The 72,089-nt window shown below is 40.8% G+C and overlaps 2 protein-coding genes across 2 annotated transcripts; both read left to right on the top strand.

The window, feature by feature from the left end:
* Positions 1-23,393: 23,393 nt before the first annotated feature.
* LOC139579765 (tripartite motif-containing protein 16-like) lies at positions 23,394-25,362 on the top strand. The gene is made up of 5 exons (XM_071408585.1): positions 23,394-23,537; positions 23,861-23,938; positions 24,279-24,392; positions 24,655-24,780; positions 24,963-25,362. Exons 1-5 carry the CDS (start codon positions 23,449-23,451, stop codon positions 25,360-25,362), a joined length of 807 nt encoding a protein of 268 aa, XP_071264686.1. The 5' UTR covers positions 23,394-23,448.
* Positions 25,359-54,866, top strand: LOC139579407 (up-regulator of cell proliferation-like). Its single transcript, XM_071407999.1, has 10 exons — positions 25,359-25,750; positions 25,911-25,953; positions 30,698-30,750; positions 31,255-31,344; positions 33,901-33,982; positions 36,571-36,651; positions 37,514-37,566; positions 38,073-38,162; positions 38,696-38,777; positions 47,020-54,866. Exons 5-10 carry the CDS (start codon positions 33,922-33,924, stop codon positions 51,690-51,692), a joined length of 5,040 nt encoding a protein of 1,679 aa, XP_071264100.1. The 5' UTR covers positions 25,359-25,750; positions 25,911-25,953; positions 30,698-30,750; positions 31,255-31,344; positions 33,901-33,921; the 3' UTR covers positions 51,693-54,866.
* The last annotated feature ends 17,223 nt before the right edge of the window (positions 54,867-72,089 follow it).

The following is a 72,089-nucleotide window of genomic DNA, read 5'->3' as shown; positions in this document are numbered from 1 at the left end:
ATATATCAGTCAATGTTCTGACTTTACTTAGTGTCTCTGCCTTGCCTGTTCCAAGCCACTACACCGAAGAGATGTTTCAAGCGACAGAGTGGGAAGTAGTAAAACAAGAGGGATGCTGACTTCATCATTTGATATCTAGTCTACATTAATATATCAGTCAATGCTTAGTGTCTCTGCCTTGCCTGTTCCAGTGCTGTAGAAGAAGCCACTACACCAATGAGATGTTTCAAGAGGCTGAGAGGGGGAAGTAGTAAAACAAGGGGATGCTGTGAGTCGGTAACATTACCGTCAGTCATTGTTCAGACTGGATGGTTGGTTGATTTCATAAAAAGATCTCAGCATTCTTTTACAAAAATGCATGTAACATATATCTTAATTCATCTGCTAAACATCAAACAAAGATGTACACGATTTATCATTTATAGTATTTTTTTAATAATAGTTTATAAGAAAAGCAATTATTTAATATATTTAGTTAAAATGCTGGTGATTGTTGCTATATCAATTAAAATAAGTTTGAACAAATAGAGTGAAGTAAAGGGACAGATGAAGGGAGAGATGAAAGAGAGATGAGGAGAGGGGGAGAAAGGTGTAGAAAGAGCAGGTTGAGAGAAAATATGTTCTGTATTTTAATCTCTGTGACCACTCTCTTCATATCATAGACACATAATATAATGAATATTGGGTTTCTGTACCTCTTTGAAAGAAATCATCCCTGAGCTCCTTCACTTCTATCATGTCTGACATCTCTGACATTACAGGACCTATCAGCTCCACAAAGTCCTCTGCCATCCAAACTTTTGACTGGTATTGTAAAAATATTCTGCAGGACCTAACATATCATACAAAATGGATGCTATAATACTCAATTGTGCACAACTTTCAGGGACCTGTTTTGGCTCTTGAGCACTACTTTCTAAACTACTGTCTGAAACTATACAAAAGCATTACTTTAACTGATAACATAATGTAGCACTTTGAACATAGTGCATGAAAAGCACTTTACAAAAACAATTATTATTATTAGAATGTTACAGTTCTACAACAAAGACATACAGTATTAGGAGGAATTGTTGCTATAGCCATACATATAAGTACCAACAAATACCCTAAAAACAACATGAAATATTTCTACATCAATAATATTTTTTATTTATTTTATTTAACCTTTATTTAACCAGGTAGGCAAATTGAGAACACGTTCTCATTTACAATTGCGACCTGGCCAAGATAAAGCAAAGCAGTTCGACACATACAACAACACATAGTTACACATGGAGTAAAACAAACATATAGTCAATAATACAGTGAAAAAAAATAAAATAAGTCTATATACAATGTGAGCAAGTGAGGTGAGATAAGGGAGGTGAAGGCAAACAAATATATGTATAAATAAATAAAAATATAAAAGGCCATGGAGGTGAAGTGAATACAACACAGCAAGTAAAATAAAACTAAAAAAAACACTGGAATGGTTGGTTTGCAGCGGAAGAAAGTGCAAAGTAGAGACAGAAAATAATGGGGTGCAAAGGAGCAAAATAAATTAATAAATAAATACAGTAGGTAAAGAGGTAGTTGTTTGGGCTAAATTGTAGATGGGTTATGTACAGGTGCAGTAATCTATGAGCTGCTCTGACAGCTGGTGCTTAAAGCTAGTGAGGGAGATAGGTGTTTCCAATTTCAGAGATTTTTGTAGTTCGTTCCAGTCATTGGCAGCAGAGAACTGGAAGGAGAGGCGTCCAAAGGAAGAATTGGTTTTGGGGGTGACTAGAGAGATATACCTGCTGGAGCGCGTGCTACAGATAGGTGCTGCTATGGTGACCAGCGAGCAGAGATAAGGGGGGACTTTACCTAGCAGGGTCTTGTATATGACCTGGAACCAGTGGGTTTGGCGACGAGTATGAAGCGAGGGCCAGCCAACGAGAGTGTACAGGTCGCAGTGGTGGGTAGTATATGGGGCTTTGGTGACAAAACGGATGGCACTGTGATAGACTGCATCCAATTTATTGAGTAGGGTTTTGGAGGCTATTTTGTAAATGACATCACCGAAGTCGAGGATTGGTAGGATGGTCAGTTTTACAAGGGTATGTTTGGCAGCATGAGTAAAGGATGCTTTGTTGCGGAATAGGAAGCCAATTCTAGATTTGACTTTGGATTGGAGATGTTTGATGTGAGTCTGGAAGGAGAGTTTACAGTCTAACCAGACACCTAGGTATTTGTAGTTGTCCACATATTCTAAGTCAGAACCGTCCAAAGTAGTGATGTTGGACAGGCGGGCAGGGGCAGGCAGCGATCGGTTGAAGAGCATGCATTTGGTTTTACTTGTATTTAAGAGCAGTTGGAGGCCACGGAAGGAGAGTTGTATGGCATTGAAGCTCGCCTGGAGAGTTGTTAACACAGTGTCAAAAGAAGGGCCAGAAGTATACAGAATAGTGTCGTCTGCGTAGAGGTGGATCAGAGAATCACCAGCAGCAAGAGCGACATCATTGATGTATACAGAGAAGAGAGTCGGTCCAAGAATTGAACCCTGTGGCACCCCCATAGAGACTGCCAGAGGCCCGGACAACAGACCCTCCGATTTGACACGCTGAACTCGATCAGAGAAGTAGTTGGTGAACCAGGCGAGGCAATCATTAGAGAAACCAAGGCTGTCGAGTCTGCCAATGAGGATGTGGTGATTGACAGAGTCAAAAGCCTTGGCCAGGTCAATGAATACGGCTGCACAGTATTGTTTCCTATCGATGGCGGTTACGATGTCGTTTATGACCTTGAGCGTGGCTGAGGTGCACCCATGACCAGCTCTGAAACCAGATTGCATAGCGGAGAAGGTGTGGTGGGATTCGAAATGGTCGGTAATCTGTTTGTTGACTTGGCTTTCGAAGACCTTAGAAAGGCAGGGTAGGATAGATATAGGTCTGTAGCAGTTAGGGTCAAGGGTGTCCCCCCCCTTTGAAGAGGGGGATAACCGCAGCTGCTTTCCAATCTTTGGGGATCTCGGACGACACGAAAGAGAGGTTGAAGAGGCTAGTAATAGGGGTGGCAACAATTTCAGCAGATAGTTTTAGAAAGAAAGGGTCCAGATTATCTAGCCCGGCTGATTTGTAAGGGTCCAGATTTTGCAGCTCATTTAGGACATCAGCTGACTGTATTTGGGAGAAAGAGAAATGGGGAAGGCTTGGGCGAGTAGCAGAGGGGAGGGCAGTGCTGTTGTCCGGGGTAGGGGCAGCCAGATGGAAAGCATGGCCAGCCGTGGAAAAATGCTTATTGAAATTCTCAATTATAGTGGATTTGTCGGTGGTGACAGTGTTTCCTATCTTCAGAGCGGTTGGAAGCTGGGAGGAGGTGTTCTTATTCTCCATGGACCGTGTCCCAGAACTTTTTTGAATTTGTGTTGCAGGAAGCAAATTTCTGCTTGAAAAAGCTAGCCTTGGCTGTTCTAACTGCCTGTGTATATTGGTTTCTGGCTTCCCTGAAAAGTTGCATATCACGGGGGCTGTTCGATGCTAATGCAGAACGCCATAGGATGTTTTTCTGTTGGTTAAGGGCAGTCAGGTCAGGAGAGAACCAAGGGCTATATCTGTTCCTGGTTCTAAATTTCTTGAATGGGGCATGCTTATTCAAGATGGTGAGGAAGGCATTTTTAAAAAATGACCAGGCATCCTCTACTGACGGGATGAGATCGATATCCTTCCAGGATACCCCGGCCAGGTCGATTAGAAAGGCCTGCTCGCTGAAGTGTTTCAGGGAGCGTTTGACAGTGATGAGTGGAGGTCGTTTGACCGCTGACCCATTACGGATACAGGCAATGAGGCAGTGATCGCTGAGATCTTGGTTGAAAACAGCAGAGGTGTATTTGGAGGGCAAGTTTGTTAGGATGATATCTATGAGGGTACCCGAGTTTACGGAATTGGGGTGGTACCTGGTAGGTTCATTGATAATTTGTGTGAGATTGAGGGCATCAAGCTTAGATTGTAGGGTGGCTGGGGTTTTGAGCATGTTCAAATTTAGGTCGCCTAGCAGCACGAACTCTGAAGATAGATGGGGGGCAATCAGTTCACATATAGTGTCCAGAGCACAGCTGGGGGCAGAGGGTGGTCTATAGCAGGCGGCAACGGTGAGAGACTTGTTTTTAGAGAGGTGAATTTTTAAAAGTAGAAGTTCAAATTGTTTGGGAACAGACCTGGATAGTAAGACAGAACTCTGCAGGCAGTCTTTGCAGTAGATTGCAACACCGCCCCCTTTGGCCGTTCTATCTTGTCTGAAAATCTTGTAATTGGGGATGAAAATATCTGAGTTTTTGGTGGTCTTTCTAAGCCAGGATTCAGACACGGCTAAAACATCCGGGTTGGCAGAGTGTGCTAAAGCAGTGAACAGAACAAACTTAGGGAGGAGGCTTCTAATGTTAACATGCATGAAGCCAAGGCTATTACGGTTACAGAAGTCATCAAAAGAGAGCGCCTGGGGAATAGGAGTGGAGCCAGGTACTGCAGGGCCTGGATTCACCTCTACATCACCAGAGGAACAGAGGAGGAGTAGGATAAGGGTACGGCTACCCCCTTCTGGGGGCGATAAAATAGTTTAAAGGAATAATGTACAGACAAAGGTATGGTAGGATGTGAATACAGTGGAGGTAGACCTAGGTATTGAGTGATGATGAGAGAGATATTGTCTCTAGAAACATCATTGAAACCAGGTGATGTCATCGCATATGTGGGTGGTGGAACTGAGAGGTTGGATATGGTATAGTGAACAGGGCTAGAATCTCTACAGTGAAATAAGCCAATAAACATTAACCAGAACAGCAATGGACAAGGCATATTTACATTAAGGAGAGGCATGCTTAATCGGGTGATCAATAAGGGTCCAGTGAGTAGAGGTTGGTTGGGGTCGTGGCGATCCAGACAGCTGGCCGGGTATGTGGCTGTCGGTAGCAGCATAGGATGGAGGTCTGTTTGTAGATACCTCGTGCGTTTCCGTCGGTAAGTTAGTGGGGTTCCGTGTAGTGGGGTTCCGTGTGGAAGAGGGGATCAATCCAAATTGGCAGAATAGATATAGTGACCCAAGGAGAAAAAAAATAAATAAAAATAAAAATAAATAATAGTTGTCCGGTATGCTTATTCAGGTAGCAGCCGATAAGACAGCTAACGATTAGCGGGCCTCAGGTGAGCGTTCAGGTAACGTCGGGATGGAGGTGCCAGTTGGATAAATCCCTCGGGCAGATAACGTCGGCAGTCAGACGTGAAGGCCCGGTGGGGTTCCGTATCTGCAGCAGCAACAAAAGAAACGGGTCCGGATGGTGATGGAACTCCTCAGCTGGCTAGCTCCAGGATGATTTGAGTTTGCTCCGGGGTCGACGTAAGCCAATCGTCACACGGTTTGCAGCTAGCTAGCTGCGAAGTCGAGGTGCAAGTGACCAGAGCCTGCGGCTGGAATCCGGGGAATATGAGAGAGAAGAAAAGTCCCGGAATGCTCCGGTCCGAGTCGCGTTGCACAAAAGTGCCGGTAGATTATCGAGCTAGAGGAATAGCTGATGACCACAACACGAGGGCAGCTGAAAACCAACGCTAGCCAGCAAACCGGCTAATTTCGGGGCAGCTACAGATTAGCTTCTGGCTAGCTATCGGAGTAGCTACTGGTTAGCTTTCAGGCTAGCTTCTGAATTAGCCCCTGGCTGGCTTCCACGATGGATTTTCAGTTTGAGGTAAATATTACTTTTTAGTAATTGGTGAAGCGGGTTGCAGGAAAGCTTTTGCAGGAAAGCTTATGTAGTTGAGTTCTTGGATAATAAAATAAATAAAAGATAAGTGAAGAGAGGTGTAAATATATATACAGGACACAAACAATACGGAACAGAAAAAGACGTCTGAACTGCTAAGCAACCTTGGAAGTGAATTACATGTACAACAATATACTGAGGACTGGTCCATAACATCTAACAGAGGAGGTTTTGTTGTTTACTAGTCTCTTATAGTCACGTCGTCATGGTCTTCTGGCCAGGAGAGTCAGTGAGACATCATCCTGACAAACTGTGTAGAAAGAACACAAACCATGAGTATGAGTATGGTGAAACGGGATGAAAATAGTATTGGTAGTAGTAGTGAGCAACCTTCACCATATCTCACTGTCCTTCTCATATTCTCCTCTCTGGTCTGATTCAGAGGAGTTTGGTTAAATGCGGAAGACACATTTCAATATCCCCCTTTCCCTTTCCTTTAGTTCTCCCCTCATCCCCTCTCTCCCTCTCCCTCTCTCTCCCTCACCCTCTCCCCCTTCATCTCACACTCCCTCTGCCTCTTCCCCATCCTCCCCCTCTCTCACCTTCAAAGTTCACCAAACCGTCCCCTTTTCTCGTTGAAAGCATCTCTGAGCTCCTTCACTCCTATCATGTCTGCTGTCTGTGCCAACATCTTAGGACCCATCAGCTCCACAAAGTCCACTCTGCTGCCACCTAGAGGAATATTCACTTGACTGGGGGCTGAATGGGATTAGTAGAGATGGGTGAATGAGGAGAATTAGTTAACCATTAACAGATAACATTTATGGTGGTACGAAGTGTCACAAACCAAACCTGTTTTGAAGGAACACATTTCATAATCTACAGTTTCTAGATATCTGCTTACAGTCAATGTTAAGAGAGAACTGGCAAGGAAAGCTCAACTAGTCGCTTAAGAGGAAGGGGCACCGGGTGGGCGTCTCACAGGTATGTATGTGATCAATCATTTGACATTAACATGAACTATATGTAGTTGATTAAAGTGGTTGTTACATGTACCACTAAAACTTCATGATAGGTATTTCATCTTATTTATTGTTTCTAATATGTTTCTACTACGTGTTTTGTGATTAGGAAATGTTTTACTGTTGTTGATCAAATAGTTAACGTGTCATTGAAAGTGACCCTCAGTCTACCGTCAAAACGGTGCCAGAAAAAATGGCAAAGATTGTTGAAAGATAAAAACTTTTAAAAACTACTGTACAAATCAACTTGAAAATATTCAAGGAACATTAATATGTTCTAGTAATTATTTTATATATTTTTATATATTTCACATTTATTTAACTAGGCAAGTCAGTTAAGAACCAATTCTTACTTACAATGATGGCCTACCCCGGGCCAACCCTAATGACGCTGGGCCAATTGTGCGCCGACCTATGGGACTCCCAATCACAGCTGGTTGTGATACAGCCTGGAATCGTACCAGGGTCTGTAGTGATGCCTCTAGCACTGAGATGCAGTGCATTAGACCACTGCACCACACGGGACCCCTATATTTTTATATTGTTGATCATCATTTAATTTTTACCAAATGTATTTCATCCAATCAAAACTATGACAACGTATGACTTGATTCTGTTGTGACAATCATGTCAAACTGTTGTTGACAGGGCCTTATATTTAGAAATATATTATTTGTTAATATATTCTTAAATACTATGACATATCATTGCTTTAACTAATCAGAATCATAGACGACAAGGTAAACTTGAAAGTGTACTTGCTTTCAGGTGGCTTTATGATTATATTGTCAGGTACTATCAGGTATTATCAGGTACTATCAGGTACTCTCTTCATACTGTCAGTAATAGGAGTCTGTTATATATTTACAGACTAATGCTGTGCTGACTCATTCTTAGACCTTGTGATCTCTAGGGTGATCTAGATTACATGGTATAAACTGTGTAATAACCTACATTTGCTCCAGGCGCCTCTAAATGTAGCAGGACATTGTCATGGTAATTGTCAACATTCAAGTTCATGAAAATGGTTTTACAATTAACATCAGGCCGCAGATTATATTTGTACTATGTAGCACATGGGAATTTGAGAAACTCACTCCTCACTCTAAATTGTCCCCACTCACACAGATGGAACGCCATCTTGCTGTTGAGTAAATGGGTCAGGTGTTAATGATTTACCAGGCGAGGTTAATGAATCACTGTTCTCCATAAGATAAATATGTCCTAAAATGGTGGAGCGGTGTATACTTAAGCAATAAGGCCTGAGGGGGTGTGATACTGTATATGGCCAATATACCACAGCTAAGGGCTGTTATGCACAACGCAAACAGTTATATAGTTTAATGGATGTGATATGAGAGGACTGAGGATGGATCAACAACATTGTAGTTACTCCACAATACTAACTAAGGCACTTAAGTAATACTGCAAAAAATTTGGCAAAGAAATACGCTTTTTCTTCTGAATACAAAGCGTTAAGTTTGGGGCAATCAAACAAAACACATCACTGAGTACCACTCTTCATATTTTCAAGCACGGTTGTGGCTGCATCATGTTATGGGTATACTTATCATCGACAAGTACAAGGGAGTTTTTGGGGGGGATAAAAAGAGATGGAATACAGCTAAACACAGGCAAAATCCTAGAAGAAAACTTGCTTCAGTCTGCTTTCCAACAGACACTGGGAGACGAATTCACCTGTCAGCAGGACAGGACAAATTTACATTGGAGTTGCTTACCAAGATGACATTACCAAGATGACATTGAATGTTCCTGAGTGGGCTAGTCACATTTTTGACTTAAATCGTCTCGAAAATCTATGGCAAGACTTGAAAATGGCACAGAAGGTTGATGGCACCTTAATTAGGGGGAATGGGCTCGTGGTTATGACTGGAGCGGAATCAGTGGAATGGAATCAAAGACATCAAACACATGGTTTCCATGTTTCCATTCTATTCCCAATATTATTATGAGCAGTTCTCCACATAGTAGCCTCCATTTTGAGAAGAATAATGGGCAAATATTGTACAATTCAGTTGTGAAAAGCTCTTAGAGACTAATAACCCCAAAAGTCTCACAGCTGTAATCGCTGCCAAAGGTGTTTCTAACATACACTGCTCAAAAAAATAAAGGGAACACTAAAATAACACATCCTTGATCTGAATGAATGAAATATTCTTATTAAATACTTTTTTCTTTACATAGTTGAATGTGCTGACAACAAAATCACAGAAAAATGATCAATGGAAATCAAATTTATCAACCCATGGAGGTCTGGATTTGGAGTCACACTCAAAATTTAAGTGGAAAACCACACTACAGGCTGATCCAACTTTGATGTAATGTCCTTAAAACAAGTAAAAATGAGGCTCAGTAATGTGTGTGGCCTCCACGTGCCTGTATGACCTCCCTACAACGCCTGGGCATGCTCCTGATGAGGTGGCGGATGGTCTCCTGAGGGATCTCCTCCCAGACCTGGACTAAAGCATCCGCCAACTCCTGGACAGTCTGTGGTGCAACGTGGCGTTGGTGGATGGAGCGAGACATGATGTCCCAGATGTGCTCAATTGGATTCAGGTCTGGGGAACGGGCGGGCCAGTCCATAGCATCAATGCCTTCCTCTTGCAGGAACTGCTGACACACTCCAGCCACATGAGGTCTAGCATTGTATTGCATTAGGAGGAACCCAGGGCCAACCGCACCAGCATATGGTCTCACAAGGGGTCTGAGGATCTCATCTCGGTACCTAATGGCAGTCAGGCTACCTCTGGCGAGCCCATGGAGGGCTGTGCGGCCCCCCAAAGAAATGCCACCCCACACCATGACTGACCCACCGCCAAACCGGTCATGCTGGAGGATGTTGCAGGCAGCAGAACGTTCTCCACGGCGTCTCCAGACTGTCACGTCTGTCACATGTGCTCAGTGTGAACCTGATTTCATCTGTGAAGAGCACAGGGCGCCAGTGGCGAATTTGCCAATCTTGGTGTTCTCTGGCAAATGCCAAACGTCCTGCACGGTGTTGGGCTGTAAGCACAACCCCCACCTGTGGACGTCAGGCCCTCATACCACCCTCATGGAGTCTGTTTCTGACCGTTTGAGCAGACACATGCACATTTGTGGCCTGCTGGAGGTCATTTTGCAGGGCTCTGGCAGTGCTCCTTCTGCTCCTTCTTGCACAAAGGCGGAGGTAGTGGTCCTGCTGCTGGGTTGTTGCCCTCCTACGGCCTCCTCCACGTCTCCTGATGTACTGGCCTGTCTCCTGGTAGCGCCTCCATGCTCTGGACACTACGCTGACAGACACAGCAAACCTTCTTGCCACAGCTCGCATTGATGTGCCATCCTGGATGAGCTGCACTACCTGAGCCACTTGTGTGGGTTGTAGACTCCGTCTCATGCTACCACTAGAGTGAGAGCACCGCCAGCATTCAAAAGTGACCAAAACATCAGCCAGGAAGCATAGGAACCGAGAAGTGGTCTGTGGTCACCACCTGCAGAACCACTCCTTTATTGGGGGTGTCTTGCTAATTGCCTATAATTTCCACCTGTTGTCTATTCCATTTGCACAACAGCATGTGGAATTTATTGTCAATCAGTGTTGACAAGTAAATCATTTTTATCCCACTTTGTAACACAACAACATGCAGAGAAAGTCAAGGGGAGTGTATACTTTATGAAGGTACTGTAGGCTGTCTAAAACAAATTAAACTACAATTGGTGACTATATTTTCATAGAAAATTACTACCAAGAAAAGGATCAACTAAATCACATGATGATGATGCACCTTTGTAAGTAGCCTATCCTAAATTAACTGATTTATCACACTAGGATAATACAGCAGCCATCATGACAGTATTGAGGCAGTGCCTGGATTGATATCTTGATTTGTTAAGACACTCTTTATGTGTGTACTGTAGTGTAGCCTTCTAGTGAACACTAGTGTCAGAATCCAGTCCATGTTGTCATTATACTGATAACTACTGTAGTGTAGCCAACTAGTGAACATTACTGATAGTCCAGTCCATGGTTTCATTATACTGATAACTACTGTAGTGTATCCTACGAGTGAACATTACTGTTAGTCCATGTTTTCATTATACTGATAACTACTGTAGTGTATCCTACTAGTGAACATTACTGTTAGTCCATGGTTTCATTATACTGATAACTACTGTAGTGTATCCTACGAGTGAACATTACTGTTAGTCCATGTTTTCATTATACTGATAACTACTGTAGTGTAGCCTACTAGTGAACATTACTGTTAGTCCATGTTTTCATTATACTGATAACTACTGTAGTGTAGCCTACTTGTGAACATTACTGATAGTCCATGTTTTCATTATACTGATAACTACTGTAGTGTATCCTACTAGTGAACATTACTGATAGTCCAGTCCATGGTTCCATTATACTGATATCTGAGGCACTCAGTATTCCATTCCTTGTTTTATTTATGCACTAGCTAGCTACAGGTTTAGTGAACAACAATGTATCTATGTATCCCCATAATCCTTTCAGTAAAGTTCAACAAAATATATCAGATGCCCGACTCCCATTCTTATGGAGTGAACGTTATTTATAAGAAGGGTTACATGGAGAAAATCTGACCTCTCAAATGAAAATGGATGGCCCTCCCTTAAGCAAAATATATTTTACCTAAACCCTCACGGAACGCTTAAAAAAGTGACCCCCCTTCATACCCAAAACAATAATTAAAACGAAGTGGATAGCAGAGAACATGTCTACCGTTTATTCTCACTTCTTGGACAGACCAGAGCTTTAGAGATGCAATTTTAGATCTGTTCTTTGTCCTGTAAGGATTCATTTTGGTAGAGCACAGGGCTGCGGACCAGAAGGTTGTGAGTTCCCAAACCACCGTGGACAAGAGTAGGGGTGGAAAGATCTCCTTTACAGTAAAATGCTCCCGAGTGGCGCAGCTGTTTAAGGCACTGCATCTCAATACTAGAGGAGTCACTACAGACCCTGGTTTGATTCCAGACTTTATCACAACCGGCTGTGATTAGGAGTCCCATTGGCCGGTGCACAATTGGCTTGGGTTTGGCCGGGGTAGGCCGTCATTGTAAATAAGAATTTGTTCTTTTTTTCTTTCTTTTTTTTTTCTTTTTTTTGGGGGGGAGTGGATCAGCTTAATATTGCGGAAAGAATGTTGTTTCCAATGTAATTGTCTGCATCATTTCCAATCCCCCATATTTTTTTGGGCAAATATATATATCCATTCACGTATGCATACATATGCACATATATACATACACATACCTACATAGACATACATACTTTTTTTTAAAGAGTATACCTTTATTATTATTCCCTGCAAACCCTACCACTGATCCCCCAATTGGAGTAAACTGATAAATATTTCTGTTTTTACCTTCAATTTATACATCTTATACACATTTACAGACACAGTCTACTTTATAATAGTTCTCTCTTGTTTGTTCTTAGTCCTTCCTCTATTTCTGTTGTCCATCCAGTTTGATTTCCACTTGTAACTGTGCTATTTCACAATAGCTCCGCACCCATACACATTTCACAGATCCCGTATGCCCTACATTGTTTATCTTGTTATTAGTCACACCCTTCAGCTCCACTCAACCTTTCCCATCTATCTTCCAACATCATCCATTTCGGATTTTTATTTGCCATATATTTTTCAGCTGTGCTGTGATGCTTCACAAAAGATTTGAATCTTCCTATTCTCATAGCTTCCACGGATTGTAAATTAAAAATAAACATTTTTGCTAAAATAATTATTATATTATTGATTGATTGACTATGGCTTTTCAAATCCCCCAGTATTGCTATCTGTAGCGTTAGTTCTAGGCAAATGTTGCAATTCTTCAACCATTCCTGGACCTGTGACCAAAAACGAGCTACATGCGGACAATACCAAAATTGTTTTGCGTATCAATTCATAAACCATGTGCCATGGAATGGGTACATCGAAAATCTCTTCCCAACTATTTTGCAATTTATATGGCACAGCTGTAAGTTTTTTGGTCCTTAAATGAAATTGGTATATGTTTTTATTTATCACACTTTTCTTTAACCATTTATGTTCTTTAATATAAGGCCGACATACAAGTTCCTTACTTTTATCCCCTTCCACCTGCCTCTTCCATTTTTGTGGTAATGCTGCAATTAATTGGTTGTAATTTTGGGTAGAGCAGACATTTCCATATGTCTGTGTTAGCTGCATGTGTGACATTACTCCACCAGTCCTATTTATGATATCATTCACAAAAATTATACCTTTTTTAAACATTTCTTCGATAAATACAGTTTTTTTATCAATTACTATATTTGAATTTAACCACAAGATTTGTTGTACTATTTGTTCCGTCCTTTCAGGTGGATTAAACTGAAATTGCAACCAACTTTCTAAGGCTTGTTTAAAAAATAAAGATATTTTGGAGATTATTTCCTTTTCAAGCAACCGAAAGTGAGCAGGTGTAATCTGAATAAAGGGAAAAAGGCCCTTCTTGAACATAGGATGAGACATTCGTACCAATCTACTAGAGAACCAGTTTGGATTTAAGTATAACTTTTGTATGACTGATGCCTTTAGTGAGAGGTCTAATGCTTTAATATTTAATAATTTCTGCCCTCCGAATTTTTTTTTTATCTTTATTTAACTAGGCAAGTCAGTTAAGAACAAATTCTTATTTTCAATGACGGCCTAGGAACAGTGGGTTAACTGCCTGTTCAGGGGCAGAACGACAGATTTGTACCTTGTCAGCTCGGGGATTCGATCTTGCAACCTTTCGGTTACTAGTCCAACGCCCTAACCACTAGGCTACGCTGCCGCCCCGAATTCATATTCGTTATATAAATAGGCCCTTTTAATTTTATCTGGCTTGCCGTTCCAAATAAAATTGAATATTTTTTGTTCATATAATTTAAAAAGCAGGTCACTAGGTGTAGGCAAAACCATAAGCAAATAGGTAAACTGTGATATGATTAAAGAGTTAATCAGGGTGATTTTCCCACAAATAGACAGGTATTTTCCTTTCCATGGTAGCAAGATCTTATCTATTTTTGCTAACTTTCTATAAAAATTTATTGGAGTGAGATCATCTCTTTCTTTTGGGATTTGTATACCGAGTATGTCCACATCACCGTCAGACCATTTAATTGGTAAACTACATGGCAATGTAAAATGTGTATTTTTTAGTGATCCAATACGTAATATGGTACATTTATCATAATTTGGTTTTAATCCAGAGAGGATAGCAAATGTATCTAGATCCTCTAAGAGGCCGTGGAGAGATTCTAGTTGTGGTTTTAAAAGAAAACATGAATCATCAGCGTACAATGACACCTTAGTTTTTAGGCCCTGGATTTCTAATCCCTTAATATTAATGTTTGATCTAATTTTAACAGCTAACATTTCGATGGCAATAATAAATAGATATGCCGATAGTGGACAACCTTGTTTTACTCCTCTAGATAGTTTAAAACTTTCTGAGATGTAGCCATTATTTACTATTTTACACTTAGGGTTACTATACATAATTTTTACCCATTTTATAAGAGATTCCCCAAAATTGAAATATTCTAGGCATTTATATATAAACTCCAGTCGTACTTTATCAAAAGCCTTTTCAAAATCAGCTATGAAGACCAGGCCTGGTGTCCCCGATATTTCATAGTGTTCTATTGTTTCCAGTACTTGCCTTATATTATCTCCAATGTATCGTCCATGTAAAAAACCTGTCTGATTAGGATGAATAATATCTGACAACTTTTTTTATTCTATGCGCCAAGCATTTTGCTAGGATTTTTGCATCACAACACTGAAGTGTAAGAGGTCTCCAATTTGTTAAATGGACTGGATCTTTATATATACCACTTGGGTCCTGTTTCAGTAATAATGATATCACACCTTCTTGTTGCGTGTCTGATAATCTATCATTTATATAGGAGTGGTTAAAACAAGCTAATAGTGGTCCTTTGAGTATATAAAAAAAAAGTTTGTATACTTCCACTGGTATGCCATCCAGTCCTGGAGTTTTCCCATCCTTAAAGGCCCCAATTGCATCAAGTAGTTCCTCCTCTGTAATTAGGCCTTCACATGAGTCTTTCTGTACAGATGTTAATTTTACATTATTATTAGGGAAAAAATCCATACAATTAGTTTCAGTTAGTGGAGATGGAGGAGCCTGAAACGAAAATATATTCTTAAAGTACTTTACTTCCTCTTTCAAAATATCATTTGGTGAATCATGCGTGACTCCATCATTTGTAACAAGTTTTAATACGTTTTTTTTGGTAGCATTTCTATATTGAAGATTGAAAAAGAATTTGGTGCATTTTTCCCCATATTCCATCCAGTTAGCTTTATTTTTGTAATATATTACACTGGATCTTTCTTGAATAAGTTCCTCCATTTCTTTTTGTTTTTCCTCTAACTTATTCTGTGCCTCTATGGTACCGTTTTTATTGTTATCTAACTGTACTGTTAGTCCTTCAATTTCCTTTGTTAATATGGACTCTTTTGATTGAAATTGCTTTTGTTTTATAGATGAGTACTGAATTGCATGGCCTCTAAAGGCACACTTAAAAGTGTCCCATACAATATGGGGATCTGCTGTACCTATGTTATGTCTAAAAAAGTCAGTTATAAATTCTTCTGTCCTAGTTCTAAACAATTTATCATCTAGTAGGCTTTGATTAAATTTCCAATATCCTCGCCCACGTGGAAATTCTGTAAGAGTAATATATATGCCAATTATGTGATGGTCCGACCGCATTCTGTCCCCTATCAAACACTTTTTAACTTTTGGTGCCAGAGAGAATGATATAAGAAAGTAGTCAAGGCGACTAGCTTGATTAAGCCTCCGCCATGTATATCTCACTAGGTCAGGGTATTTAAGTCTCCATATATCCACTAATTCCAATATATCCATGACATTCCTGATTTCCTTAAGTGCCTGAGGGTGATAGTTTGTAGTGTGATTTCCTTTCCGGTCCATAGAGGTATTTAAGACCGTATTAAAATCTCCCACTATAATAATAGAGTCTAGTGTTGCTTGTAGAGTTGATACATTCTTATATATATTGTCAAAGAAGCTTGGATCATCATTATTCGGACCGTATAGGTTAATAAGCCATATATGTTTATTGTCCAATAACATATTTAAAATAATCCATCTACCTTGAGGATCTGTTTGGACAAGTTGCACATTTGGATCAAAGTTATTATCAATTAAAACCATCACCCCTTTTGAATTTCTTTGCCCATGGGAGAAATATATTTCGCCCCCCCAGTTCTTTTTCCACAAAACTTCATCTAAAACTGTTGAATGGGTTTCCTGTAAACAGTAGATATTATAATCCTTCTCTTTTAGCCAGGTAAATACTGATCGTCTTTTCTTATTATCTGCTAAGCCATTACAGTTGTAACTGGCTATACTTATTTCACCACTTACCATAATGAGACACACCTTTCAATTATTTTTATCAAAATATATGTTTGTAAACGTCCTATTAAAAAGTAAAATAATGATTGAGTGTCTATATAGTTGTACCATGACATTTGCATCTCCACTAAGCAAACCTCCAATTGGTCCCCACTATTCCACCCGCCAAAAGCCCCCATCTCGAGTTGGGTTGTCATCCCAATGCCCGGCAGACCACCCCCGACACCCCGCATCGCACAGCCCCGGACCGACTGGGATCCATCCTTCGAAAAGTGCACACAGCACCATCCACCGAACCGAAGCAGATCCATTGCCAAATGCATTTCCATCGCCCTCACCTCGATTTTTATTACATATTGCTGTGAATCATCCTCTATAGTCCCTAACATCTTTTACTTCTTCCTTCGCAACAGTTGTGGGATACACACATACACCCACACACATTCAGCCCTTACCCCCACACAACCATAAGCTCACCCTCTCAACAATTGCACCATCCCAGAGCCCAACTCAAGATGGGTCATGATTTACAAATGTACTTGCAGTTGCAGCTGCATGAGAAGGCCTGCAAGACTGCGCAAAAAATGAGCATAAATGTAGAGATTTATTTACCATTGTCACATCCTAGATGATGGAGGTCAAATGTACACCTTCTTCCTGAAACACCCACAATACGGTCATCCATTTTGACCATGTTCCCAAGCCTCTCCATGCAGTCCGATTGGTTTCGTGCCACCAGGGCCACAATAATATACCCCCTCTCTGAATGTCCGAGTGTGACCCCCTCCCCATGGGTTACTGCAGCTAGTGTTGCCAGCACTGCCACTGCCTGGGTGGGGGCACCCCACCGGAATCCCCACCGGCTAGGTACAAGGTCATCAAGGTTCTCATTAGCAGCTTTGAGAATTTCCTTGTTTATTATGCTCTCCCTTTAGGGGGCTTTGGCTTTGCAGGACCAACCCTGCCAAGCAGGCTCAGAATCTTGAGGGGGCAGTGCTGCTCTTGGTCCCTGACCTCATTTTGGCTGCATACAGACCGCATACAGCATGCACATAAAACAGTTAGGGACTTCTCCTTAGTATCTGGGCTATTCATGTGGGTGTCTAGGGTATAGGGCCAAGGACCGTACCATTAAAATAGGATAATAAATAATTGGATATAATTTATTTTAAAAATGTAGTTCCCCATGATAGGACAATAAATAAATAAGACGTGTAATTCATTATAAAAGTATATCCATCATCTGAACAACATTGAAAGCCCTCTCATACCCGGCCCACAGCAATACACTGGCTCTGGGATATGCAACTATTTCATTACTCACTCACTCAACTTTTCAAACATAACAAATAAAAATAAACACACACCACACCATCCACACATACTGTGCCTTCTGTTTACTTAGTTTTTATCTTCACTATATAGAAATAGTGCTTGTGTTCAATTAGTTATATGTGAAGATTTATAGAAAAGCTATATTTTGTATTGTATTGTTACAATCAGTAACCGGGCTTGAATTGTGTTTATTTTCCTCATCTATGAGAACTTTGTAATTTTTAAAATAACCATGGAGTAATCTTTGTGTCTCTGAACAACTGGTTATCAATATATAGTTTATCAATGACGAGAGCTACTCGTTTCGCTTTTAATCTATTTTCTTTGAAAATTGGAAACAGAACTTTGCGCCGTTCTGCAATTTCTTTCGGAAACTGATCATTCATGCCAATTTTGGTCCCAGCAAGTCTTTTACCCAGGCTTTTAACCATTATTTTATCTTTAAATGAAGCAAATTTGGCAACGATTGGGCGTTCGTACCTCTGCCCTCTCTGTCCGAGGCGGTGTACACGTTCAAGTTGGATCTTATGATAACTTCGCGCGGTATCTGAAGCGCTGCAAAAAGGAACTCTCTAACTACAGATTCAGGAACCTCTCCTTCTTTCTCTTGGATACCTGTAAGTACCAAATTCTCTCTCATGGATCTAGTTTGTATGTCCAGTAAGCATTCCTTCAGAACGTTGTTCTCCTTTTTAAATTCATTCATTTCGGTTTCAATCTTATTGACCGTCCCTTTTAGCGCGTGTGTTTCCTTCTCCAAAGCCGCAGCTTTTTCATCACTCATCTCTAGGCTTGCCTTCAACTCTTTTATATCTTTACTAACTAATTCAAGTATACCCAGTTTGTCATTTATTGATTTTAACAGATCGGTTTCGACCTTTACCATTGCCGGTGTTGAGAATATTAGATCATCCGTATCGGTTGAGGAGTCACGTTTTCGTTTTTGATTCGGTTCCCCTGTCTTATTCTCCGTCATTTTTGGGTGTTGCTTGTTTTCGTAATATTTGTCGATAAATGTCTCTAGTTTTAGGATTTGTTTTGTGTTATTATCCAGATTGAAGGTTATCACCCACCAGATTATTTAGTGCTAATATTTTAGTCTAATTTAGCAGATATTTCGAATATTATGTTTTATCTTGAGGTGCTCTACATAACTTCGCTCAGTCCGCCATTACCTTTACGTCCTACGTCCTACGTCCTAGAATTTGTTCTTAATTAACTGACTTGCCTAGTTAAATAAAATAAAAATAAAAGTTTTGCATAAATCTATCATCTTATTTGCAGGTTCGAGAAAAAATTACATTTAAAAAAAAAATGTTATTCAATTTTACATCATTTTACATATTAGCATAATATTTTTTAATACCACACAAATTACAGAATCACAGGCTAAGAACGGACAGAGAAATATGCCTATGTGTTCATCTTATCAAATTTCTCCAATGCCAAACTTTTCTAACAGTGGCTTAACCCAACGAGAGGTCATAAGTGATTCCCTAAAAGATGTCTGGGTTTAAACATCTTCCATTATACAGAAAGTGAATAGCTTAATCAATTGATAGTGACAGAATTAGATTACTTCTCTCAAAGAAACGAAACAATGACATCCTCATATGCATCGGAGTCACGTCTTTCCTGGGTATTTTACATCTTGTTTATAGCATAAAGCATGCGGAAAAAGGCCTGTTATAGATCACTTTATATAATCAGATCTGTTTTATTTTCTTCAAAATCTTAAGCTATCAAGGGGTAGGCCTGTGCAGTTTTCCATCCAAAAATAAATATAAGTCCTATGATATTCCCTGTCATACACCTTTAATTCCAGTCTTGGTTTTAACTTAAAGCTGCAATGTGTAATAATGTGAGTTATAAATCTGTCATATGTCATTCTCATTGAAATCAAGTCTAAGAAGCGGTATCTGTTCAATCTGTGCTATTTCTATGATTCCCGATCATACGTTTTGTTTTTGCTTCTTTTACCTCTGGTTTTTATATACCATTTCAAACAGCTGAAAATACAATATTTTTGGTTATCGGAAACATATTTCACAGCAGTTTAGATGGTACAATGATTCTTTACACAAAGACTGGTTGTTAAGTCACATAAACTGAAATTAGGCGAACTATTCAAATTTTAGCAACCAGGAAATGCCAGAGCTATTTCTGTATATTGCACCTTTAACAGCCCTTCACTGACACTGACACTGAGGTAGGCTTTTTAAAGAGTGCATGGTGGGTGAAGGAATTGACCAAATCTATGTATATCAGCCTATAACCTAATTTTGTCTGTCAAACAGGTAGGCCTACCTCTTATTTCTTAAATAGAACGATTTCTCATTCTGAAACACTGAGAAATATTTAACTTTCATCAATTACAAATTACATGGACTAGATTTTTCAACAGGCTCCTCCGTCGCGACGTCCCCTGAATGCCCATCTGTTAGCCTGCTAGCCGCGGCCCGCTAGCTGTCTAGAGCATATTGGACTGTTAGCTGAAGAGATCCATCGGCCAATTTCTTGGGCCACTATACCTATTTTTCCAATTGGACTGGACCCCTTTACTAGACAGAGCTCTACTAATCCATCACGACTGGTCTGCCCACGTAACCGCAATAGGAGCCTACAACAGACTTCTTCCATCGCGACGTCCCTCAAATGCCCTTCTGCTAGCTTGCTAGCCCCGGCCCGTTATCTGTCTGAATCGCCGTGTCTCCAGCCAGCTTAACTACTCACTGGACCCCTATGATCCTTCGGCTATGCATGCCTCTCCCTAATGTCAATATGCCTTGTCCATTGCTGTTTTGGTTAGTGATTATTGTCTTATTTCACTGCAGAGCCTCTAGCCCTGCTCAATATGCCTTAGCTAACCCTTTAGTTCCACCTCCCACACATGCGGTGACTTCACCTGGTTTAAATGATGTTTCTAGAGACAGTATTTCTCTCAACATTACTCAGTGCCTAGGTTTACCTCCACTGTATTCACATACTACCATACCTTTGTCTGTACATTATGTCTTGACTCTATTCTATCGTACCCAGAAACCTGCTCCTTTTACTCACTGTTCCAAATGTACTAGAGTTCGTTCCAAATGTACCAGTTCGTATAGCCTTTAGCCAATACCCTTATCATACTCCTCCTCTGTTCCCCTGGTGATGTAGAGGTTAATCCAGGCCCTGCCGTGCCTAGCTCCACTCCCATTCCCCAGGTGCTCTCATTTGTTGATTTCTGTAACCGTAAAAGCCTTGGTTTCATGCATGTTAACAAGAGAGAAGCCTCCACCCTAAGTTTGTTTTATTCACTGCTTTAGCACATTCTGCCAATCGGGATGTCCTAGCCGTGTCTGAATCCTAGCTTAGGAAGACCACCAAAAACCCTGAAATTTCCATCCCCAAACTATTACATTTTCCGACAAGATATAACTGCCAATGGGGGCGGAGTTGCAAGCTACTGTAGAGATAGCCTGCAGAGTTCTGTCTTACTATCCAGGTCTGTGCCCAAACAATTTGAGCTTCTACTTTTAAAAATCCACCTTTCCAGAAACAAGTATCTCACCTTTGCCGCTTGCTATAGACCACCTTCTGCCCCCAGCTATGCCATGGACACCATATGTGAATTGGTTGCCCCTACCCCGGTCAACATCCCTGCACCCCCCACAGGAACTCGCCCAAGCTTCCCCCATTTCTCCTTCACCCAAATCCAGATAGCTGATGTTCTGAAAGAGCTGCAAAATCTGGACCCCTACAAATCAGCTGGGCTAGACAATCTGGACCCTCTGTTTCTAAAATTATCTGCAGAAATTGTTGCAACCCCTATTACTAGCCTGTTCAACCTCTCTCTCTCTCGTATTGTCTCAGATCCCCAAAGATTGGAAAGCTGCCGCGATCATCCCCCTCTTCAAAGGGGGAGACACTCTAGACCCTAACTCCTACAGACCTATTTCTATCCTACCCTGCCTCTCTAAGGTCTTTGAAAGCCTCGATAACAAACAGATCACCGACCATTTCAAATCCCACCGTACCTTCTCTACTATGCAATCTGGTTTCCAAGCTGGTCATGGGTGCAGCTCAGTCACGCTCAAGGTCCTAAACCGTATCATAACTGCCATCGATAAAAGACAATACTGTGCAGCCGTATTCATCGACCTGGCCAATGCTTTCGACTCTGTCAATCACCACATTCTTATCGGCAGACTCAACAGCCTTGGTCTTTCAAATGACTGCCTCGCCTGGTTCACCAACTACCTCTCAGATAGAGTTCAGTGTGTCAAATCGAAGGGCCTGTTGTCCGGACCTCTGGCAGTTTCTATGGGGGTGCCACAGGGTTCAATTCTCAGGCCGACTCTCTTCTCTGTATACATCAATGATGTCGCGCTTGCTGCTGGTGATTCTCTGATCCATCTCTATGCAGACAACACCATTCTGTATACTTCTGGCCCTTCTTTGGACACTGTGTTAACTAACCTCCAGACGAGCTTCAATGCCATACAACTCTCCTTCCGTGGCCTCCAACTGCTCTTAAATGCAAGTAAAACTAAATGCATGCTTTTCAACCGATCGCTGCCCTCACCTGCCCGCCCGTCCAGCATCACTACTCTGGACGGTTCTGACTTAGAATGTAAACTCTTCTTCCAGACTCACATTAAGTATCTCCAATCCAAAATCAAATCTAGAATCGGCTTCCTATTCCGCAACAAAGCATCCTTCACTCATGCTGCCAAACACACCCTCGTAAAACTGACTATCCTACCGATCCTTGACTTCGGCGATGTCATTTACAAAATAGCATCCAATACTCTTCTCAACAAATTGGATGCAGTCTATCACAGTGCCATCCGTTTTGTCACCAAAGCCCCATATACTACCCACCACTGCGACCTGTATGCTCTCGTTGGCTGGTCTTCGCTTCAAACTCGTCGCCAAACCCACTGGCACCAGGTCATCTACAAGTCTTTGCTAGGTAAAGCTCCGCCTTATCTTAGGTCACTGGTCACCATAGCTGCACCCACCCGTAGCACACGCTCCAGCAGGTATATTTCACTGGTCACCCCCAATGCCAATTCCTCCTTTGGCCGCCTTTCCTTTCAGTTCTCTGCTGCCAATGACTGGAACAAACTGCAAAAATCACTGAAGCTGGAGACTCATATCTCCCTCACTAACTTTAAGCACCAGCTGTCAAATCAGCTCACAGATTACTGCGCCTGTACATAACCCATCTGTAAATAGCCCATCCAACTACCTCATCCCCATACTGTTATTTATGTATTTATTTTTCTCCTTTGCACCCCAGTATCTCTACTTGCACATTCATCTTCTGCACATCTATCACTCCAGTGTTTAATTGCTATATTGTTATTACTTCACCACTATGGCCTATTTATTGCCTTACCTCCCTTATCTTACCTCATTTGCACACACTCTATATATACTTTTTCCATTGTATTGTTGACTGTATGTTTGTTTATTCCATGTGTAACTAACTCTGTTGTTTGTGTTGCACTGCTTTGCTTTATCTTGGCCAGGTCGGGGTTGTAAATGAGAACTTGTTCTCAACTTGCCTACCTGGTTATATAAAGGTGAAATAAAATAAATAAAAAATATTTGAAAATACTAAACCTCCCTTTGACTGAAATTGAAAAAGCATTACTCTCCATCATTTCCCCTAGGTAACCATTCTGTGCATTTCAATCTGTCCCTTATAATTATAAGATAATACAACAGGAAGAGGAACATTACAGTGTATTGTAGTTTTTACCAATGCATTTATCACTGATTTGTTTAGGCTACAAACACCAACATAAACACCCAGAGCAGTGAAGCAGTATTTTTGAGTTTAAAAGGTTTTGTCAATATTTGGAATTTAGTCTTCTGATTTACAGATTGATATGGGACCATACCAGTCCTCTTCAGGATTGTGAGTCCTCTCTGAGAGTTATAATGAGTTATCATCAGGTGGCTGAGAGTGGAGCCATCACTAAAAAAAGACATAAGGATCTTGATGAGACCATGGACCCTGATATGAAGAGGTGGGTGTGTCTAATATCATGTGTAGCAATTCTCATGATGTCTGTTTCCATTGCAGTTATCAGGATGACAGTTGATTATATAGTAATTACTGGAATTATAAGCAAGGTTTAGTAATAGATTACATTTTAATTTTGTAGGTTTCAATTTCAACTGTATGCAGTCTCCAGTGATAAAATGGTGGAACTCAGTTTCCCCCCTTTTAACCCCTTCAGTATGCCTAAACACTGCAGTATTTCATTTCCATCAAACTAGTACTCAGTGTTCCCCATATCACTATCAGGAAGTTCTCAGAAGCTAAAGCTTAAATCTACTCTGTTCACAGTGTCCATGTGTATAAAGCAGACTTTCCTACACCCAGCTGGGAGTCCACTAGAACACTGGAGACTGACGGAGAACTAAGGTGTTCTAATTCTAATTTGTTGTGTATCTTATTTTCTTGATTACCTCACAATTCACACTTAAGTCGCAGTTCAATGTTTTTTTCAATTGTTGTAATAGAATAACAGAGAAGAATTGGGAATAAATTAAAATGCTTTATACTGAAATACATTTAGTAATTCCTTAATTAGTAAAAATATAATCCTACTTAGTAATTGATTACTTATTATATAATATACTATCTGTTATGAACGGTAAACCAATACAACACGTGCAGTGTTGTATGACCCATGTGTATAACATAGACATCACATATGTTTCCTGTCAGTTTGATTGAATATACAGTATTTTACTGTTTGCAGGGTCCATATGGAGAGAGCAGAGTCACCAGCCCGCAGTTACCTATCAATGAAGACTCACCAATCTATGGATACACCTAATTCTTTCAAGGAAGGAGACTTTACTAAAAAAGAGGGGTATGACATTTATTATAGAACTTTATAAATGTTGATCTCAATATGAATTAATTTGTTGACTTTTCCACCAGACTTATGGTAGGTCTAATAACAATGATACAAGGTGTAGTTGAGTTACCATGGCGTTAGCACTTTTAGAACTATTCCATTGGTTCCATTATATGGGACAAACTGAATAAAGTGCAGGCAGCTTAAACATTTTAAGTATTTGACAATATATTTTATTAATGTCTGACTTCCACCCCTCAACGTTTTGCATTAGTGTAACTTATAGGATTCATCTGGAGAGAGCAGAGTCACCAACTCAGAGTTGTGTATCAGAGAAGACTCACCAGTCAATAGATCCTCCTGTCTCTTTCAAGGAGGAGACCTCTACTCAACAAGAAGAGTGAGATCATACACTGTGCTCTTCCACATTCTTATCCAGTAGTTGTGAGGATGACTAATAAAACAATCTGAATATTATGTTGTGATATGGCTACTACTCATTTAATACTTATCATTTCATTATTTTGTAAAAAGCTTTTTCTTTTATGTCATTGTGTTGTTTCTTCATCTTCCACTGAACAGCATCCGACGAGGAGTGGTGGTCTGTGATGTATGTGAGGTCAAAGCTGTGAAGTCCTGTCAGACCTGCAATCAGTCCTACTGTGAGACCCACGTTAGGAAGCACTACACACTACCTAAACTACAGAGACACACCCTGGTGGATGTGACTGGAGACCTGTTCAGAGACACCCTGTATAGAGGAGACCCCCTATATAGAGGAGACCCCCTGTATAGAGAAGACTCCCTGTATAGAGGAGACGCCCTGTATAGAGGAGACTCCCTGTATAGAGGAGACGCCCTGTATAGAGGAGACCCCCTGTATAGAGAAGACTCCCTGTATAGAGGAGACTCCCTGTATAGAGGAGACCCCCTGTATAGAGGAGACGCCCTATATAGAGGAGACGCCCTGTACCCTGTATAGAGGAGACACCCTGCATAGAGGAGACCCCCTATATAGAGGAGACCCCCTGCATAGAGGAGACATCTTGTATAGTGGAGACTCCCTGTATAGAGGAGACTCCCTGTATAGAGGAGACTCCCTGTATAGAGGAGACCCCCTGTATAGAGGAGACGCCCTGTATAGAGGAGACTCCCTGTATAGAGGAAACTCCCAGTATAGAGGAGACACCCTGTATAGAGGAGACACCCTGTATAAAGAAGACCTGCAGCAGAGACTCTGTCAGGAACACCACAGAGCTCTGGAGGTGTTCTGCAGGACAGACCAGAAGCTGATCTGCAGTCTGTGTGTAGTAACAGAACACAAAGGACATGATACAGACTATGATGAGATTAAACAAGCAGGAAGAAAGGTACGTTTTGTTCTCTTGAAATATGCTGGTCTCGTGTTGTCACATTATCAGATTTTCTATAGTTTTGCTTGCAAAGTCAGTGTTTTCGAATGAAAACTTGTCATGTAAACTATGTGCAAGTTCCATTTTCTTACTGATTCTTGTTCTATTCTGATACCAGGTACCAGACGAAGAACACAACCAGAGACTGATTTTAGTTGAAGGTATGTTCAAACCTTTACTGTTTCAGCATGCGGTTTCATTGTTAATAAAAAACAAATGACTCACCAAAGTTATTGACATTTGTCAAAGTTGTTAAAGGGGCAATCTGCAGTTCAAACAATAACGAAGGGCCACCCCATCACTGTTTATGTCAAAGACTGAGGGATGGGACTGCTTTGTGTGAAAGGATTGACCATTCATGATATCAAAATTGTAGTTTTAACTGTGTTTTGAGGCTAAAGTGTTTGTTTACAATTTATATTGTTTATAAAAAATGGCGTAACAGACAGGTTCTGGATAGGGCAGTGCCAATAGAGACCTGAACTGGGTACTGGATCATGGACACACCACACAGATACAAAAATGTATCTACTTTTATTACTATAATAGATGGAAATGCATACAATAAGGCTCGGGCAAGACTGCTCTCAGAATGCAATACACAAAATGGCGGCGTCAGCTTTGCAGGACTTTGATAGAGCAGGAGACCAAAACCACTCAATAGTTAGTATGTGAAGGCACAGCAAATCACTCAAGTAAAGCACAGCAAACTTAGCTTCAAAGGCAGTGATTAGACAGATATTAGATATTTAGATATTTTTTTACACATATTAATCTTTTGACCAATCACATCAGATCTTTTCACATCAGCTCTTTTTCAGAGCTGATCTGATTGGTCAAAAGAGCAATTAGTGAAAAAACATCAACATTGGTCTGCCTGTCTAAATAATGCCAAAGTGATTTACATTGCAAACTTGGTTTCACCACCAAAGTTCAGCTAAATGCCAAGCTCTTTAAAGCAACAAAGACAAACCGATTTACAGGGTACAATGCAGCCATTTCTATCTCAATTTCAAATCATTTCTGGGTAACAATTAGGTGCCTTACTGTGATTGTTTTCAATTCAATTCAGTTATTATTATTATTTTTAAATTGCTTCTTAGCAAAGAGCAATTTCTCAAGCAAGAATTTTGCGAGGACTTTCTGGTAGTGGTTAGAGTGGGGAGGGGAAAACTGAAAACTAGCTGCTATTGGCAGAGAGGTTTGGAACTCTTATTGGTCTATTGACTAGTAATGTTACGTTTGATACCGGAGCTCCGAGGCATGCGTCGAAATCGCTAAGCAGTGTGCCGATGCCTGTATCACTTTATCAGAAGCACGTGATCAATGACGTTCGTAGCTTTGTTTCGTCGAATGACCACCTGGTTGGTTGAACAGAAGATCAAAAAGGTTATGCTGCCCATGCAATACGGTGTGTGAGACGTCATCTATAATAATTTGGCTGCTCTAAATTCTTTTGACCAGCAGGTGCCACTAGTGTACACTGTTGATCAAAGCATCGAGTAAAGAACCTATTTGACACAATAGTCTGGAAAGCCTTAATGCTTTATGAAGCTTTGTTTCCCCATCACTACTATTAACTAATTTGCCATACATTTGAACTATTTAACTAATTTAAGGTAAAAATATGTCGTTCTGCCCCTGAGCAACCCATTGTTCCCTGGGTGCCAAAGACGTGGATATCGATAAAGGCAGCCCTCTGCACCTCTCTGATTCAGAGGGGTTGGGTTAAATGCGGAAGACACATTTCAGTTGAATGCATTCAATTGTACAACTGACTAGGTATCCCCCTTTCCCCTTCCCCCTTTCCCCTAATTTGCCACTGCGAGCTGCTGGCTAGAGCGCACGTGCTAATATCATATTGGGCACATTCGCTATATAGCGCAATTTGTTTTGTGACAAAACCATTACTAGAGTAGAAAATGTGATGGAAACCCATTTAACTTGTCTCTTTTATTCATTAAATGGGAATATAACAGCAAAAGTAATTGTAATGCTTTTATGCTGATTTTAGGATATTCGGATGAAAATCTGTTGCCAATTGGATGGAAACCTAGCTAGTTAGAAAGTTAACATAGAAAATAGATGTGACAATTGACTGCTACGGTGTGTTTCCACTGAACTGAATTGTGTCGATAAAAACAGTTAGACGTAATGATGTCACACAAAAAAACATTACAAAAAAAAACTAGAGTCAAATGTATTTCCATTATCCATTTAGGGTAATTTCACATTTATAAATTGGTGACAGCCTGTATGCTCTCCCACCTATCTGTTTCATGTCTCAGGTAGCCTGCAAAAGCATGCATGGATGGAATGCAAGAATTGACTAATATTTGCCATATTCTAATAATTCTCAAGTGACAACGTATCGCCAAGGTGCATGCCATGGTGAAACTTGCACTCCTGTAGCCTAGATCTGAAACTTGCATCCAGCCAACCAGAAAAGCAAGGCGAAGCAATTCAAGCATTCTTGCAAGTCAATACAACCCTTGTCCTGCAAAGAAACATTATTTTTATAGTTGAAGAATAGATTTAGAAAGCAGTAGGCATTTAGAATTAAAATTGGAGTGGAGCTTTATAGTTACATGATGACATCACATACCCCGTACCTTCAAAATCATTCGGCAATCATCATTTTTTCAAAAAATAGTTTCCATAATAATTTTTTGCCACAAAGAAAGAAAAAAAATCCGCCCCTTTCAAACGGATACAAAATTTTGTCAATCTTTAGAACATATCTAGAGCTGTCGTTTCCATGACACGTCACAATGTTGTTGTTGTTGTTTGTGACATTGCTATTGTTGAATAAACCTGGGTCAATGGAAACCTGCCTACTCTTCTTCTGCTTCTTCTTCTTCTTCTGATTCTTCTTCTTCTTCTTCTTCTATGGTATAATGGTGGTCCTTGTTAAACAAATGTTTAAGGTGAATGCTGCCACCTACTGTGCTGGAGTGTAACATCAATCATGGTTTGCCTAATCTGTACTACTAATAAAATAAAATAAAAAACAAACACCTACTAACTTCTGATTTTATATCTCTGTGCCTCTAGCGTCTCTCTGCCCCTGGCATCCACCAAATTCTGCACTGCGTTTCCCCCGCAATTACTTTTTCAGGCAAAACCTTCTCAAACCCAAGCAGCACTGATAAGCTTTCATTTCTTTGACCCTCTTTCCTACTGATCAACATTTTGGCCTCCCTTCACATTTTCTTGGACATGGATAGTGTGACCCCAAATGATTCCCCTCAACTTAGCATAAGCTCCAGGGACATGGATTTTATGACTTCAACAGGGGCACCAGGAGGGATTAGCCAATGAAGTTGGAAGTCCCACCCAGTTGAGTACATGAAATGGTGGAAGTCCTCAATTGTGCTGCCCATGCAAATACGGCCATTCTCTATGGTAATTTCCATTGGCCACTAGAGGCCTCTATCTTTCTCTATGGTAATTTCTGTTTGAGCTGACATATGCAGTGTTTACCGTGAATGCAGTCTCCCGCAAACGCGATCGGTTGGGAATGTTGAGCCAATGATCAGAGCATTGTGTTCTTCTTCAAATACAGTGCTATGTTTCTTAAATGGCTATATTACCATAATCTAGTGGCCACAAATGAAGGACACACAAGATTTGGTTCAGGACTCCAGCAATGCAGGTGGCTTTAAATGACCAATATTAGCTTTCACCTTTACAAACACCAAAGAAGAAGAAAAGTGACTACTTTAAAATGAAGATGGCCTCAATGGAGCTGGTCATGCTGTCACACACGCCATAATGGCACAGATACAAAGATGAAAACCTCTTTCAATCTCTATGGTGTTAACTTACCCTTAAGTATTAATAAGAATTTCTAAACTATTAAAAAGGTTTTACAAATGTTTTACATGGGTGCACTGTTTCAGCCTAATTATTAGGTGTCCTTGCACCATAGGCGACAGGTAGCCTAGTGGTTAGAGCATTTGGCCAGTAACCAAAAGGTTGCTAGATTGAATCCTCGACCTGACAAGGTAAAAATCTGTCGTTCTGCCCCTGACCAAGGTGGTTAACCCACTGTTCCTAGGCCGTCATTGTAAATAGGAATTTGTTCTTAACTGACTTGCCTAGGTAAAAAAAAGGTGAAATCAAAGGTGAATTCAGATAAACTGTAAATCCCTTGAGCTATTCAGTTTCCAAAGGGAATTATTATGAGATCAGATATGGTAGATATATGGTATGTTTTGGTTGGTTAAATTTGGAGGAATCAGTAGCACTTTACATTACAGCATGACTTTTTCTATTAAATATGTTTTCTATTAAATATGACTGATAATTAATTACCATATTAGGGACATAATTAAACATTTGGGAGGGAAAATGTAAGTATTTAAAAAAACTATTATCTGCAGTTTTTTTCACATTATTACATTAAGATGTAATGCGGTAACATACATGTAACTTCCAAAATAATGGAAACACTATTGAGATTCAATAACATACATTCTACACCGGAGTGAAGCTGCTCTGAACATCTTAAACCCTCCTTTTGTCCCCCAAGTTTTTAGAATGTGAACTTTTAAAAGTCAGATTTTCACTGGACAGTTACTTTAAAGCTCTTCATACCAGTTCCTTTCATTGCCCTTACACTTCACGTCTGATCAATGACTTAAATGTACATGTTCTAAATGTCAAACTCAGAAAAATATTCAAGTTGACACAGTAATGGAAATATATCAAACATGTGTCTTCATTATATAACTGTAGTCTTCACGAGTATGTGTTTAACTGGGTGTGTGGGTGATATAACGGAGGTGGATTATACATTTCATACACATACAAATGTTTTACTGTATCTGATCTTTCTGCATCTCCCTTCTGCATCTGAGATTCTGCCCTTATTAAAGTACTATATCTCTCCCTTAATTCCAGGCCCACCCGAGGTGTTAGGTGAACGCATTGTCAATAAGGAGGAGGCAGAAAGGGTAATAGACACATTTACATGATTTCTATCCTCAGTGGTCATGCTGATCATGTTCCTGTAATATGATATGTTTCATTTCAAGGTCAAAGCTAAATGTCTCTGTTTACGGTTAAATAAGGTTGATTTTCAGCATGTTGTGTACAGATGTAGCATCTTAATTTGTCCTATAATGCCACAGCAAAATAATCCTGCAGCAACAGGATTTTATATTTAGTCCATAATGTTGCTTGATCGTTGGTTAGGCTATTAGCTGACCAAAAGGAGGCTTTATGAAAAGTGCAATTCTATTAATAGTGTTGGTGTGGGTTTTCAGTGAATTTATTTCAATCAGGAAGCTCCTTTGCAGGAAAATTCTCAGCAACAAAAGATTTATCAAATTAAGACCCTACATCTGTATGTAAATTTTCAACCAAAATTATGTAAAGTGAATTACAATAAAATATATACTGTAACTGTGCGGCTCTAGTGTAACCACTGTTTTTGTGGATGTATTATTTCCCGAAAGCCCCATCCAGAGATTTTAGCCCCATCCTTTTCCAAACCAGAGAAGGGCTTGAGAGAAAAGACTCATCAGGGACAACATGGAGAACAAAAGGTGGGTAATGACTAGGATTGTGCTGAGTTGGCTACTCTGAAAAAATATACTTCCATAAAATCCAAGATAGCAGCCACCCACTTTTGTTGTTCTATTACATTGTGTGATCTTGCTCTCATGAAATGTAGTGGGTGAGATCTTTATCTTTTTTAGAGGTTCACTGAGAAAAAATGGAATATTCTATTGTGGACGGTTTGGCTGCCGCTTTAACAGGGGTATACTGGACCTTAAAATATGATTTATTGCCTGTGTTAAAATGGGAAGATACGCGACAAATTCATGTTAAAAGTATAGTCACTTTCCCTTTTCCAAACATATTGCCTATCCTGATGTAACATTGACAATATCAGTAAGATATGCATCACAACTACAGCCGTAGTATGAATTCAGCCCCAACTAGGCATGCCAGACTAGGCATTAATGTGCCATTATTCTAAATGGAAGCTATTGTGCTTCATCATCAAAAGACCAGAATTCTAGATTCAATGTTGCAGCGTAGCCTAGTGGTTAGAGCATTGGGCTAGTAACTGAAAGGTTGCAGGTTCAAATCCCCTAGCTGACATGGTACAAATCTGTCATTCTGCCCCTGTACAAGGCAGTTAACACTGTTCCTAGGCTGTCATTGAAAATAAGAATTTGTTCTTAACCTGTCTGGCCCAGGGGTTCCGTTAGCAGGATTCCTCCCACATTCCACTGAAAAGGCAGAGCGCGAAATTCAAAAAATATTTTTTAGAAACATTTAACTTTCACACATTAACAAGTCCAATACAGCAAATGAAAGATACACATCTTGTGAATCCAGCCAACATGTCCGATTTTTTAAATGTTTTACAGCGAAAACACCACGTATATTTATGTTAGCTCACCACCAAATACAAAAAAAGACACATTTTTCACAGCACAGGTAGCATGCACAAAACCAACATAACTAACCAAGATCCAACCAAACTAACCTAGAAACAACTTCATCAGATGACAGTCCTATAACATGTTACACAATAAATCGATGTTTTGTTCGGAAAATGTGCATATTTGAGGTATAAATCAGTTTTACATTGCAGCTACCATCACAGCTACCGTCAAAAATAGCACCGAAGCAGCCAGAGTAATTATAGAGACCAACGTGAATTACCTAAATACTCATCATAAAACATTTCTGAAAAATCGATGGTGTACAGCAAATTAAAGACAAACATCTTGTGAATCCAGACAATATTTCCGATTTTTTAAGTGTTTTACAGCGAAAACACAATATAGCATTATATTAGCTTACTACAATAGCCTACCACACTACCGCATTCATTCATCAAGGCACGTTAGCGATAGCAATAGGCACGTTAGCGTTAGCGAATAAACCAGCAAAAGATATTACATTTCACTAACCTTCATAAACCTTCCTCAGATGACAGTCCTATAACATCAGGTTATACATACACTTATGTTTTGTTCGAAAATGTGCATATTTAGAGCTGAAATCAGTGGTTATACAATGTGCTAACGTAGCATCTTTTTCCCAGAATGTGCAGATATTTCTATTAGACTCTCACCTATTCTGACCAAATAGCTATTAATAAACATTACAAAAAAATACATGTTGTATAGGAAACGATAGATTCACTATTTCCTAATGAAATCGCAGTGTTAGAATTCTAAAAATATCTTCATTACGACATAAGACTTAGTTACGGTAAGGGAATGCCCAAAACCTGAGCGCAAAGCTACTAGTACACAGTTCGACAGATATATGAAATAGCATCCCAAAATCCTACTTTTGGTGATCTTCCATCAGAATGTTGTACAAGGGGTCCTTTGTCCAGAACCGTCTTTGTTTGGTATTAGAAAGTCGTTTTTCCCTCTTGAATTAGCAAGCACACTGGCCAAGTGGCGCGAAGCTATCCTTCCTGAACATATGCAGACAAAGCAACACGCCTAACGTCCCGAAAAAATTTCAATAATCTAATAAAACTATATTGAAAAAACATACTTTACGATGATATTGTGACATGTATCAAATAAAATCAAAGCCGGAGATAGTATTCGCCTATAACGACAGCTTTTCTGAAGGCAATTACAGGTCCCTCCACGCGCCTTCCAGAAAACCGAAAATGGAGGACACTTCATTCCAAGAGGATTCATTCCATCTCAGACCAAGATAATCAACTAATTTCTTCTCTCACTTCCTCTTGACATCTCTGGGAAGGTGTATGACGTGCACGTATAGTCATACGTATCATGCCCATTTACAGGCAGGTCCTTGAACAGAGCATCGAATTCAGACTTTCCACTTCCTGGTCAGAAAGTGTGCTGGCAAATGAGTTCTGTTTTACCCACAGACAAAATTCAAACGGTTTTAGAAACTAGAGAGTGTTTTCTATCCAATAGTAATAATAATATGCATATTGTACGAGCAAGAATTGAGTACGAGGCCGTTTAAATTGGGCACGATTTTCCCCCAAAGTGAAAATAGCGCCCTCTATCATTTAACTGACTTGCCTAGTTAAATAAAGGTAAAATGTCATAATATGTCTAACAACCTTTGAATTCAAATTTTTATAGGAATTGGAAGAGAAAGAGCCAATGACAAAAGCCAGAGAGTCTAAACCAAGGAAGGAGGGTTCCTCAGGAGAAACAACCCAAGGTACCACGAAACTTGACACAGGATTTGGTAAAACTTTGTTATAAAAAAATATTAATAAGCATTTACAAACTATTAAAAAGGTTTACGTATGTTTTGCATGTGGTGGACAACATATAAGAGCTGCTGATAAGTAATTGATAATATTTCAGATTTTTTCCCCCCACATTATTACAATAAGACATAATGTGGGAAGCAACACGTAACTGCCAAAATAATGGAAACACTTGAGTAAATGAGGGACACAAAATATATTGAAAGCATGTGCTTCCACACAGGTGTGGTTCTTAAGTTAATTAGGCAATTAACATCCCTTCATGCTTAAGGTCATGTATAAAAATGCTAGGCAGGCCATTATTTTGGCCACCAAGGCTGTACCCCCACTGGATGAAAATGCCCCATCCACAGGGCACAAGTGGTCACTGAATAAATTAAGCATGAAACCTCCTCACAGCCTGGCACTCCTGATGGCATGGCAGCGCTTTGAGCCATGCTACAGGGCTTCATGTTGAATCAACAGCAGTCAATGCAAGCAATGCAGGAGCAGGTTAGCCAGCTACAGGAGGAGGTACAGAAAAGCATGACAGATAAAGCCTCCCCCATTTCTCCTTCACCCAAATCCAGATAGCTGATGTTCTGAAAGAGCTGCACAATCTGGACCGCTACATATCAGCCGGGCTAGACAATCTGGACCCTCTCTTCTTAAAATGATCTGCCGAAATTGTTGCAACCCCTATTACTAGCCTGTTCAACCTCTCTTTCGTATTGTCTGAGATCCCCAAAGATTGGAAAGTTGCTGCGGTCATCCGCCTCTTCAAAGGGGGAGACACTCTAGACCCTAACTGCTACAGACTTATATCTATCCTACCCTGCCTTTCTAAGGTCTTCGAAAGCCAAGTTAACAAACAGATTACCCAACCATTTCGAATCCCACCGTACCTTCTCCGCTATGCAATCTGGTTTCAGAGCTGGTCATGGGTGCACCTCAGCCACACTCAAGGTCCAAACGATATCATAACCGCCATCGATAAGAGACACTACTGTGCAGCCGTATTCATCGACCTGGCCAAGGCTTTCGACTATGTCAGTCACCACATTCTTATTGGCAGACTCAACAGCCTTTGTTTCTGAAATGATTGCCTCGCCTGGTTCACCAACTACTTCTCTGATAGAGTTCAGTGTGTCAAATCGGAGGGCCTTTTGTCCGGACCTCTGGCAGTCTCTTAAGGGGTGCTACAGGGTTAAATTCTTGGGCCAACTCTCTTCTCTGTATACATCAATGATGTCGCTCTTCCTGCTTGTGATTCTCTTATCCACCTCTATGCAGACGACACCATTCTGTATACATCTGGCCCTTCTTTGGACACTGTGTTTACTAACCTCCAGACGAGCTTCAATGCCATAAAACTCTCCTCCCGTGGCCTCCAACTGCTCTTAAATGCAAGTAAAACTAAATGCATTCTCTTCATCCGATCACTGCCCGCACCTGCCCGCCCGTCCAGCATCGCTACTCTGGACTGTTCTGACTTAGAATATGTGGATAATTACAAATACCTAGGTGTCTGGATAGACTGTAAACTCTCCTTCCAGACTCACATTAAGCATCTCCAATCCAAAATTAAATCTAGAATCGGCTTCCTATTTCGCAACAAAGCATCCTTATCTCATGCTGCCAAACATATCCTCGTAAAACTGACCATCCTACCGATCCTCGACTTCGGCGATGTCATCTATAAAATAGCCTCCAACACTCTACTCAACAAATTGGATGCAGTCCATCACAGTGCCATCTGTTTTGTCACCAAAGCCCCATATACTACCCACCACTGTGATCTGTACGCTCTCGTTGGCTGGCCCTCCCTTCATACTTGTCGCCAAACCCACTGGCTCCAGGTCATCTACAAGTCTCTGCTAGGTAAAGCCCCGCCTTATCTCAGCTCACTGGTCACCATAGCAGCACCCACCCGTAGCACAAGCTCCAGCAGGTATATCTCACTGGTCACCCCCAAAGCCAATTCCTCCTTTGGTCGCCTTTCCTTCCAGTTCTCTGCTGCCAATGACTGGAACGAACTGCAAAAATCACTGAAGCTGGACACTCATATCTCCCTCACTAGCTTTAAGCACCAGCTGCCAGAGCAGCTCACAGATCACTGCACCTGTACATAGCCCGTCTGTAAACTGCCCATCCAACTACCTCATCCCCATACTGTATTTATTTATTTATCTTGCTCCTTTGCACCCCAGTATCTCTACTTGCACATTCATCTTCTGCACATCTACCATTCCAGTGTTTAATTGCTATATTGTAATTACCTCACCACCATAGCCTATTTATTGCCCTACCTCCCTTATCTTACTTAATTTACACTCACTGTAAATATACTTATCTTTTTTTCTACTGTATTATTGACTGTATGCTTGTTTATTCCATGTGTAACTCTGTGTTGTTGTATGTGTCGAACTGCTGTGCTTTATCTTGGCCAGGATGCAGGCGTAAATGAGAACTTGTTCTCAACTAGTCTACCTGGTTAAATAAAGGTTAAATAAAAAATTTAATAAAAATAAACATTGTGCTGTGACCCCTCTGCCAGAAGAAGATCCAGTTACCCTGACTACACAAGTACCTCCCAACCCTGGGAAGTTGGCCCAGGAAAGGTTGCAGCGTTTTCAGTGTAAGGATTTATTACTATGTTTGGCGACTTACCCTTCAGTTTATTTTACATTACTCTTCAATATGTATTTTGTAGCTGCCTAAAAATGTGTTATTAAAAGGGTCTTACAACAAACCCAGACACTTTCAGAAGACAAGTGCCTCAGTCCCCATGTGAATTGTTCATCAAAATAATGGACCCCTTTAAGGGTTTTTCACCTATTGCGGATTACAGCTTTAATGTACTTTCCAGTGTTTCCAGTTTTCTATGAAATACAACCTATAATTAATTACAATATGAGGGACATAATTAAACATTTTTAGAGGGAAAACTAAGTATAAAAAAAAACAATTATCTGCAGTTTTTTTTCACATTATTACATTAAGATGTAATGCGGGAACATACATGTAACTGCCAAAATAATGGAAACACTATTGAGATTCAATAACATGCATTCTACCCCGGAGTGAAGCTGCTCTGAACACCTTAAACCCTCCTGTTGTCCCCCAAGTTTTTAGAATATGAACTTTTAAAAGTCAGAGTTTCACTGGACAGTTACTTTAAAGCTCTTCATACCAGTTCCTTTCATTGCCCTTACACTTCACGTCTGATCAATGACTTAAATGTACATGTTTTAAATGTCAAAACTCAGAAAAATATTCAAGTTGACACAGTAATGGAAATATACCAAACATGTATCTTCATTATATAATTGTAGTCTTCACGAGTATGTGTTTAACTGGGTGTGTGGGTGATATAACGGAGGTGGATTATACATTTCATACACATACAAAGGTTTTACTGTATCTGATCTTACTGCATCTCCCTTCTGCATCTGAGATTCTGCCCTTATTAAAGTACTATATCTCTCCCTTAATTCCAGGCCCACCCGAGGTGTTAGGTGAACGCATTGTCAATAAGGAGGAGGCAGAAAGGGTAATAGACACATTTACATGATTTCTATCCTCAGTGGTCATGCTGATCATGTTCCTGTAATATGATATGTTTCATTTCAAGGTCAAAGCTAAGTGCCTCTGTTTACGGTTAAATAAGGTTGATTTTCAGCATTTTGTGTACAGATGGAGCATCTTAATTTGTCCTATAATGCCACAGCAAAATAATCCTGCAGTAACAGGATTTTACATTTAGTCCATAATGTTGCTTGATCGTTGGTTAGGCTTATTAGCTGACCAAAAGTAGGCTACATGAAAAGAGCAATTCTGTTAAAAATGTTGGTGTGGGTTTTCAGTGAATTTATTTCAATCAGGAAGCTCCTTTGAAGGAAAATTCAGAGGAACAAAATATGTATCAAATTTAGACCCTACATCTGTATGTACATTCTCAACATAAAATGATGTAAAGTGAATTACAATAAAATATATACTGTAACTGTGCGGCTCTAGTGTAACCACTGTTTTTGTGGATGTATTATTTCCCGAAAGCCCCATCCAGAGATTTTAGCCCCATCCTTTTCCAAACCAGAGAAGGGCTTGAGAGAAAAGACTCATCAGGGACAACATGGAGAACAAAAGGTGGGTAATGACTAGGATTGTGCTGAGTTGGCTACTCTGAAAAAATGTACTTCCATAAAATCCAAGATAGCAGCCACCCACTTTTGTTGTTCTATTACATTGTGTGATCTTGCTCTCATGAAATGTAGTGGGTGAGATCTTTATCTTTTTTAGAGGTTCACTGAGAAAAAATGGAATAGTCTATTGTGGACGGTTTGGCTGCCGCTTTAACAGGGGTATACTGGACCTTAAAAAATAATTTATTGCCCAAGTTAAAATGGGAAGATACGCGAGACATTCATTTTGAAAGTATAGTCACTTTCATTTTTCAAACATATTGCCTATCCTGATGTAACATTGACAATATCAGTAAGATATGCATCACAACTACAGCCGTAGTATGAATTCAGCCCCAACTAGGCATGCCAGACTAGGCATTAATGTGCCATTATTCTAAATGGAAGCTATTGTGCTTCATCATCAAAAGACCAGAATTCTAGATTCAATGTCATAATATGTTAAACATGTTAACCTATGAATTCAACTTTTTATAGGAATTGGAAGAGAAACAGCCAATGACAAAAGCCAGAGAGTCTAAACCAAGGAAGGAGGGTTCCTCAGGAGAAACAACCCAAGGTACCATGACACTTCACTTTCAATGACATAGGATTTGGTAACGCTTTGTTATAAAAAAATATTAATAAGCATTTACAAACTATTAAAAAGGTTTACTTATGTTTTGCATGTGGTGGACAACATATAAGAGCTGCTGATAAGTAATTGATAATATTTCAGATTTTTTCCCCCCACATTAATCAATCAATTTCAATTTTTTTTTTTTTTTTTATATAGCCCTTCGTACATCAGCTAATATCTTTTATATAGCCCTTCGTACATCAGCTAACATTATTACAATAAGACATAATGTGGGAAGCAACACGTAACTGCCAAAATCATGGAAACACTTGAGTAAATGAGGGACACAAAATATATTGAAAGCATGTGCTTCCACACAGGTGTGGTTCTTAAGTTAATTAGGCAATTAACATCCCTTCATGCTTAAGGTCATGTATAAAAATGCTAGGCAGGCCATTATTTTGGCCACCAAGGCTGTACCCCCACTGGATGAAAATGCCCCATCCACAGGGCACAAGTGGTCACTGAATAAATTAAGCATGAAACCTCCTCACAGCCTGTCACTCCTGATGGCATGGCAGCGCTTTGAGCCATGCTACAGGGCTTCATGTTGAATCAACAGCAGTCAATGCAAGCAATGCAGGAGCAGGTTAGCCAGCTACAGGAGGAGGTACAGAAAAGTATGACAGATAAATATTGTGCTGTGACCTCTCTGCCAGAAGAAGATCCAGTTACCCTGACTACACAAGTGCCTCCCTCTCCAGGGAAGTTGGCCCAGAAAAGGTTGCAGCGTTTTTTGGTTAAATACTTATTTGGTGACTTACCCTTCAATGCATTTTACCGTACTCTTCCATATGTATTTTAGTAGCTGCCTAAAAATGTGTTATTAAAAGGGTCTTACAACAAACCCAGACACTTTGAGAATACAAGTGCCTCAGTCCTGTTAAAAAGAAAAACGATATTGTAACCTCTTTGCAATAAGGAATTGAGACCAAACGCTCATGAGAAGTTTCAAGTCTTTAATGCCAGGGATAAAGTCAGCTGAGTGCATACATTTAGAAAGTTCACAACACTCCAGTCCATGCAGAGCAGTAAAGCCCCTGGGCCTGATGGCATCCCTATTGAATTCTATAAAGCCTTCTCCTCTAAATGATCCCCTATCCTCAGCTCAATGTACAATGAAATCCTTTCTAGTCAGAAATTGCCACAGACACTTACCCAGTCAACTATTTAGCTTAAAAAAGACAAGAATCCCCTAGACTGTAGCTCATACTGCCCTATAAGCCTTTTGGGCTTCGATTATAAAATTCTCACTAAGGTCCTCTCTCTCCATTTAGAGACAGTGATGGCTAATATAATTAACTCTGACCAAACCGGATTTATCTCAGTTAGGCAATCTTTCTATAATATGCGCTGGCTATTCAATGTTCTTTATTCTGATCACTCAACTCTACAGCCAGAAGTTGTCAGCTCTCTTGATGCTGAAAAGGCTTTCGACTGGGTTGAGTGGAAATATCTATGTACAGTACTAGAGCGATTAGGGTTTGGCCCGTCATTTCTTTCCTGTCTTAAGATTTTGTTCTTGTCCCCCGTGGCTTCTGTTCGCACCAACAATATTACCTCCAGCTACTTCCCTCTCCACAGGCAGGAAAGGTTGATGTTTATCTCCTTTCCTATTATATAAGGGTATTGAGCCTCATTCTATCACCCTGCAGGCGGAGGAGAGGATTAAGGGAATATTAAGGGGCAACATAACTCACAAGGTGTCTCTGGATGTTTGGAGTTAAACCTAACAAAAAGTGTGCTCCTCCCCATTAATCAGTTAGCAGAAGGAATTGGGTAAGCCAATTTCCAATTTAAGGTGGAGCATCAGGTCTTTACTTATTTGGGGATGAAGGTCACACGCTCATTTAAGGCTCTGTTTAAACATAACTTCAAAACACTCCTGGAGCGCACTAACCAGGATTTCATTAATTATTGAAGAACATTAATTCTGTTAAGATGACTCTACTACCTAGGTTTTTGTACTATTCCAAATGATTCCCATATTCCTGCCAAAGTCGGTGTTCAAACAACTTGGCAGCTACATTTCCAACTTCATTTGGAATAAGGCAAATATGGCAAAAAAAAAAAAAAGTATATCTAGAGAGACCTAAGCAGACGGGCTGGGCCTTCCCAGTTTTTTACACTGCTACTGGTCAGCAAATTTTTCTACATTTGAAAACAAGGATGGTCCAATTTGGGCCATCATGGAGCTACAGTCAAGCCTTCCAACTTCTCCGAAATCGCTCCTGTGCTCCCCAATGCCCATGAACCTTGGCACTCATGTTTTGAACCCCATTGTTTTGAACCCCTTAAAATCTGGTCACTTTAGCATTAAACAAGCAAGCGGCTTCTCCCCATTAACATCTAATCATCTCTTCCCAGCGTCATAGATTGACACGGAATTCCAGTTCTGGCTTAGGAACGGTCTGGTGTTTTTGTGTGACCTATTTGTTGATAACACATTCATCTCATTCCATACTCTAAGGGTTGACAATAATATTCCCAATACCCACTTTTTTAGATACCTGCAAACTCGCAACTTTGCCAAAAACATTTCCCTTCATTTCCACTCGAGCCCACTAAGTGTCCAGTTGAGAGGTGCTTAGATCCTAACCCTTATCTGAAGGGCACAATCTCCAGATTATACGACATAATACAGAACATTAATCCGCCTTCCTTTGCAAATACAAAATCTCCATGGGAGCGAGACGTAGGTGGCGAGCTACCCGCTGATATATGGTAACAAAGTATTAAGCGTATCCACACATCATCATTTTGCATAAGGCATGGGCTTATTCAGTTTCAGGTTTTGCACCATCTCTATTACAAAAATATATACTCAAAAATATACCCAAATGTTGACCCCAAGTGTTTGTGATGCCACCAGAGTCCAGCGACTGTGGGACACATGTTTTGGTCATGCCAATCTTTGAGTGGCCTCTGGGACCCCATTTTTTGAGGTATTCTCACATATGTGTAATACAACTGTTAGCCCCAACCCGGTCACTGACACTTTTGGGGTAGTTCCTTTAGACCAGAATGCTACCACGTATCAAGCAAATGATGCATGGTAGTCTGCAAAGCCGCCCTCCTTTATGCAGTGGGATAAGGAGGGGATGTCATCTTTGCATTGGTCCCGACAAAAGTTTGATTTAACCTGGTCCCCATTAATACAATACGTGGAGAGCCTATCTTTTACTTAGTGGAACTTGCATAGTTTGGTAAGCATGTCTGTTCTTGTGGCCATTTGTGCCGATAAGAATTTTGATATAACGTTTTTTTCCCATTATTTTTGTTTCTATTGCTGTTTGTTTCTCTTTTTCTTTCCTATTTAACTTACTTTTATAGATGCCTTGTCACGCCCTGACCTTAGAGAGCCTGTTTATTTGGGTGGGCATTCTAGTTTGTCTATTTCTTTGTTGGCTTAGTATGGTTCCCAATCAGCAGCTGTTTATCGTTGTCTCTGATTGTGGATCATACTTAGGCAGCCCTTTTTCCCATCTTCAGTTGTGGGATCTTGTTTGTGTGTAGTTGCTTTCTGCACTGCATATAGCTTTACGTTCGTTTTGCTTTTTTTTTGTTGGTGTCATTGAAAATAATAGTATAATGTATGCCTACCACGCTGCACCTTGGTCTCCTTCCGACGACGGACGTAACATGCCTTGGTGGGTGGTTGGTTGGTATGGAGGGAGGGAGGGAGGGAGGGAGGGTGGTTTGGAGGGAGGGAGGGAGTGGAGGGTGGGAGGGAGGAAGTGGAAGGAGGGAGAAGAGAATGAGGGTTTGGGGTTGTACTGTTTTTGATGTTATATCTGAAAATCTATAAATAAAGTAAAACAAAAAAAAGGAAGTTCACAACACATTTTATACTCTTCCCTTGTAGATGTCACCTCCCCAGCAATACATTTTATGACCCCAATGTCACGATCGTCGTATGGTGAAAGAGAGGAGGACCAAGGCGCAGCGTGATAATGATACATCTTCTTTTATTCTTCTATACAAACTAAACAAAACAACAAACGTGAAGCTATATAAACAATAAGTGCAGACACTGGTAACTTACACATAGACAATCACCCACAACCTACCTAATGACTATGGCTGCCTAAATATGGCTCCCAATCAGAGACAACGATAGACAGCTGTCTCTAATTGAGAACCAATCTAGGCAACCATAGACTTACATAAACACCTACACTGAACACAACCCCATGAACTCTACAAAAAAAAACCTAGACAATACAAACACCCTAGACGAGACAAAAACACACAAACATCCCCCATGTCACACCCTGACCTAACTAAAATAATAAAGAAAACAAAGATAACTAAGGCCAGGTCGTGACACCCAATGAGTTTCCCTCCTTTCCCCTGTGGAATGTCCATGGTCCTCTTTGTTCAGCTAGATGTCAGAATCACAACCAGTCCATCTTCATTGTCCTAGGCCTGACCCTGCTCTCTGATCCTAGGCAATTTCCTCTTATCTGATTAGGTCAACTTTTCTCACTTAGCATACACACAGTTTCATGTCCTAAACTCCATTAATACTCATAGTAGTCATTCACTACACAGGATACAAACAAACTACAGTTTAACTTGAAACATGTTACATTTTAACAGAATCCATCAGTCCCCATTGTGAATTCTTAATAAAAAGGATGGACCCGTTTAAGGGTTTTTCACCTATTGTGGATTACAGCTTTAATTAAAATAACTTTTTCTATTAAATATGTTTTCTATTAAATATGACCTATATTTAATTACCATATTAGTGACATAATTAACATTTTTGGGAGGGAAAACGTAAGTACTTAAAAAAAACATTTACATTAAGTTGTAATGCGGGAACATACAGGTAACTGCCAAAATAATGGAAACACTATTGAGATTCAATAACATACATTCTACACCGGAGTGAAGCTGCTCTGAACATCTTAAACCCTCCTTTTGTCCCCCAAGTTTTTAGAATATGAACTTTTAAAATTGAGATTTTCACTGGACAGTTACTTTAAACTTCTACTTGCTACCAAACCCGGATCCGGGAGCACCCCCCACAGTAAAAAAGCTGACTAGCATAGCCTAGCATAGCGTCACAAGTAAATACAAGCATCTAAATATCATTAAATCACAAGTCCAAGACACCAGATGAAAGATACAGATCTTGTGAATCCAGCCATCGTTTCTGATTTTTAAAATGTTTTACAGGGAAGACACAATATGTAAATCTATTAGCTAACCACGTTAGCAAAAGACACCACTTTTTTTACTCCACCATTTTTTTACTCCATCAGTAGCTATCACTAATTCGACTAAATAAAGATATATATAGCCACTAACCAAGAAACAACTTCATAAGATGACAGTCTGATAACATATTTATGGTATAGGATATGTTTTTTTAGAAAAATGTGCATTTTTCAGGTATAAATCACAGTTCTACATTGCAGCTGCAATCTGAAATAGTGCTGAAGCTGCCAGAATAATTACAGAGACCAACGTCAAATAACTAATTACTCATCTTAAAACATTTCTGAAAAATACACAGCGTACAGCAATTGAAAGCCCAACATCTTGTGAATCCAGACAATATTTCAGATTTTCTAAGTGTTTTACAGCGAAAACACAATAAATCGTTATTAGCATACCACATGAGCTAACATCACCCCAGCATTGAATCCAGGCAAAAGGGGCGATATCGTTATCGCCACCAAAATATATAAATTTTTTCACTAACCTTCTCAGAATTCTTCAGATGACAGTCCTGTAACATCATATTACACAATGCATATAGCTTTTGTTCGAAAATGTGCATATTTAGCAGCATAAATCGTGGTTATACAATGTAATCTGTAAAAACATTGCATGCATTCTGGCCGACGCCATCTTGGAGAAGCGCCTATTCTAATAAAAAAACTATTCATAAACTTGACTAAAAAATATAAGTTGGACAACAATTGAAAGATAAATTAGTTCTTAATGCAATCGCTGTGTTAGATTTTTAAAATTAACGTTACTAGACATATAGTGTGCGTTGCAGCCAGACCAGTGCCTGAAAAAATGGCGACCAAACACTATTACATTTTTCCACATAAATACGGAATAACATCATAAATAGTTCCTACTTTTGGACGAGCTTCCATCAGTATCTTGGGCAAAGTGTCCTTTCTCCAAAAGAATGGTTGCTTTGTTGTAAAACGTCCTCTTCACCTTTGGAATTAGCTGCTGACAGTAGCTATGTCGCACACACATGTCCAAATCCTCAAACGAAATACTAAGGAAATTCAGAAAAATAGCAATATACTCGCATAAACTGATATAAATCGGTTTCAAATAACTTTGTTATGATGTTTCTAACACCTATATTTAATTAAATTACAGACGGATACATCTAAGGTCGATAACTGAGCGTTCCAAAATTTCATCCTGAGGTCTTGCCCTGCGCCATGACGAGAAAAAGAACGAGAAAAAGAAAGGTACTCTCGTTCCTTCTGGCTTTATAAACTCGGACAGCTACGTAGAGAGCCCATTCCACTTCTCATTGGTTACTGACATCCAGGGGAAGGCGGGTGCAGTTCATTTCCAGCCATAGGATATACACAGACTTTTAAACTGAACCCAGATCAGAGCATAATTCTCAGACCTTCGCAAGTCATGTCAGGATTTTCGCTGTAGAAGGAGTTCTGTTCCACCCACAGACATAATTTAAACGGTTTTAGAAACTAGAGATTGTTTTCTATTCAATAGTAATAATAATATGCAAATTGTACGAGCAAGAATTGAGTACGAGGCAGTTTAATTTGGAGAGGCAAAATGTCAAAGTTGAAACAGCACCCCCTATATTCTCAAGATGTTTTAACTTCATACCAGTTCCTTTCATTGCCCTCACACTTCACGTCTGATCAATGACTTAAATGTAAATGTGGTTTCTGAGTTAATTTAGCAATTAACATCCGTTCATGTCTAAGGTCATATAAAATGCTAGGCAGGCCATTATTTAGTCTATTATTCTGGCTACCAAGGCTATGCCCCCATAGGATGGCAATGCCCCCACCCACAGGGCATAAGTGATCATTGAATGGTTTGAGTGTGAAAGCGATGTAAAACATATGCCATGGCTGTCTCTCTCACCAGATCTCAACTCAGCTGATGGGAAATTCTGGAGCCCTGCCTGAAACAGCATTTTCCACCACTATTAACAAAACACCAAATTATTATATTTCTTATCTAAGAATGGTGTCACAAGGCAGGTAGCCTAGTGGTTAGAGCGTTGGACTTATAACTGAAAGGTTGCTAGATTGAATCCCCAAGCTGACAAGGTAAAAATCTGTCGTTCTGCCCCTGAACAAGACAGTTAACCCACTGTTCCTAGGCTGTCATTGACAATAAGGATTTGTTCTTAACTGACTTGCCTAGTTAAATAAAGTTAAAATTAAAAATAGATTTCCAGAAATGTGTAGAATCCATGCCAAGGTACATTGAAGCTTTTCTCACTCATGGTGGCCCAGCCCCCTATTAAGACACTTTATGATGGTGTTCCCTTTATTTTGATGGTGTTTCCTTTTCCTGTAGCTACAAAATTCACAAGTAGATTTTTAAACCTGTGATTAAACCCTTTCTCATGGTTGGTGTCTTGATGGATTCAGTAAAAATTGTGTGACATTAAACACTGCTTTTCTTTCCTTGCATTTATGGAAACATTTATGTTTATCGTTAAATCATATAGTAAATATTTAAGTTCATTTAGACATTGAACTTGAAACCCTGTAAGAATCCTGGATCCAGCTGTATATTTGGGGGGGGATGCAGATCTCTGAAATACAGTGTAACAAAGTAACTTTTTGTGTCTCATGTTACATTACATTGTGAACAGTTTTCACTGGCACACAAATCCAAAATAATTTCAGTTTGCAAAATTGAATGTTTCTAATTGCACCAGTCACCTTAACTTGATTCATTAACGTGGTTCTTCAATAATTACTTCCCTTTGGAGTTTAGGAGCTCGATGGATTTTCTGATAATATCTGAATTCACCTTTAAATGTTTGCTTCCATTTCTGTGAGTCACTGTGTCTCAGAGATGGTCTGCCTCTGCTTGCTTTAACTTCATCCATAGTTCAGTGTAAAACACCTGTTAGTGTGCTTTTCTGCTACACGTTGAAGAGGATTTGTAATCATGGCTCTCTTTTCATTTATATTCACAGGACCTTTTCTCAGGGAGCTGTTGTCAAAGACTGGACTAGAAGATCATTATGAAAACAAGCTGACGTTAAGTACTGTCCTTGAGATAAATGCTGATACTACATCAGATGAACCTCTTACCACTATGCAGTCACTTCCAGGGGCCTTCCTGAAGAAATTAATGATGGCAAATGTGAATGCTAGGAGTGTGAAATGTCTGACCACTGACCAGGAGGTTTCCTATTGTGATGTAGACAACCTGGACACTGACACTGAGAGCAGTAATGTCGTTAATCCACTGGACCTGATTACTGCCCTGTTTCTGTGTTCAGATGGTTTCCTGCAGCAGGAGATGGTCCAGAAAATGTCCATGTGTCAGTTTGCTGTTCCTCTTTTGCTGCCCAACTGTGACACAGAACGAAGCACTTTGATGCTGTGGGCCTTGAGGGACATAGTGAAGAAGTTCAGATCGTCTTCACAAGCAGCCACAAAGGCTTTTGTGGAAGAGAGAGTAGTTCTCTCTGATATTCCGATGGTGTCCTTTGTTAGGTTAGGAGAGAGCAGCTTGTCCAAGTCTCAGAGCTTGAACAAGTTGCTAAGTAACCCTCAACAGTACCATGACACTTTTGTTCATCATGATATGGAATGTGGAAATGCATCTCGACAAATCTCAGATGGCCTCGTTGAAATCAGCTGGTACTTTCCATGTGGGAACAGAAACATAGACATGTTCACTAAGCCTGTGGCGGTGGCCAATCTCAGAGGAGACATCAGGTCCTTTGAAACAGAGTTCTCCTTTCTGTGTCAAACATCAGTGGCAGTTTACATTTTCACTGATGACTTAGAGGCAGATTTCTTCAAGATCTTGAAAAGCAAAAAAACTAAGGCAGAGTTATTTCTGGTTGTCAACTCTCAAAGAAAAATGTTCAGAGTAGACACATTGAAAAAACTTATCAGAAACTGCAGTATCAATGAAAAAAACGTGATTGTGAAAAATAAGCAGAATGATGCAGAATTTGTCAAAATCCTGCAGTCATCTGTGGGTGACATCATCAAAAAAAGTCCAAACCGATTGACAATTGAGAACATGGCTGACATGGCTCATCAGATGGGGGTTTGGGTTGATGGAGACTGTGATGAGTGTCAGAGTGCTTGGAAGATGGCAGATGAAATCACCAGGAACATCACAGACACAATTAAATTCAAAAATGAAACGCTACCTTTACAAGGACAAATCTGGAAAGAGCTTTCCCATTTGGAGAAAGAGAGATGTAGACTGAGAAAAGCAGGGGATCAAAACATTGAACACTACAAGAGCTCTCTGAAGAAAAAGGAGGAAGAGCTGAGAGAGAAGCAACATACATTTGACATGTCAGATGCAATGGCTAGCTTTATGTTAGGAATGTCAAGATCAGGAGCGGAGCGTTCCTATTTCCTCAGATGGATGCGGATAAATCTGGACAATCTGTCACGGCAGAACCTGTCTGCTTTGAGGGACCGGTACAAAGATCTTTGCCAAAATTCTCAGGAGAAAAAATATGACATTAAAGATTTGGATAAGCAGTTATCTGACTGTTCCCTGGGACTTGAACACTTCCTGCGTGAGTTGGGCCAGTTATATGAAGCTTCCTGCTCCCTCCCTGAAGACAGTCCTCAAAGGAAACAGATGGAGCATCTCCCTGGATTGTGTGCTCAGATGCTGTTGGATGGTTTCCCCATTGAGCTTCTGGATGGAGATGCATCAAATATCCCTCTGAAATGGATATCATCTGTACTGACTCAACTTCATACTCTTGTGGACTCCAACAGCAAGATCCGGGTGGTCACAGTTTTAGGGCTTCAAAGCACTGGGAAGTCCACTCTCCTCAACACCATGTTTGGGGTCCAGTTTGCTGTCAGCAGTGGAAGATGCACCAGAGGGGCCTTCATGCTACTGATTAAAGTCCACAAAGACCTCAAGGAGGAGCTGAAATGTGACTTCATCATGGTGATTGACACAGAGGGGTTGAAATCACCAGAGTTGTCTCAACTAGATGATAGCTATGAACATGAAAATGAATTGGCAACACTGGTGATTGGACTCAGTGATGTCACTATCATCAACATGGCCATGGAGAACTCCACAGAGATGAAAGACATTCTGCAGATTGTTGTTCATGCTTTTATCAGGATGAAGGAAGTGGGGAAGAAGCCGATATGTCATTTTGTGCACCAGAATGTGTCAGACGTGTCTGCTCATGACAACAACATGAGGGACAGGAAGAAGTTGTTGGAACAGTTGAATGAAATGACGCAGGCAGCAGCCAGAATGGAGAAGAAGGAGAATATCACCAAGTTCACTGATGTGATGGAGTATGATCCAGACACAAGCTGCTGCTACATCCCAGGACTCTGGCATGGGACTCCCCCTATGGCTCCAGTCAATGCAGGCTACATTGAGGCTGTGTACAACTTCAAGAAGACCTTGATGAAAGATTTCAGAATCTGTCAGAGAAATGATGACTTGACACATTTCCTGAAGTGGACACAAAGCTTGTGGGAGGCAGTGAAATTTGAGAAATTCATCTTTAGTTTCAGAAACAGCTTGGTTGCAGATGCATACACCAGATTATGCTCTGAGTACAATGGTTGGGAATGGACCTTCCAGAAGGAGATGTATAACTGGATGGTGAGTGCTGAAACTAAAATATCCAATATTGTCATGACAGATCAACATCCCCAGAGGTCCATAAGAGATGTGCTACAAGTCTTGATGAGAGAAGCATCTGGGAAACTGTCATTGGGAGAAAAGGAAATACAAGACAATCTAGTGAAATACTTTGAAAAACAAGATGACCATGTCAATCTGGTGGAAAAATTCAAGGAGGACTTTGTGTCCAGTGCCAAAACACTGAGACGAGAGACAGAAAACACAGTGAGGAACAAACTACAAGAAGCTGTTGAAATCAAAGAGGGAATGACAGAACTTGATGACATCAAGTGCTCACAAGCAAGTATACTAGAAAAAAAAGTGCTGGCTTTGCTTCAAACCTGTAAACAGAACAAATCTGTCCTGTCGGATGAGGCCCTCAGAGAAGTGTTTGAAAGAATGTGGAAGAAAACTCTGTCTGAGATCAAATTCAGAGGACTCTCAAGAAGACATGTTGCTCAGGATGCCTTCAGAATTTTACATGACCATTTATCTATGAGGTCGGGTTACGTCAATAGTATGTTGGTTGGAAACAGCTTGGTTGATTGTGGGAAGACACCCTTTGTTGTAGAGCCAGGGGATTGGTGGCAGAAGACTACAGGCTTTGTGATGCGCTTGAATAGAGACCATCTCAGGATGAAACTGCAAGAGTTGTGTGACAACATCATAAAAAAGTGTCAGGAGTTTATAACCCAGAAGGTGAAAAGCAAAACAGATTACCATGACACTTACATCAAAGAGCTGCTTGAAATAATTGATCAAACATCACAACAAAACAAGAAACGTAAAGTTTCTGAGGAATGTGAGGTTAAACTGAAGACGCACATCTGTGGCATAGCAGCAAGAACATTTCAAAAGAAACATGATGATTTCATTGCATTCAACGACCCAAGGAAGTGTCTGGAACAGTCTAAGAACAAGTACCTTACTGACTTCATAGACTTATTTCATAACCGAGACCAGTGCCTAAATAAAGCTGAAGAGTTCACAAAGCTCTTACTGCCAGCTGTACAGGACTATGTGACCAAAATGATTGGTCCTGATGTGGTTGATGAAGTGAAGACAGGTAAAGGGTCAGAGGGTTACAGCACCCGAGGAGCTTTCCAGTTCTCCATTTTGAAACAACTCCTGACTGATGGAGAATATGAGAAATATAGTGAGTACATAAACCGATATGAACGTTTTGTGAAGGACTGGCTGATTGACCACATTGTCCAACAACTCTCAAAGGACAACAGACTGGAGAAATTGGAGAATAAACATCTTTCAGAGATAGTCAAGATCATCACTGCGGAAATTTCAAATATCAGAAACACAACCCACACTGTAAAATATATCAAGACATTCATTCAGAATATGTGTTGTGCCCTTGAAGAAAAGCTTGTTTTCCCTAAGGATGCTCTGGATTCCATCATGACTCTGAACTACTCTGCTAACACAGAACAGTTTGCTGACGACCTCACAGGGTTTGTGGGAAAAATGGAACAGTCACTGGCAGCTAAATATGATAAGGGAGGAGACATCAAAGAGAGACTCAGATCTCTGCCATTCAAGCCTCAGGACAAGATGTTCACCAGTCTGTTTGGCTGTGGCAAGCAATGTCCTTTCTGCGGTGCACCCTGTGAAGCAGGAGGTAAGGAGCATGCCAAGCACTTCACCTCTATTCACCGTCCGCAGGGTATCACGGGTTGGGTGAATTTAAAGACAACTGTGTTAAGAACTGACATATGTTCATCCTCTGTGATTAGTGACAGAAAATTCAACACAAACCTGAATGAAGGAAAACCTCACCTCTACAAGGACTACCAGACATATTACCCTGACTGGATCATAACTGGAGATTCCAGCATTGAGGCTTCAGACTACTGGAAGTATGTGATGGCCACATTCAATGAGAGAATTGCTAAAGACACAAATGCACTCCCTGCTGATATCCCAGAGGACTGGAAGACATTAACATATGATGATGTATTGAAGAGCTTGAAAAACGCATTCAACGTGAAATAAAGTGGGAAACGATAGCATGACTCTTCTTGACCCAAACATAGAATTGGCCAATCAAAGATTTCAGACATGTCAACCAGAAATAACTCACCAAGCATGAATGTTTCTTATCAAAAAGCCAGAACCAAGAACTTGAAATAAATTGCTAATCTCTAAATTCCAATACAACTTCACCCTCGAACAGCTGATCAGGTACTTTTTACCTTTCACGTACCTTGATTGGTTTGTTGAAGGAAGAAACTGATCAAAAGGTACCACCTTAGAAAATTATAAACTAGAAACATTTTAGACTAAACTAGGAAAATGACAATGCAAAAGATACCATGGAACTCTTACCAGATAGTTGCAGATTAAAAGGCTGTTTAATACTGGCATATCAGTGTAGGAACACATTTAGCTACTGCCAACACCTTCATCAAGGCCGTGTAGCAAGGCTAGTGTTTGAGTTGACATTACTGACTGACAGGTACCTGCAGCATATGAAGGTGGAGTTATACCATACATACTGTAGACTGACAGATACCTGCAGTATAGGAAGGAAGGTGGAGTTATACCATACATACTGTAGACTGACTGATACCTGCAGTGTAGGAAGGAAGGAGGAGTTATACCATACATATTGTAGACTGACAGATACCTGCAGTATAGGAAGGAAGGTGGAGTTATACAATACTGTAGACTGACAGATACCTGCAGTATAGGAAAGAAGGTGGAGTTATACCATACATATTGTAGACTGACAGATACCTGCAGTATAGGAAGGAAGGTGGAGTTATACCATACATATTGTAGACTGACAGATACCTGCAGTATAGGAAGGAAGGTGGAGTTATACCATACATACTGTAGACTGACAGATACCTGCAGTATAGGAAGGAAGGTGGAGTTATACCATACATATTGTAGACTGACAGATACCTGCAGTATAGGAAGGAAGGTGGAGTTATACCATACATACTGTAGACTGACAGATACCTGCAGTATAGGAAGGAAGGTGGAGTTATACCATACATACTGTAGACTGACAGATACCTGCAGTATAGGAAGGAGGAGTTATACCATACATACTGTAGACTGACAGATACCTGCAGTATAGGAAGGTGGAGTTATACCATACATACTGTAGACTGACAGATACCTGCAGTATAGGAAGGAAGGAGTTATACCATACATACTGTAGACTGACAGATACCTGCAGTATAGGAAGGAAGGTGGAGTTATACCATACATACTGTAGACTGACAGATACCTGCAGTATAGGAAGGAAGGTGGTGTTATACCATACATACTGTAGACTGACAGACACCTGCAGTATAGGAAGGAAGGTGGAGTTATACCATACATACTGTAGACTGACTGATACCTGCAGTATAGGAAGGAAGGTGGAGTTATACCATACATACTGTAGACTGACAGGTACCTGCAGTATATGAAGGAAGGTGGAGTTATACCATACATACTGTAGACTGACAGATACCTGCAGTATAGGAAGGAAGGTGGAGTTATACCATACATACTGTAGACTGACTGATACCTGCAGTATAGGAAGGAAGGTGGAGTTATACCATACATACTGTAGACTGACAGATACCTGCAGTATAGGAAGGAAGGTGGAGTTATACCATACATACTGTAGACTGACAGATACCTGCAGTATAGGAAGGAAGGTGGAGTTATACCATACATACTGTAGACTGACAGATACCTGCAGTAGAGGAAGGAAGGTGGAGTTATACTTTACATACTGTAGACTGACAGATACCTGCAGTGTAGGAAGGAAGGTGGAGTTATACCAAACTGTAGACTGACAGATACCTGCAGTAGAGGAAGGAAGGTGGAGTTATACTTTACATACTGTAGACTGACAGATACCTGCAGTGTAGGAAGGAAGGTGGAGTTATACCATACATACTGTAGACTGACAGATACCTGCAGTATAGAAAGGAAGGTGGAGTTATACCAAACTGTAGACTGACAGATACCTGCAGTAGAGGAAGGAAGGTGGAGTTATACTTTACATACTGTAGACTGACAGATACCTGCAGTGTAGGAAGGAAGGTGGAGTTATACCATACATACACAATCAACAAATGTCTTTAATAAATCCCTTTTTACCTCAGCAGATTCTAATTATACAGAAACCCAGCCTAATCACCAAACAGCAAGCAATGCAGATGTAGAGTCACAGTGTCTAGAAAAAACTCCCTAGAAAGGCAGGAAACTAGGAAGAAACCTAGAGAGGAACCAGGCTCTGAGGGGTGGCAAGGCCTCTTCTAGCTGTGCCGGGTAGAGATTATAATCATACTGTTGACTACTAGTTGACTTGGACTGTGATTGACTCTAACATTCAATCATAATGTTAGACAAATATATTCACAATTGTTTTTATAACCGTCTTGATTAGAAGTGAATGTAGATTATGTTCATTGTGATTACAAGTATATCAGTGCAAGATAGAAGTGTAACTCTGTAAAAATTAAGTGAAGGTCATTTCTTTGGTTGATCTTTGATATTGTGTATTGCCTTTGATTTGATTTAGTTTGATAATGTATGTCATTCATTTAGTCTTTGAAAGACCAGCCCAATGATGGGCTGAAAGGGATCCTAATGTCATGCAGAATGTACATCATGTTATTGTCAATGGTCCATTAGAGTTTTATACCTATGGATATGTGATTATGTTTAGATTACCATGACAGCAAGCCTCAAACAGATGCATACATACTGTACGTTGGAAAAGGCTTTTATAGTCCTGGTCTTTGTCTGATACAATTGAAATGTATTGTATTAAGGGCTACTGTAGTTGCATGCATGCTAAAAGATTATGTAACAAGTTCATTATTCTTTTGTTTATTTTTGTCAGTTTTGTCAAACATAAAGAATGTGTTTACCTCTGATTTAATAAAAACATTGAAGCATTATTTTACTGTAGAAAAATGCATGTAACATTGTATGATTCCTCTCCCAAACATCAAATTAACAAGGATGTATAGTTCAACATTTATTGTTAATGAAAACATTTTATTGACACAAAGTTATTTTAAATGCAATGGATCAGTCTGAAACTATGCACATACACTGGCCATCTAGTGGCCAAAATCTAAATTGCAGCTGTGCTGGAATAATACATTATGGCCTTTCTCTTGCATCTCAAAGATGATGGTGCAAATAAAATTATTCTTTGTATTATCTTTTACCAGATCTGATGTGTTTTATTCTCCTTCATTTCTTTCACATTTCCACAAACTTCAGTGTTTCCTTTCAAATGGTACGAAGAATATGCATCCTTGCTTCAGGGCCTGAGCTACAGGCAGTTAGATTTGGGTATGTCATTTTAGGCAACATTTTTAGAAAAGGGGCCGATCCTTAAGAGGAGCACCTCCAATTCGTAATAAACTATATATATATATATATATATATATATAAGTCGGAAGTTTACATAGACTTAGGTTGGTGTCATTAAAACTCGTTTTTCAACCACTCCACAAATTTCTTGTTAACAAACTATAGTCGGTTAGGACATCTACTTTGTGCATGACACAATAATTTTTTCCAACAATTGTTTACAGACAGGTTATTTCACTTATAATTCACTGTATCACAATTCCAGTGGGTCAGAAGTTTACATACACTAAGTTGACTGTGCCTTTAAATAGCTTGGAAAATTCCAGAAAATGATATCATGGCTTTAGAAGCTTCTGATAGGCTAATTGACATAATTTGAGTCAATTGGAGGTGTACCTGTGGATGTATTTCAAGGCCTACCTTCAAACTCAGTGCCTTTGCTTCACATCATGGGAAAATCAAAAGGAATCAGCCAAGACCTCAGAAAAAGAATTGTAGACCTCCACAAGTCTGGTTCATCCTTGGGAGCAATTTCCAAATGCCTGACGGTACCACGTTCCTCTGTACAAACAATGGTACGCAAGTATAAACACCATGGGAACACGCAGCCATTATACCGCTAAGGAAGGAGATGTGTTCTGTCTCCTAGAGATGAACGTGAAAGTGCAAATCAATCCCAGAACAACAGCAAAGGACCTTGTGAAGATGCTGGAGGAAACAGGTACAAAAGTATCTATATCCGCAGTAAAACAAGTCCTATATCGACATAACCTGTAAGGCCGCTCAGTAAGGAAGAAGCCACTGCTCCAAAACCGCCATAAAAAAGCCAGACTACGGTTTGAAACTGCACATGGGGACAAAGATCGTACTTTTTGGTTAAATGTCCTCTGGTCTGATGAAACAAAAATAAAACTGTTTGGCCATAATGACCATCGTTATGTTTGGAGGGGAAAAGGGGGAGGCTTGCAAGCCGAAGAACACCATCCCAACCGTGAAGCACCGGGGTGGCAGCATCATGTTGTGGGGGTGCTTTGCTGCAGGAGGGACTGGTGCACTTCACAAAACAGATGGCATCATGAGGTAGGAAAATTATGTGGATATATTGAAGGAACATCTCAAGACATCAGTCAGGAAGTTAAAACTTGGTCGCAAATGGGTCTTCCAAATGGACAATGACCCCAAGCATATTTCCAAAGTTGTGGCAAAATGGCTTAAAGACAACAAAGTCAAGGTATTGGAGTGGCCATCACAAAGCCCTGACCTCAATTCTATAGAAAAATTGTGGGCAGAACTGAAAAAGTGTGTGCGAGCAAGGAGGCCTACGAACTTCACTCAGTTACACCAGTTCTGTCAGGAGGAATGGGCCAAAATTCACTAACAAGAAATTTGTGGAGTGGTTGAAAAACGAGTTTTAATGACTCCAACCTAAGTGTATGTAAAATTCCGACTTCAACTGTGTATATATATATATTTTTATATGGATATTTAGTAGGAAGTAACAAATCATACAAAATGGATGCTGTAATACACATACACACTTTTAAAATTACTGGCTGAAACTATACAAAAGCATTACTAACTGATAACATAGTGTAGCATTTTGAACATAATACATGAAAAGCACTTTACAAATATTATTATTATTATTTTTACAATGTTACAGTTATACAACAAAAACATACAGTATTAGGAGGAATTGTTGCTATAGCAATGAAAATAAGTTAGACAAATACCCTAAAAACAACATAAAATATTTGTACATCAATAATACTGTAATTACATGTTCAACAACATACTGAGGACTGGTCCATAACATCTATCAGAGGAGGTTTTGTTGTTTACTAGTCTCTAAAAGTCACGTCATCATGATCTTCTGGCCAGGAGAGTCAGCGAGACATCATCCTGACAAACTCTGTAGAAAGAACACAAAATATGAGCTACATTTGTATTAGTATAGTGACAACAATATGAGTATTAGTACAGTGACAACATGGTGAGTATTAGTATAGTGACAACATGGTGAGTAATAAAATAGTGACAACATGGTGAGTAATATAATAGTGACAACATGGTGCGTAATAGAATAGTGACAACATAGTGAGTATTAGAATAGTGACAACATGGTGAGTATTAGTATAGTGACAACATGGTGAGTAATAGAAGTGACAACATGGTGAGTAATAATAGTGACAACATGGTGAGTATTAGTATAGTGACAACATTGTGGGTAATAATAGTGACAACATGGTAAGTAACAGAATAGTGACAACATGGCGAGTGTTAGTATAGTGACAACATGGTGAGTATTAGTATAGTGACAACATGGTGAGTATTAGTATAGTGACAACATGGTGAGTAATAGAATAGTGACAACATGGTGAGTAATAATAGAGACAACATGGTGAGTATTAGCACAGCGACAACATGGTAAGTGTTAGTATAGTGACAACAATATGAGTATTAGTACAGTTACAACATGGTGAGGATTAGTATAGTGACAACATGGTGAGTAATAGAATAGTAACAACATGGCGAGTATTAGTACAGTGACAACATGGCGAGTATTAGTACAGTGACAACATGGTGAGTATTAGTATAATGACAACATGGCGAGTAATATAATAGTGACAGCATGGTGAGTATTAGTATAGTGACAACATGGTGAGTAATAGAATAATGACAACATGATGAGTGTTAGTACAGTGACAACATGGTGAGTAATAGAATAGTGACATCATGGTGAGTAATATAATAGTGATAGCATGGTGAGTAATAATAGTGACACCATGGTGAGTATTAGTTTAGTGACAACAATATGAGTATTAGTACAGTTACAACATGGTGAGTATTAGTATAGTGACAACACGGCGAGTAATAGAAGTGACAACATGGTGAGTAATAATAGTGACAACATGGTGAGTATTAGTATAGTGACAACATGGTGGGTAATAGAATAGTGACAACATGGTGAGTGTTAGTACAGTGACAACATGGTGAGTAATAGAATAGTGACATCATGGTGAGTAATATAATAGTGACAGCATGGTGAGTAATAATAGTGACACCATGGTGAGTATTAGTATAGTGACAACAATATGAGTATTAGTACAGTTACAACATGGTGAGTATTATTATAGTGATAACATGGTGAGTAATAGAATAGTGACAACATGGCGAGTGTTAGTATAGTGACAACATGGTGAGTAATAGAATAGTGACACCATGGTGAGTATTAGTATAGTGACAAAATGGTGAGTATTAGTATATTGACAACATGGTGAGTAATAGAATAGTGACAACAATATGAGTATTAGTATAGTGACAGCATGGTGAATAATAGAATAGTGACAACATGGTGAGTAATAGAATAGTGACAACAATATGAGTATTAGTATAGTGACAGCATGGTGAATAATAGAATAGTGACAACATGGTGAGTAATAATAGTGACACCATGGCGAGTATTAGTATAGTGACAACAATATGAGTATTAGTACAGTGACAACATGGTGAGTATTAGTATAGTGACAACATGGTGAGTAATAGAATAGTGACAACATGGTGAGTGCTAGTATAGTGACAACATGGTGAGTAATAGAATAGTGACAACATGGTGAGCATTAGTATATTGACAACATGGTGAGTAATAGAATAGTGACAACATGGTGAGTAATAGAATAGTGACACCATGGTGAGTATTGGTATAGTGACAGCATGGTGAGTAATAGAATAGTGACAACATGGTGAGTAATAATAGTGACACCATGGCGAGTATTAGTATAGTGACAACAATTTGAGTATTAGTACAGTGACAACATGGTGAGTATTAGTATAGTGACAACATGGTGAGTAATAGAATAGTGACAACATGGTGAGTATTAGTATAGTGACAACATGGTGAGTAATAGAATAGTGTCAACATGGTGAGTATTAGTATAGTGACAGCATGGTGAGTAATAGAATAGTGACCACTTGGTGAGTAATAGAATAGTGACAACATGGTGAGTAATAATAGAGACAACATGGTGAGTATTAGCACAGCGACAACATGGTAAGTGTTAGTACAGTGACAACAATATGAGTATTAGTACAGTTACAACATGGTGAGGATTAGTATAGTGACAACATGGTGAGTAATAGAATAGTGACAACATGACGAGTATTAGTACAGTGACAACATGGCGAGTATTAGTACAGTGACAACATGGTGAGTATTAGTATAATGACAACATGGCAAGTAATAGAATAGTGACAGCATGGTGAGTATTAGTATAGCGACAACATGGTGAGTAATAGAATAGTGACAACATGATGAGTGTTAGTACAGTGACAACATGGTGAGTAATAGAATAGTGACATCATGGTGAGTAATATAATAGTGACAGCATGGTGAGTAATAATAGTGACACCATGGTGAGTATTAGTTTAGTGACAACAATATGAGTATTAGTACAGTTACAACATGGTGAGTATTAGTATAGTGACAACACGGCGAGTAATAGAAGTGACAACATGGTGAGTAATAATAGTGACAACATGGTGAGTATTAGTATAGTGACAACATGGTGGGTAATAGAATAGTGACAACATGGTGAGTGTTAGTACAGTGACAACATGGTGAGTAATAGAATAGTGACATCATGGTGAGTAATATAATAGTGACAGCATGGTGAGTAATAATAGTGACACCATGGTGAGTATTAGTATAGTGACAACAATATGAGTATTAGTACAGTTACAACATGGTGAGTATTAGTATAGTGATAACATGGTGAGTAATAGAATAGTGACAACATTGTTGTCACAACATTGTTGTCACAACATGGTGAGTTTAGTATGGTGAAACAGGGTAAACATTGTATTGTAGTAGAGAGCAACCTTCATCATATCTCAATGTCACATTTTCCTCTCTGACCCATAAGTTCTCCCCTTATCCCCTCTCTCTCCTTCTTACTCTATTCGTTTCTTTCTTCTCCTCTCCACACCCTTTCCTCCCGCTCCCTTCCCTCCCCCTCTCTCCCATAACCCTCATAGTCCACCAAACTGTCCCCCTTTCTCCCCTCCTCACTCACCCCCTCCCCCTACTCCCCCTCTGTCCCATCCCCCTCATAGTCCACCAAACTGTCCCACTCTCCCCTTACCTTCTCCCCCTCATCCCCCTCTCTCCCATCCCCCCCTCAAAGTCCACCAAACTGTCCCCTTTTCTCCTCCCACTTTCCCCTCACCTTCTCCCCCTCATCCCCCCCTCCCCCTCTCCCCTCACCCTCGAAGTCGAGCAGGCCGTCCCCGTTGAGGTCGACATCTCGGAGGATCTCGTCGATCTCTGGTTGGTTGAGCTGCTCCCCCACCAGCTTTTTCATGGCCTCCTTCAGTTCAGCCAGGCTTATCTGACCATCCCCGTTAGAGTCAAACTGGAGAAGAAGAAGGAGGAGGAGGAGGACAGGAGAAAGTAAAGTGAGGTGAGGGAGCGAGGGACAGAAAAGGGAAGAGTGTAGTAGAAAGGGAGGGGAGAGGAGAGATTAAATGAATAGAAAGAGCAGGTTAACACTTCTTAGGGATAGGGGGCGACATTTTCACTTTTGGATGAATTGATGCCCAAATTAAACGTCCTCGTACTCTGTCCTAGATCATATGATATGCATAGTATTATTACTATTGGATAGAAAACACTCTGAAGTTTCTAAAACTGTTTGAATTATATCTGTGAGTAAAACAGAACTCATATGACAGGCAAACTTCCAAACAGGAAGTGAAAATTCTGAAATGGGTTGCTGTGAAAGGCATCGCCTCATCAATTGCCTTATATTTATGGATCTGTATGCACTTCATACGCCTTCCACTAGTTGTCAACAGGCAGTAGAACGTGGAATGAAGCGTCTAGCCTGATGTGGGACCGAATGAGAGCCTTTGGAGTGACAGGTCAGGCAGATTGCCAGTACTTGGCCGCGCACATTGGGAATGTCATTTCTTTGTCTGCAATGCGTTAGATAGACATGAAGAAATGCTCCGTCAGGGATGTTATTGGATATATATGAGAAAGACATCCTGAAGATTGATTCTCAACTGAGTTTGACCTGTTTATTCGATTTGTAATATAACTTTGTGAAGTTTTCGTTCATTAGCATAAAGTTCGTTGGACACGTGAGCTACACATGCTAGCCAAAGTTGCTAATTCGACAAAAGTAATGGACATTATAAAACAAAACAACGATTTATTTTGGAAGGATTCAGGATTCCTGGCACTGCATTCTGATGAAAGTTCATCAAAGGTAAGGGAATATTTATGATGTTATTTCGTATTTCTGTTGACTCTGTTGACTCCAACATGGCGGAGAATGGCTGAGCGCTATCTCAGATTTTTGCATGCTGTGCTTTTTACTAAAGTAATTTTTTTAAATCTAACACAGCAGTTGCATTAAGAACCAGTGTATCTTTAAATATGTACAACATGTATTTTTCATCAAAGTTTATGATGAGTTTTTCTGTTAGATGACGTTGCTCTCTGTAATTATTCTGGCTGTTTTGGAGCCATTTCTGAACATGGCGCCAATGTAAAACCACGATTTATGGCTATAAATATGCACATAATCGAACAAAACATAAATGTATTGTATAACATGATGTCATATGACTGTCATCTGATGAAGTTGTTCAAAGGTTAGTGATTAATTTTATCTCTATTTGTGGGTTTTGTGAAAGCTATCTTTTCTGTGAAAAAATGGCGGTGTGTTTTTGGATATTGTGGTGAGCTAACAGAAATATATGTTGTGTTTTCGCTGTAAAACATTTAAAAAATCGGACATGTTGGCTAGAGTCACAAGATGTTTATCTTTCATTTGCTGTATTGGACTTAAGATTTCATGAAATTATATTATATTATATCCCTGTTGCGCTAGGCTAGGCTATTCTAGTCAGCGTTTCTGATGAGAATGATCCCGGATCCGGGTTGGGGGGTCCGTAGAGGTTTTAAGAGAAAATAACTTGTCATTTAATTTGTGGTCTTATATTATAAACAGATATAATAAGATTAATATTGTCTCTCCGTACTTCTTTGAAAGCATCCCTGAGCTCCTTCACTCCTATCATGTCTGCTGTCTCTGCCAACATCTTAGGACCCATCAGCTCCACAAAGTCCTCAAAGTCCACTCTGCCGCCACCTAGATGGAAACAAGAGTCATTACAGAAATGGTCACAGGGGTGATGAAGAGCTGAAGAGCTTCAAATACTATACACAGAGGATATGCCCTCGCTTTCTCTGGTTAATGTGTGTGTGTGTGTGTGCTGCATGCGTGCACACTCACAATGTGTGCATGTATGTCTTTACATCCGTGTGTGTGTGTGTGTGTGTGTGTGTGTGTGTGTGTGTGTGTGTGTGTGTGTGTGTGTGTGTGTGTGTGTGTGTGTGTGTGTGTGTGTGTGTGTGTGTGTGTGTGTGTGTGTGTGTGTGTGTGTGACTCACAGATGTTCTGGCTGAGTTCGATGAGCTCCATCTCAGTGGGCATGTACCCCATAGTCCTCATGCACTCTCCCAATTCCTTACAGCTGATGTAGCCATCTTTATCCTTATCAAACTCCCCGAACGCCTCCTTCAGCTCTGCACAGGGAGGAGGGGAATGGGGGAGAGGAGAGAGGGGTATATAAGGGTGAGGAGAGGTGGATGGGGGAATGGGGGGAGGGGAGAGCGGAGGGGAGTTGAATAGAAATTAGAAAAATAGACATTGTTTCTTCTATTCATTTTAGGCTCTGAGGGCAAGCCACACCCATAGCGGCAGGAAGTAGGAGTGATGCGGGTGCTGCAGCCCCCCTGATACATTTTGTTATACACAATTGTGAACAAGGTCTCTATTACTCCTGTATGAGCGGTGGAAACACCTGCAGCCACATCAAAGTATCTTTCAGTTTGAGGGAGGACAACACAGTAGAGCCAGATCACTGGGATTATTGGAGTTGTCTGGGAGTAAATACAGTATGTTGAAAATATGAGTATGTATGGAAAAGACAGGAAGATGGAGAGAGAAACAGGGTGAGAGGGATGATGGTGGTGTTGACTGATTGAAACAGGGAGAGAGGAAGGATGGTGGTGTTGACTGAGAGAAACAGGGAGAGAGGGTGGATGACAGTGTTGACTGAGAGAAACAGGGAAGGAGAGGGAAGATGACAGTGTTGACTGAGAGAAACAGGGACAGAGGGAGGATGACGGTGTTGACTGAGAGAAACAGGGACAGAGGGAGGATGACGGTATTGACTGAGAGAAACAGGGACAGAGTGAGGATGACGGTGTTGACTGAGTGAAACAGGGACAGAGGGAGGATGACAGTGTTGACTGAGAGAAACAGGGAGAGAGGGTGGATGACGGTGTTGACTGAGAGAAACAGGGAGAGAGGGTGGATGATGGTGTTGACTGAGAGAAACAGGGACAGAGTGAGGATGACGGTGTTGACTGAGAGAAACAGGGACAGAGGGAGGATGACGGTGTTGACTGAGAGAGACAGGGACAGAGGGAGGATGACGGTGTTGACTGAGAGAAACAGGGACAGAGTGAGGATGACCATGTTGACTGAGAGAAACAGGGACAGAGGGAGGATGACAGTGATGACTGAGAGAAACAGGGACAGAGGGAGGATGACAGTGTTGAGTGAGAGAAACAGAGACAGAGGGAGGATGATGGTGTTGACTGGCTCTGTGTAATGTCTCTTATATCTGTACCTTCAATCTCTTCTGGCCGTAGGTCTCTGTCCTGCAGGGTTTCAGATTGGAGGGGACACACACAAAGTGACAGACACAGTGTGTTAGCTCGCACGGACACAGACACACACACAAAGATAAGGACACTGAATATACTGTAGTGTAGATTAACAGAAATACACACACACAATGACTGACAGAGAAACATCCTCATAAAAACAAAGAGAACTGTACATCTTTGATTTAGCTCCATCTGAATGTTGCGGACTGACCTGGAAGGTAGTAAAACATTTGATATGGACTCATTTGATATGGACTAATTTGATAGGGAATCATTTGATAGGGAATTGTTTGAGAGTGAGAGACAGCAGAAACCTAAATACAGAGGATTCATTCACTTCTCTCTCATACAAGTTGCATCCTTTAACTCTCTCCCCTCCCTGCCTCCCTCCCCTCTCTCCTCCCTTCCTCTCCCTCCTTCTCCCTCTCTCTCTCTCTCTCTCTCTCTCTCCCTCCCTCCCTCTCTCCCCCCTTCCTCCCTCCTTCTCCCTCCTCCCTCCCTCATCTCTAAAACCCCATCAATTCATGTTACGCAGCCAGACTGGCGATTTGTTACAGGATTACACAGCATGTGATCCGACTGGCTTTAGCAACCCCTCAGTTCGCTCAACACAGTCCTATTCCATCCCCTGTGATTGGCTGCACTGCTCTGTCTGTCAGTGGTAGGCTACATCGAAGGGGTTATGTCCCAAATGGCACCCTATTCCATGTATAGTGCACTACTTTGACCAGGGCTCATCAATCCAAAGCAGTTTACTATATGGGAATAGGGTGCCATTTGGGATGTAGTCAGTGTGAGGTAGACACAGGCAGCGTGTTAGAGGGGATCAGTTTGTTGCAAGGGGATTTGTAGAGTAATCAGTGATGTTGTGCAATCGGACTGTAGTCAGTCTCAAACACACAGAAGGTTCTGCCAATGACTGGACACACGCACACTCACTCACTCACTCACTCACTCACTCACTCACTCACTCACTCACTCACTCACTCACTCACTCACTCACTCACTCACTCACTCACTCACTCACTCACTCACTCACTCAGTGGGTTCTGTCAGTGACCAGGTAAGCATTTCACTGTTAGTCTACATCTGTTGTTTACTAAGCATGTTACAAATAATATTTCATTCATGTGACAAATAACATTTCATCATGCAGTAAGGGTCATAGGTCAAAACAGATTACAGTGCCAGAGTTGACATGCAGCCAGGGTCATAGGTCAAAACAGATTACAGTGCCAGAGTTGACATTCAGCCAGGGTCATAGGTCAAAACAGATTACAGGGCCAGAGTTGACATGCAGCCAGGGTCATAGGTCAAAACAGATTACAGGGCCAGAGTTGCCATGCAGCCAGGGTCATAGGTCAAAACAGATTACAGTGCCAGAGTTGCCATGCAGCCAGGGTCATAGGTCAAAACAGATTACATGCCAGAGTTGCCATGCAGCCAGGGTCATAGGTCAAAACAGATTACATGCCAGAGTTGCCATGCAGCCAGGGTCATATGTCAAACAGATTACAGAGCCAGAGTTGCCAGGCACCAAATGGAGATGAGGAGATTTGGGGTGTTTAGTAAAAGTGAGGAACACGTGCACATACACATGCATGCACTCAGAAAACCTTTTTTAATAGCACCAAGCCTGTACATCCTCAGTCCTAAACCAGAGATACTTCTATAGGATGCATGTTACAGTCAGATATTGAGTTTGGATGGTGGAGGATAGTTACAACACTTCAGCTGATGCTGTGGTGATGACGCAGACAAATAGGCAACATCTGCTTGCTAAAAGTCAAGGCACAAATCTCTCATTCATAAATTCAAGGTCCATCATTTATCTCAATGATATCAAAAGCTTTGTCATTCTTTGTCACGCAAACAAGCATTTCGCTACACCCGCAATAACATCTGCTAAACACGTGTATGTGACAAATAAAATGTGATTTGATTGATTTGATGAGCCGAAACGTCCGTGTATGTAATGTAATGTAATCTAAATGCACAACGGATTCTAATTCACAGCAATTGAGAGTTTTTCTCTACTTTTGTTGAAACAATTTGCCTAAGCACACCCTCTTTCTCCCGGCCGTGTGTTTCTAGGGTGGCTGGAGAGTTTGGAATGTGTCCCAATAGCCTTGTTTCACACGTGTTCTGTCTTCTGCTCTGTTCTGTGACTGACAGCCAATCACATCACCAGGAATAGTAATACAACAGGATTGGATTAGAGCGAACAGGACAGCGATTATATGTATGCTAAACTGTATCGAGATAAATTACTAATGATTATAGTTTTTTCTCCTAATTTGGATCATTCATTTGTCTGCCGGCACTATGCCCATCGACTTGTTTACACACAGACACACACAATTGTATTTAGACTTTCACCTTCCAACCAAGATGTTGGGGCTTGGTTGGATTTATAGGTTCATATCCCCAGCAATATGCATTATCACAGCTCTTATAGGTTCATATCCCCAGCAATATGCATCATCACAGCTCTTATGGGTTCATATCCCCAGGAATATGCATCATCATAGCTCTTATAGGTTCATATCCCCAGCAACATGCATCATCCTAGCTCTTATACTGTAGGTTCATATCCCCAGCAATACGCATCATCATAGCTCTTATAGGTTCATATCCCCAGCAATACGCATCATCATAGCTCTTATAGGTTCATATCCCCAGCAATATGCATCATCACAGCTCTTATAGGTTCATATCCCCAGCAATATGCATCATCGTAGCTCTTATAGGTTCATATCCCCAGCAATATGCATCATCACAGCTCTTATACTGTAGGTTCATATCCCCAGCAATACGCATCATCACAGCTCTTATACTGTAGGTTCATATCCCCAGCAATATGCATCATCACAGCTCTTATACTGTAGGTTTATATCCCCAGCAACATGCATCATCACAGCTCTTATAGGTTCATATCCCCAGCAATATTCATCATCACAGCTCTTATACTGTAGGTTCATATCCCCAGCAATATGCATCATCACAGCTCTTATACTGTAGGTTTATATCCCCAGCAACATGCATCATCACAGCTCTTATAGGTTTATATCCCCAGCAATACGCTTCATCACAGCTCTTATAGGTTCATATCCCCAGCAATACGCATCATCATAGCTCTTATGGGTTCATATCCCCAGCAACATGCATCATCATAGCTCTTATACGTTCATATCCCCAGCAACATGCATCATCATAGCTCTTATAGGTTCATATCCCCAGCAACGTGCATCATCATAGCTCTTATAGGTTTATATCCCCAGCAACATGCATCATCACAGCTCTTATAGGTTCATATCCCCAGCAACATGCATTATCATAGCTCTTATAGGGTCATATCCCCAACAACATGCATCATCATAGCTCTTATAGGTTCATATCCCCAGCAATACGCATCATCACAGCTCTTATAGGTTCATATCCCCAGCAACATGCATCATCATAGCTCTTATAGGGTTCATATCCCCAGCAATATGCATCATCACAGCTCTTATAGGTTCATATCCCCAGCAATACGCATCATCACAGCTCTTATAGGTTCATATCCCCAGCAACATGCACCATCACAGCTCTTATGGGTTCATATCCCCAGCAATACGCATCATCACAGCTCTTATAGGTTCATATCCCCAGCAATACACATCATCACAGCTCTTATAGGTTCATATCCCCAGCAACATGCACCATCATAGCTCTTATAGGTTTATATCCCCAGCAACATGCATCATCACAGCTCTTAGTCCACTCTGGACCTACAGACACCTCCAACTGGTCTCAGACATGAGATCAGCTTTCATCTCCATTTCAGAGAACAGAGGATTGTAGGATTACATAACCAGTACTTTGTGTTCCATATCAATAGACTATTAACCCTTATGCCATTCTAACTCATAATTCCATGAGTGGTTCAAATGGTCCAATACCCTGCCATTTACCCTCCTCGCCTTTGTAGCTTTTAGGTCAAACCTGTGTAGAATAGGTTTTAATGATCTGATTGATTGGCAGCCCTGTATAGATAGCAGTACTACACTCTATGATTGGTTCAAATGGTCCAACGCTGTCAAATTGACCAATCACTGCCCACATGCCTCTATGCTGGCCTCCCATAAACATGAGTGATGGGCGTTCCTGAAACGTTTCGGTGAGTTGCGTCGTTTGGCTGCCGAACGGCTCTTCATTCAAAAATGCTTGAAAATCCTAGAACACATTGAAAATCTCTAACGTAAAGCCAAAAAAGTATGCTACCATTATATCAGACCGTTATATGCATATTCACATGCATTTTTACCTGGCCAAAGTGTTAACGTAGATCCGCTACAATTTTTTTTAACGCATTGTTAAAATGAGCGACCAGAATGACATGCTCTCCCCACTATGTATTGTTTCTGCAGTGAGGATTCACCTTCTTTAGATAATGTTGTAACGTTAGATAATGTTGCTGTAACGTATCTGCAGATAATCATTGTTTTGAGCTCATAAAGCAGTAGTAGCAGTATGCAAATCAGGGCGCCAAATGAACAGCTCTTTCACTGATGCGATTCGATTTCCAACTTTCATCAAAAAGAGCCGTTCAAAAAAGGCCGTTAGTTCAGGAAATACCCACCACTAATAAACATCTCCAATTCACAATGACGGAATCAAAACCACACCATCTCCCCACATAATGTTATATTTCTCCTCAACAGTCCATCTAAGGACAGATCCACTATCAAGTGCTAGCTCGTCAGTCACAGTCACTCTAAGTACCTGGCCCAAATGGCAAAACACCCAGCTAATAGCGCTTAGCATTAGCCTAGCATAGTTGCTATCAGGAAATTACTCCCTTATGTGTGTGATTATGATTGTGTACAAAATGGCACCATATTCCCTGTGTAGTGCACTACATTTGACCAGAGCCCTGGTTACAAGTAGTGCACTAAATAGGGAATAGGGTGCCACTTGGGACAAATCCAATATGATCTCTTCTCACTCGAACAAAGACACTAATCTGGAATAGGAGGCCATATCAGACGCTGCTCGCTCGGTGAGCAGGAGATGAATCCATCGTCTAAATGACAACGTTGAGGAACAGGCTGAGCACTGACCATGGCATCGCCACACACTCTTCGACAACATCTACAGTACATTCTGTTCTAGGCCGTCCTTCTCTTTTATCTTTCTTTGTTCTACTCAAAACGTAGAAACTTTAAAGGATTTTATCCCGATCAAATCCTTTCTGGGTATCAATTAAAGGGATCCTTCGAGATGTTGGCAATGTTCCCTGTATCTACTTCCCCAGAGTCAGATCAACTCGTTGATACCTTTTTGTATGTCTCTGCGTCCAGTATTAAGGAAGTTAGAGGTAGTTTTGCGAGCCAATGCTAAGTAGTGTTAGAGCAATGGCTGGAAGTCTACAGGTACAGCTAGCATGCAGTCATTGCACTAACGGTAGTTAGCAACTTTCTTCAAACTGCATGCAGACATACAAATGGTATACACGAGTTCATCTGACTCTTGGGAAGTGCAAAAATCCCGAAGTATCCCTTACTGTAATTGTTTTTAATTAAAATGATCAAAAATAAACAAAAGTGGCTTTTTAGCAAAATTACATTTATCAAGCAATACTTTTGCTAGAAATGTCTGGGAGTGGTCTGAGCAAGGGGTATAATTGAGGCAAAAGGGAGGGATATGTAACCTGAAAAATAGCTGTTATTGGCAGTGAGGTTTGAAACTCCCTTTGCTATTGGTTAATTAACTTAAATCAACTGGTGATGTCGCCAGGCAAGCCAAAAATCCACCCATGCAAAACAAGCTGAAATTTCAGGTGCTCTTTTCAAACAGCTCTTACACTAATAGGACTTTATCATCATTGTTACAATTTCACAGTATTATTCCAACCTCGTGATGGGAGATTATAATATAAAAAACAGCAGGATGTGGTCTATCGTAGAAAGTTTTGCTTGCTAAAATAATGTTGTACGGTGCTCTATATGTAAAGTAAATACAGTAAGTCATCACTAAAAACAATGTATAGCAGCATCAATGGATATGGGACACTCACAGAGATAGCAGATGATCTTTGGTGGAGATGACTCCAATCCAACCATGCTGCTCGGGATTGTAATGGTGATGAGGATGTCACAGGGGAGATGTTGTCACAGGGGAGATGCTGGTGTCATAGAAATAGAACCTGATATTGAGTGGATAGGATCAGAGCTGTGGATAGGGTGGTGAGTGGATAGGATCAGAGGTGTGGAGAGGGTGGTGAGTGGATAGGATCAGAGCTGTGGAGAGGGTGGTGAGTGGATAGGATCAGAGGTGTGGAGAGGGTGGTGAGTGGATAGGATCAGAGCTGTGGAGAGGGTGGTGAGTGGATAGGATCAGAGCTGTGGAGAGGGTGGTGAGTGGATAGGATCAGAGGTGTGGAGAGGGTGGTGAGTGGATAGGATCAGAGGTGTGGAGAGGGTGGTGAGTGGATAGGATAAGAGGTGTGGAGAGGGTGGTGAGTGGATAGGATCAGAGTTGTGGACAGGGTGGTGAGTGGATAGGATCAGAGCTGTGGACAGGGTGGTGAGAGGGTAGGATCAGAGCTGTGGACAGGGTGGTGAGTGGATAGGATCAGAGTTGTGGACAGGGTGGTGAGTGGATAGGATCAGAGCTGTGGACAGGGTGGTGAGTGGGTAGGATCAGAGCTGTGGACAGGGTGGTGAGTGGATAGGATCAGAGCTGTGGAGAGGGTGGTGAGTGGATAGGATCAGAGTTGTGGACAGGGTGGTGAGTGGGTAGGATCAGAGTTGTGGACAGGGTGGTGAGTGGATAGGATCAGAGGTGTGGAGAGGGTGGTGAGTGGATAGGATCAGAGCTGTGGAGAGGGTGGTGAGTGGATAGGATCAGAGCTGTGGAGAGGGTGGTGAGTGGATAGGATCAGAGCTGTGGAGAGGGTGGTGAGTGGATAGTATCAGAGTTGTGGACAGGGTGGTGAGTGGATAGGATCAGAGGTGTGGAGAGGGTGGTGAGTGGATAGGATCAGAGCTGTGGAGAGGGTGGTGAGTGGATAGGATCAGAGCTGTGGAGAGGGTGGTGAGTGGATAGGATCAGAGCTGTGGAGAGGGTGGTGAGTGGATAGGATCAGAGGTGTGGAGAGGGTGGTGAGTGGATAGGATCAGAGCTGTGGAGAGGGTGGTGAGTGGATAGGATCAGAGCTGTGGAGAGGGTGGTGAGTGGATAGGATCAGAGCTGTGGACAGGGTGGTGAGTGGATAGGATCAGAGCTCTGGACAGGGTTGTGAGTGGATAGGGTCAGAGCTGTGGACAGGGTGGTGAGTGGATAGGGTCAGAACTGTGGACAGGGTGGTGAGTGGATAGGATCAGAGCTGTGGACAGGGTGGTGAGTGGATAGGATAAGAGCTGTGGAGAGGGTGGTGAGTGGATAGGATCAGAGCTGTGGAGAGGGTGGTGAGTGGATAGGATCAGAGCTGTGGACAGGGTGGTGAGTGGATAGGATCAGAGCTCTGGACAGGGTTGTGAGTGGATAGGGTCAGAGCTGTGGACAGGGTGGTGAGTGGATAGGGTCAGAACTGTGGACAGGGTGGTGAGTGGATAGGATCAGAGCTGTGGAGAGGGTGGTGAGTGGATAGGATCAGAGCTGTGGACAGGGTGGTGAGTGGATAGGATCAGAGCTGTGGACAGGATCAGAGCTGTGGACATGGTGGTGAGTGGATAGGATCAGAGCTGTGGACAGGGTGGTAAGTGGATAGGATCAGAGCTCTGGACAGGGTGGTAAGTGGATAGGATCAGAGCTGTGGACAGGATCAGAGCTGTGGACAGGGTGGTAAGTGGATAGGATCAGAGCTGTGGACAGGATCAGAGCTGTGGACAGGGTGGTGAGTGGATAGGGTCAGAGCTGTGGACAGGGTGGTGAGTGGATAGGGTCAGAGCTGTGGACAGGGTGGTGAGTGGACAGGATCAGAGCTGTGGAGAGGGTGGTGAGTGGATAGGGTCAGAGCTGTGGACAGGGTGGTGAGTGGATAGGGTCAGAGCTGTGGACAGGGTGGTGAGTGGATAGGATCAGAGCTGTGGACAGGGTGGTGAGTGGATAGGATCAGAGCTGTGGACAGGGTGGTGAGTGGATAGGATCAGAGCTGTGGACAGGGTGGTGAGTGGACAGGATCAGAGCTGTGGACAGGATCAGAGCTGTGGATAGGATCAGAGCTGTGGACATTGTGGTGAGTGGATAGGATCAGAGGTGTGGAGAGGGTGGTGAGTGGATAGGATCAGAGCTGTGGAGAGGGTGGTGAGTGGATAGGATCAGAG

This window comes from Salvelinus alpinus, chromosome 6, assembly GCF_045679555.1.
Source record: "Salvelinus alpinus chromosome 6, SLU_Salpinus.1, whole genome shotgun sequence".
Taxonomy (NCBI): domain Eukaryota; kingdom Metazoa; phylum Chordata; class Actinopteri; order Salmoniformes; family Salmonidae; genus Salvelinus; species Salvelinus alpinus.
The sequence above is the reverse complement of the archived record's forward strand: the minus strand, read 5'-3'. Positions and strand labels throughout refer to the sequence as shown.

What these genes read in the sequence shown, in the direction of transcription:
- LOC139579765 (XM_071408585.1), top strand. Translation starts at nt 23,449, where the DNA reads ATGAGTTATCATCAGGTGGCTGAGAGTGGAGCCATCACTAAAAAAAGA. An exon ending in ATGGACCCTGATATGAAGAG is followed by an intron (nt 23,538 to 23,860) that starts GTGGGTGTGTCT and finishes CTCTGTTCACAG; the next exon opens with TGTCCATGTGTATAAAGCAG. An exon ending in ACCTCTACTCAACAAGAAGA is followed by an intron (nt 24,781 to 24,962) that starts GTGAGATCATAC and finishes TCCACTGAACAG; the next exon opens with CATCCGACGAGGAGTGGTGG.
- LOC139579407 (XM_071407999.1), top strand. Translation starts at nt 33,922, where the DNA reads ATGACAAAAGCCAGAGAGTCTAAACCAAGGAAGGAGGGTTCCTCAGGA. An exon ending in CTCAGGAGAAACAACCCAAG is followed by an intron (nt 33,983 to 36,570) that starts GTACCACGAAAC and finishes CCCCTCTGCCAG; the next exon opens with AAGAAGATCCAGTTACCCTG. An exon ending in AAGGTTGCAGCGTTTTCAGT is followed by an intron (nt 36,652 to 37,513) that starts GTAAGGATTTAT and finishes CCTTAATTCCAG; the next exon opens with GCCCACCCGAGGTGTTAGGT.